Genomic DNA, 71,820 nt, shown 5'->3' on the forward strand with positions numbered 1-71,820 from the left:
GATTTGTTGTATGTACGACATTTTTAACACCATATAACTATTAGTCTTGAAAGTTGTCAGGTATAGACACCATGAGACTAGCTTAAAGGCGTTTACTAATCCACGTAACGGAAAACCTCAAATAAAAACGTCATTGGAATATTTCGTTTGGTAATGTGTGTTTGACGACATATTGAATGGTGCTTAATGACATTTAAAGTACCTTTACTATTTACTTTATCCTCTTCGCCAGTGATCGACGTGTTAGCTGTTGGACGGTCACAGCTCCCACCGACACTGTCATCTACACTTACACCAAGGTCTAATTAGATCTTGACTAATACAACAGATGCACTGACACAATGTGATCAGAGTTCGATTGTGTGCATAAAAAAATCTCCCTTGCTGAAGCAGACACATACTTCAAACAAACGAGATTTTTCGTAATACAAATCAAAGTTTTGTCAACGATAACAATTAAAAGTCTTACCTTCAACTTCAAAATTCTTCGCATACTGTACTGTACTTGCAATAAGCATTTCACTGGTTCTTGGACAAGTTAATGAGTATTTACCTTTCCTGTCTTGTTGAGTAATGTCTCGCCATAATGATATCTTCAATACACATCAGAAGCGCTTCCACAAAAATACCTTCGGGATCTAGACGAGCAGGAGAAATATCCCATGACACTGCCTCTGTTGGAGTGGTGTCTCAGATAAATGTAGACACACTGCCTTACATACTGTCGTGGATATCGCCTGAATGCTTGAATTACCACATCAACATTGTCCTCACTCGTTGATGTGCGAGCCAGTTCTCCCACATTCCAGCTAGATCGATATACAGTATATACGGGTTGGTGTCATTCCAATGTGAACTTGATTGGAAGTGCCATTCGAATTCTGCCTTATGCACTGCTTAGTTTGCAATTAACACTGGAATTTTCAACTGTTCAACTGGTGACAATGTACGGGGTAGGTATTTTAATCTAATACGCGAAAAATATGTAGTGTTCTTTTTCGGCACATGCGCAATAGAGCAAAACCCTTTTAATTTTACGTTGCTACATATTTTACTTTCTAAAACTGCGAATTTGGATTGGTTGAGATAGATTTTAATTTTAATAGATCATGTTAAGAATAGATTAAATTATTTAAGATAGTTTCTGTGTCTGAAAATGCGGTAATTTCTTTTTCAATAGCCAGCTAGTCAAGAAACATTTGGTTTAGTTCCCCCAGTCAAAGAGATCTCAAGGTTGGGTTTTCTATGATGGGCCCCGGGCGCTACAGGTGGCCCCTATATGCGTTGGTCCATAACAGTGATCGTCTAACCTCGCTTTCTCCCCATCAACTGATATAACATTTTACTGGGGAAATCTTCCTCTATTAGTGTGCTTAGACGTTTAGTAATGAGTGAAGGCGCATGAACAGTGGCTTGTGATCACGCGTGTGTGGTGGCGTGTGTACTAGAAGTGTTCTCAGCTAGTCACACACTATGACATTTTTATAGTAAGAGAATATATTTATGTATCAAACGAGTGAGTTTTATATACACTAGGCCCTACAAGTACTGTTATAGATGGATCAAACAGTCGCCTTGTACTGTGCTGCACTCCTTAGTTCCGCCTTACCTATCCTAACCTTCCGCCACAAGGTCAGTGAACACCTTGTAGTGGTCACAAAAAGGTCAATGACCACCTGGTGTCACGGAATGTCAGTGTGACCATGTCCAGTTTAGGTAAGGTTGTGAGTGTTGCGACGCTGATAGCCAAAGATAGACAGACAGACACATATATTGATAGATAGATACTCGGTACTTCTTTAGCTTTATGGTGGTAATGTACTGTAGAAATAATAATAAATAAGTTACTCTGGAAGTTAGGTCGCATGCCCAGTACTTGGCAACAGTACTCAACAGAGACGTGACCAACTGCCCAAGTGTCGAAGAAGATGAAGTAAATTAAACACCCAAACACTCCCTGGGCGGATTAAGTTGATATAGGTTAGGTTAGGTATGGTTAGATTAGATAGGTTAAGATAAATAAGATTAGGTTAGGATAGATTAGGCTAGACAAGGTTAGGTTCGCCTAAGGGTGGTTAATCTTAATGTGAACTAAGCTGGGGGTAATAATCTTCAGGTGATCCGTTTTCACGTATATAATTATCATTTATTTAGTTACGCTCTACATCTCTTATTTATCAACACCCATAGTGGAATATACTGTATACACCCAGAGCCGATAACCCGTCATTCCTCCTGCCTATGACGTCATCTATTTACGCATGAGTCAGGATTCCCACACACCTCAAAGGCTTCTACATTCTCTTCCCAGGATAGACAGCGTAAGGAAAATAATCACGAAACAATAATTTAAGTTTTTTTTTTAGGAAATACGAGTTTGGGAAAAAATACACTTGTATAATTTATTTTCAAATATTCGTGTTTTGTTGGTTTTAGATACACGCAATGGCTACTGGTAGTGATCGCCCGTAAGCCAGGCTGTGATTGGTCTGGAAGGAGTTACGTCATGTTTCCAAAATGAGTGACGTCATGTTTCCAAAAGAGGGATGAGGGATTGTTGTAATGCCTCTCAAGTTGACGGCCGACAAGCAACACTTCCTTAACGATAACCTAACATAACCTATCCTAACTTAACGCTAACCCAAAGAAACCTAACATTAACCTAACGTAATATAACCTAACACTAACCTAACCCCCAGGTTGCGTTAGGGTAAAATGGCATTCTGACGTGTGTGTGTGTTTGTGTGTGTACGATTATTGCTACCTTCTTCCTTGTGTACACGGCTTCTTCTTCTTCTTCTTTGCTTCCATGTTCTTCTCCTCCTCGTTCCCCTTAGTCTAATTCATCCCATTTTCTTCTCTTTTCCATCATCATCAAAATTTCCTCTAAGTGAACAAACATATAATTAGAAAACACAAATTAAACAACTCTTCATATTTACTTATTTATATATGTAATGATATAAAACAATCAAGATAACAATCAAAATAAACAAACTAAAGTAGATGGTGATGATGATCAGACATAAAGGAAATTAATCAAGCGAATAATGAAGAAAAGTAGAAGTAAAATGGGGAAAAAATAAATCAAAATATTAATAATTATGAATAGAAACACTAGGTGGCAACTCACGGCCATTGTTAGGTTTCCTGTCCATATAAGGCGAAGCAACAGTTTCACCCTTATCTACCTCACCTCACTTCTCCTCTCTCACTATCTCTCACTTCTCTTATATCCTCTTACCTTCAATCCCTTATTATCTATCTTTCTCTCTCTCCTCTCCTTCACTCTCACCTCTCACTATCCCTCACCCCTTACACTCTGTTTCTCATCCCCACTCCCCCTCTCACTATCTCTCCTTGTACTCTCTCTCTCTCTCTCTCTCTCTCCTCCTCCCTTCTTTCTGCCAATGTTCTTTGCAGTTCTGTCTCTCCCATGAATCTTACAAGATGATGGTCAACGCTCTGTCTATCTATGTATCAAGACAATAGAACAAAGTTGATCGGATGAGGAGTGTCAGACATGCAAAAGGCACAGCTAAAACGCGGATCACCTGAGGATTAATAACCTAACCTAATGTATCGTGAAGCTAACTAAACCTAACCTAACAATTCAGGTATACAGTGTACCCAGACAGTGCAGGTATATAACAATAGGAAACAGTATGGCAATTTGACCAAGGACAACCGACGAAGTTATCACATGCTTAATTCTAAATCTTATCTTTTATATATATATTCGAGTGACCGCATGAACGGGTAGTAAGTTGATAAACGGTGGGAATGATTGATAAGAAATGTTGTACATGTTATGACAGTGGAAGGCATCTTAGACTCGGCTGTGGACCGATGAAGATGAGGCGGCCATCTTGAGCTAGGCCACCACCTCTCAGAGGTCACACTCCGCCTTGATCATTTATTTAGATACAAAAAAAAATCAGATAGTTATACAAGTCGAGGACAAGTGTGATGGTGATGAAACACCACAATGCTAACCTAACCTAACCTAACCTAACCAACCGTTCATATAGTGTTAGTGTTTAAACATCAGGTGAAATAAGCTGGGATTCTTAAGCTTCGTGAGATCTAAATATGTGAGGACACCTGCAGACATGAAGCCCTCCTCCAGAACGGACTAAAGTGGCTCAGGATCCATCGTGAACAGTGCAAGGCCAAGGTTGTACTCTATGGCCGGAGGAAGATATTAAAAGAACTATGCTTCACATTCTCGCACATTCCTTCCCTAAACTTGACCATTGTTGACGTGAGGAAGCATTTAACTGGTTCAATTAAACTACGAGATTTTTTATGCATTCACGGGTATCAGGGGATGAAATTAATGAATGAATCCTATTGGGAAGAGAAAAACAAATTGTGTAGTCGACCTCATCAGTAGTCACCACCACCAGTGTGCTCACGTAACTCCTCTCACGTTTACGTCTTGTCAGAGGAGTTACACTTCCATCCTTAACACTTCAGAACTTCTCCTTTATGGACAGTTTAGGGTCTACTCTTATAATTAGCGCGGGGTGTTACACAGGCTTTGGTTTACTGTATAATTTAGAGGATAACAATGTTGGGGATGATAAAGAGCACGTCCGCGGCGGCCCACCAGCCTCAGTAGGTCTTCACAGACAGCGTGTTGAAGCCCGCCAAGTTGGGTGTGTCACCACTTAGTGCTAAACGAACGATCACAAAACAATTTCCGTACATCAGTCTGTAATACTCAATGTCAGATTTATGCTGAAAGTTATTTTATAAAACGCAGCCATGTTTAAAGTGACAGTTGTGCTCCTTCGCTCACTGTGAGCAACAGCCACAAGAAGGTAAACATAAAACTACACTTAAATGCGAAACATTTTGAAAAGCTGGTGTGTGCGGTGAGGCGCGAGTATTCCAGCGTTTTCCTGACTCTCGCTGACGCAACAAAAGCCTTTCAACACTCCAAAAATAATCTATGAGGTTTCTGGGCTACAAAACTCTCCAAATCCTAAATAAGGTGTTCCTACCCGCCAAACATCATTTCGAAGGACCTACATTGAAGATCAGCTTGACCATTAGCTCTCCATCGGGACTCTGTGGGGAGCTGTGGCAGTTTAGGGTCAAGGTGAGACGGCAGTGGAAGTAAGGTGACGATCCAATTAGCGTGGAGGTTGGTGAAGGAGGAGGTGGGCTGCCAGTGAGGCGCAGACTAGGGAGTGCGGGAGACTTTACAAGCATAGGTGTCCGGCAGCCACCAGCGACCTCTTACTGTTACTTCGACTCTTCGCGCCGTCTGCGATTACAGTGTTTCGCCGAGGATTTCCCTGTAGTACCCAGCGTCAGTAGCAGCGACTAACCTACTTAATCCAGCAACATGTCAGAGTTCTTTCTCAAGTGCTCGAGGATGACCGTCGAGGTATTGTACTACCAAGTCCAGAATATCAACAAACAGTTATAGCAAAAGAGCGACGTACCTTGCCGGAACTTGTTTTTATCAGCGTATCAAGTCGACACAGGCTGAATTGCGTCGAGTTCCATACAGTAAACATTATCCTGAGGTGTGACGTGTAAAAAACAAAAAAACAAAAAACTTTGCTAAACATTTCTTCCGGAACTGTTCGTCTATTCAGCACCGACCTGTGGATCTGCTTAATCAATATTATCGTGTTATAACGTATATACATAATATTTCCATATAATTCAAGCCTTCAATCCATATACTTGAAGCTATCAACCACTTACAGTTTGTTTAATAATCTGTAGCGCTTTAACCCTCCGTCAACACACAACAAACATAAACTAAAGAATTCTACTAAACCCCAACACAATCTCACACAACTCGGGAAAACAGGAGTTGAGAGTGAGTAAACTGTGTTCACTTAAGCGTGTGAGCCCATTTTAAGTGACTGTCTGAAGTAACAACAGGAGACGTGGACAAACTCAAAACAAAATGAAGACTTTTACAGGTATGGTCCCTCCCCGCCTCGTCACTCCACTATTACGTGATCGAAAAATCCCCGTGCACCTAAATTAATTCCAAGTCACTTACCTCTTTCTACTTACAGTAAATAGTGAGAATAGTCACATGAACTCTTGGTAGCATGATATATTTCTCTCCATTATTTACTCTCAGTATTGCCAGGTATATAATAGTGTGGGTAGGTAAAGGAACAGCTATATTATTTATGGCTGGTGCACAGTGACTTTCCGATCACTTCTGTACTAATTTTTCTCACCTTGGTCAAATTAAGCTTCATATTTATCATTGTTTGTATACCTTTATTGTTTAGGTAGATTGTTTGTATACATGAACTGTCTGGGTATATTGTTTGTATACCTGCACTGCCTAGGGTTAGGTTAAGATAGGCTAGGTTAGGCTAGGTTAGGTTAGGATATGATACGTTAGATTAGGTTAGCATTAGAGTGGTTAGTCTTAAGGTGAAATAAACAGGGGGCCGAATCTTTACGTAATTGTCTACGTGACATTGTCTTTGTTTGAGGCAGTTTGTTATTTTGTTATACTATTTATCTGTTATACCTGTCTGTTACGCCTGTCTGTTACACCTGTCTATTACACCTGGCTCTATTACACCTGTATTACACCTGGCTCTATTACACCTGTATTACACCTGGCTCTATTATTTGTCATGGTTGGCTGTTGCCTGTGTTCATATAAGGATTCTTTTATGATGATGAAGCCTTGTGTATAACCTTAGGTGGGGCAGCAGCGGCACACACATACAGAGTGTTTAGTACGGTGCAACTTTGATAGTACCATACATGAGTAATATCGTCATACAAACATAAACGATAATTTGGTCGGTTAGAAACATATACCTAACCTTATCTAACCCAAGTTAAAATAAACTAACCTAACCTAATGTGACCTGATCTAAGTTAAATTAATCTAACCTATCCTCCCAAGTAGCGTTCGTGTGTTTAATCTTCACTTGAAATAAACCGGGGGTTAATCTTCATGTGATCCACACACACACACACACTTACAATATAATTAAAGTATTAAATTAAAAATAACAATCGGGTAAAAAAGAAAACGGAGGGAAAAATGAGTAAGTCTAGCGACACCCGACAATGTGAGTAATGGCGTCGTCAACATCCACACTCCACATTTGTTTATTTCTGATGGCTTTACCCTTTGTACCTTCAGTAGGTTCTATATAAGGCTTGTTATTCATTTTATTAACTTACTACCAGAATCGCCACCCGGAGTAGGCAAAATATCATAACAGCTGTAGACTTAGGTTTAACAACACAATGTTGCAAAGAGCCTCAAAAAGAGCAACTACCTCTGTAGTGGACAGTGATTAAGGTTGCAGAAGTAAGGTACCACGAAAGCCAAGAGACACAAAAACTACAACAGGATGTTTTTTGTGTGTGACAAGTCAGCACCAGAGAGTGCTCTCAGATTACTGTTTAGATTTGGTTTTTATACAATAAATATACTGTACTTGGTCTACTTTAGTCTCTCATTTAATTCTTGAAATAGTTGTTGACAAAGATTCTACTGACTGCTTTTAGAGTGTATGCGTTCGTATTTTCTCATTAGTCTTTTGTTTTCTGTGTATGGTACATGCTCAACGGTATACCTATATTGTCTATATACATGTAAACCGTAATTGTAAACTTGTATGGTGATATTACTGAATGAATAGATGTTAGCTGTTTGACCACGGAAATGCTCAAAAAATTTAGCTCCCCAGCTTATTTCACCTAGTGATTAAACACCCTAGCGCTGCATAGGTGGGTTAGGTTAGGTTACGTTAGTTTAGATTAAGTTAGGTTAATTTAGATTAGGTAAGGTTAATGTAGATAAGGTTAGTTTAGGCTAGGTTAATATTAGTGTGGTTAGGTTAGGTTAGCTTAGGTTAACATTAGTGCAGTTAATGTTACGACAACAACAATAAAAGAAGAAATATTAACTCCCAAACTAATCCTTCCCTCGTTCATCGTCGTTTACAGCAGCGGCGGCGGCGGCGGCGGCGGCGTTGGTATGGGCAGCACTGGCGACGGTGAAGCTGACGGAGGCGGGGCCGGTGAACGCGCTGCTCGGGGACTTGTGTCGACGGATGGACGGCCGCAAGTTCTACCTGGAGGCGGAGACCCACGCCCTCATCACCGCCACCAACATCACCCTCCCCGCCTTCCCCAGGATCGCCACCAGGAACGTCGTCGCTAAACCAGGCTACCGCCGCCACCTACTCACCCGACACAGGTATATAGAGACAGACATTCACCTTACGCCCAACACACGCCCACCACCCGCCCACCATACGCCCACCAAACACCTATTCTCCTCCACACTGAGATATGCGAGGGGGTTTTTGTCTCACTTTGCACTTTACTTGAGGGGGTTTTGTCCAAGGAGGTTTTGTCCGGACTCCGAGATATACACAGACAGACTATAAAGGTTAAGCAATTGTCAGTGTGTGTGTGTGTGTGTGTTGAAAAATATACACTATGATGATTATATACTAAAGAGAAAGGGGAGAGTGGATGGACGAGAAAAGGAGAGAGAGAGAGAGAGAGAGATGGGGAGGTGAAGAGAGAGACACAGCCCAACACCTTGATCTAGAGAAAGCGAGAGAGAAAGATGGAGAAAGTGAATGACCGAGTGAGTGTGTGAATCAAGAAAACGAGAAAGATAACCTCTCCCTCTCTCTCTCTCTCTCCCTTAACAGAAGAGAAGGGCCCCAACAGATCGGCCTCCCAGAACCCCGCTACCGTCGTAACCTCACCACCTCCTCCCTCACCCACCTGCGGGAGAACACCTTCCTCGCCCCCCACGACCCTCCACAACCTCTCCCTCTCCCTCAAGCTTCACCACCAGCCCTCCAACCGCCACCACCAGCCCGCCAACCACTACCACCAGCCCGCCAGCCGCCACCACGAGCTCGCCTTCTGCCACCACCAGCCCGCCAGCCGCCACCACGAGCCCGCCATCCGCCACTTACAGCCGCCGCCAATTCCCCGTCAGCACAGTCGCCAGAGATGATGTTGGATGAACCCCAAGAGCAGGAGATGCAAGGTGGGTGACGTGATAAATGGATGATGTGATAGATAGATAAATGAGCTGGGTGAGATAGATAAATGGATGGATGGATGGGTGGATGATGTGATAGTTGGATGATTTGATAGATAGATAGATACGTGTTATGTATACAAGAAATTATTCCAATTTTCCTGACCAATTCACTCAGCAGAAGCCCAACAAACTAACCTAACCTAACCTCACTGCTGAAAAGAACTCCACCGTTTGTTGTTATTGTTACTGTTATTATTATTGTTGTAATTAGTATTTTCATTATTATTATTACCTGTATAATTATTTTTGTTGGTTTATTATTATTATTATTATTATTATTATTATTATTATTATTATTATCATTGTTTCTCCGCGTCTGTCTGTCTGGGACCATCGGTGGAAACAGACGTGACCGCCACTCTGGCTCAGCCCTCCAAGTGTGGTGCCGAGTTCTTTACCTGTCCCGAGTGTCACCTGGAATTTACCTTCGAACAGGTCAACCTTCCCTCCTGCTCTCACGACGAATCCTGCAGGTGAGTGGGAACGGTGGGGGGGGGGAGAGATTAAGTCAGGTTAGGTTAGATTAGGCTTGACCTAGAGTGATTAATCCTTAGGTGAACCGCGAATATTTCTGTTACACCTACCAACCATCAGCACTTCATTACCTTTACTCATACCTGCATCTTGTTTCCTCGTCCTGCGGCTCAGATGTGACTACCTGCGGGTGCGGGAGCCTCCATACATGAGCGGGGCCGGGGGGCGTGACGTGTGCTCTACAGGGAAGGACACGCCCAGGACCTTCACCACTCAGACTAGGGAGGTCATCCTCGACTTCATCTATACCAGGAAATATCTTGATGCCTTTACCGTGGCCATCACCGCCAAGCGTGAGTCATTGTGTGGGTGTGTGTGTGTGTCTGTGTCTGTGTGTGTGAGAGAGAGAGAGAGAGAGACTAATTGTATCTAAACTCCCATACATTCTTCAAGCTATTTTCACCCCCTGACCTCTTTCGCCTCTCTCACTGCATGTACTTTTCACCTCTCACCCCTTCACCTGTCACCCCCTCACCTCTCACTCCCTCACCTCTCACTCCCTCACCTCTCACCCCCTCACCTCTCACCCCCTCCCCTCTCTCACCACCAGGCAACAAGTACCACATCACAGGAAAGGCAAACGCTACACGCGGCTACATCAAGTCACCGTTCTTCCCCGAGCTGTATCCCAAGGAGCACTGGATGGAATATGAGCTGTGGGCTGAGGAAACAGACGCCAGGATCAAGATTAACTTCCAGGACTTCCAACTCTCACCCTGGAGCTTTATTGAGGTGTGTTCTGGAAGGGAGGGAGAGTAAAGGGAGAGGAGTGGAGGAAGGGTAAAGGGATAGAGGAGTGAGGGGAGGGCAAAGGGAAGAGAGGGAGAGTAAAGAAAGGGATTACATTCATGTTAATTTCTGGGACTCAGTTTTCTGGCATTTACAAGTACAATCTCACATTCACAACCTTACGTTCACAATCTCATGTTCACAACCTTACGTTCACAATCTCATGTTCACAACCTCCCCTTTGCAGGTTCAAGACACGAACAAGTCCCGGGTAGCTGTGTTCAATGGTAACGTGTTCAGACCACCCATCCTCGTGTCGTCTGGGCGCCAAATCACGATAAGGTTCAGTGGCAATGGTGAGACGGCCAGGGGGTTCAATCTGCAGTACTCCTTCATTGATGCAAGTAAGGGTTGTAATATGATCAAAGTCTGTTTGTGTTTTTCTTTGTATTATGCCATGTTAAGGGTTCAATTTGTGTGTTTTAATTGGTCAGAGGTTCAATTTATTTTCTTTTTTCTGAAGGAGAGGTTCATTATTGATTTTTTATTGATATTTTTCTACTTTACCTTGACAGAGAGCGTGGAAGTATATCCTGCAATAACCGGTAACTATGTGCAGTTTATGTTATTGTATTATTGACCTCATAAATGAATTAAAAAAAAACAAATCAAATATAAATTTTAAAAAATGGATGTCGTTCTTGTTCATAAAGCAAAAACAAAACTGAAAAGTCGAAAATATAGTCGAATGAATTACTGTACTGAGTTTTTATTTGGCGAAGAGGTTAAGTAAGTAAAAAGATTGTATATAATGTATTTTTTTTATAATTAATATATAAACAATGTTCGGGGTGTTTTTTAACATTAATCCTCATATGCACTACAGACTGTGGAGGATTCGTCACTAACTTTGGAGGTACGATCACTATGATGAACATGGCCAAGGAGGACAGTAACTTCACGATGTACGACTGTGTGTGGATCGTCCAGCCTCCCCAGAACTACGCCTTCAAGTCTCACCTCTCGATCAGGGTCGTTCAATTCGATGACATGGGTGGGTGAGACAATTTATAATCAGTATTCACGTGTATGTAATTATTTAGAATGTATTTTTCGCACACTCCATTTCCATAAATATAATAGATGGCAACAAATATTAATTTTTTTGTTACTTTTATCACTTGATTTGGTTCGTTAATATATTATTTCTGTTTCCTCGCTTTTATTAAGAAGGTGGAGGCTGATAAATGGTGCAGCGGTAACGTGCATTACTCTCACCCATATGTCAAGGGTTCGAACCTCGTCCCGGACACGTGTGACCCTCACTACCAAACACCACAGGTTATCCGGTCCCAGGTTTCCTCCTGTACTAACACTGAATAAACCTCCCAAACGGCTATTAAGCTGATAAGTGGCGAATATGATAATAAACAAAAAGTCTTCGCTTCTATTGGCCAAGCGAAAGGGATAAAGTGCAGTGCTTGTTGAAGGTTATCGTACATTTGTTTTAAAGTTATCGTACTCAGTGTGTAAAATTGTCGTGCTGGTGAGATAAGTTGTCGAATCTTAAACATTTGCTGTATCTACTATCTCCATCTCTCACTAATTTCACAATCTCTAACCTGTATCTCTCACTAGCATCATAATCTCTACCTCTATCTCTCAATCATCTCCCTCTCTCACTAACCACCCAGTCTGGCATTTTTTAGTGTCGGGGACCCGCTTGGACATAAGGCAGGGCGTGACGAGCGAGGATTACCTTCTGGAGACGGTAGAGGGAGGTACTGGCGCCAGCAGAGGGCAGGAACACGTGGCAGCAGTAGACACAGGCTTCTATGTGAGGCTGAGGGGCGCCTTCACTAAGCACTCTAAGCTAGCCATCGTATATACCTCCTTCAGTTATCTGGGAAGTGAGTGTTATTTTACTGTTGCTAGTATCACTGTTACGACTACTACTGTTACTATCACTGTTACGACTACTACTGTTACTATCACTGTTACGACTACTACTGTTACTATCACTGTTACGACTACTACTGTTACTATTACTGTTTCGACTACTATTGCTACTGTTACTATCACTTACAACTACTACTACTATCACTATTGCTACTGTTACTATCACTTACAACTACTACTACTGTTATCACTGTTACTACTGCTTTTACTGCTACTGTCACTTATACTGTTACTACTTCTATTACTGCAACTACTTTTTCTACCGCTAATCACCGTTACTGCTAACACTGCTGCTACTTTTACTACTATTATTACTATCACTGCTACTACTATTACTGTTACTAATAGTAGTTTCTTACTATTAATACTATTACTACTACTACTGGGTTTCTTCTTAGCCAAGTACTATTTATATTTCTGCTGCTAATAAAGACATGATAAAAAAATAATAGTAATAATGACACTAATGAGAATATTAATAATGACAATAGTAATAATGATAATAGGCTTCATTACAGTCATACCCAGATACAGTACAGAATACAAAGAATATAGGAATACAATACAACACTGAAATGACATAATGGTAGAGAAGGTTTAGTTGATGTCAGTGTTGAGTTGTCACCACGAACGCCATCTTATCTTTGAGTAGAATATATTTTACAGCGTTAGGAGATATTTACAGTTAATATCTCGCATTAAAAACATAGTCTCCCTTCGTCAGGCTGTTGTAGGAGATTCTCTAATGTTCTATTACACCATTTAACCCCACACATCACCCTTCATCGTCATCTCCACCAGGTTGCTACACACTGACGGACCTGATGTGCCATAACCACCGCTGTATACCCAAGATGCTTCGCTGTGACGGCTTTGACCACTGCGGCGACAACAGCGACGAGCCCACCACCTGTTACATGGGTCCTGGGAACAAGAGCTTGACTCCTGAAGACGCTGCCTGGTGGTACCAACACACACCCAACTATTATTTTCCCCAGAGTAATAGTTCAGTCTTCGGGGGAAATCATAGCTGGTCTGGCCTCTTACTCCTTATCTCTTTAATTAGTGAGTTGTGGTACTGTACTGTGTTAGGTTAGGTCAGGTTAGGTTATGGTAAATTACATTAGAATCTAACCATAATCTAACTGTTAGATTATGGTAAATTTGGTTTGATTCTGGTAAATGAGCTTTGCGGTTGGTTAGGTTAGGTTAATTTAGGTCAGGTTAGGTAAAATTATGATAAATTACCTGTACGTTAAATTTGGTTAGCGCTAGGTTAGGTTAGGTTAGGTTAGGTCAGGTCAGGTTAGGTTAGGTAAAATTATGATAAATTACCTGTACGTTAAATTTGGTTAGGTTAGGTTAGCTTTGTTTAGGTTAATTTAGGTCAGGTTAGGTTAGCGGTAGGGCATTTAAACAGTCTATTTCTCTCTCTCATCCCTAATGAGAGAGATACTTCCCTCTCATTGGTTATGCTGTAGTACGTTTTGAACCAATTATAAACGTGTATAACGATTTAACTGAATATCTATCTATCTATGTATATATCTACCTTTCAAACTACCTATATATCTATCAATCTAACTGTCTTTCTATCAATCTACATCCATCTCATCTTTCTATCAATCTACATCCATCTCATCTTTCTAGCTACCTAAATACCTATCTTAGTTTCTATCTATCTACCTATCTATCTATGTACAGTGCTGGTGATCGTGGCGTTTGGTCTCGTCTCCTACATGTTCAAGAATGGCATGCACAGTAACAGAGGCCATCACAGAGAACGGCGCGCCATAGTCAGTCGGCGAGGTCTGTCTTTTAATATTTCTTAATAACTCTCGTAGTATAAGCTGGAATAATGAATTTTTAGGATATAATAATAATAATAATAATGATAAAATTATAGTAATAATAAAAATAATAACAACAATATTTATATCCAGGCTCCCTCTCCGACGGTGTGGAGATTTTCGACGCCTCGGCCGATGACCCTCCACTGTACGAGCCACCTCCAGACTATGAGGAGGTCATCAAGGTCATCCTCTCCGGTAACAACCTTAAGGTATCAAAGACAGGTCAACTTACCTCACAAAAGCTATAGATAATGAAGATGTTTATAGCATTAAAACATTTATATTTGTAATTGAGTTTTTTGTTTTTGTTTGTGTCAGCTGGTTCGCCGTCCTGGTGGGGTGACGGCTTGGGTACCAGACAAGTTGGCTAATGAAGTAGGAGAGAGTCGGGCCAACGGTGAGAGGCCGCTAAGGACCCGCCACGCCTCCCTCGACCTAGAACAAGGCATGGAGGTTGTGCTGTGGAATCCAAACGTTTTCAGTGCCACTCGGTGAGTCACGGGTGGTTGTGGTGTGGGGATGGTGATGATCATAAGATAATTTAGTAAATATAACATAACAATCTAATATAACAACCAAATTTGACTTAATAACCTAACTTAATCAAACCTAATAACCTAACCTCCTTTTAGTTTATTGGATAATATAGTGATAACATAACTCTGGGTGTAGTTAATTACAGTGTACTAACAACTTGTCTGGTTGGCTCAGAGAAAGAACGACAACAGGTACCGAGGCCGAGTCTCGCAACACACTTTCTGCTCAGGTGCCGCTGGGTCACGTGCGTCGTTCTTCCCTTCCCGTGACGCCACTGCCAGAGATCATTCAGGCTCACGTGCAGGGCCACAGCGTCAGCATCGCTCCAGAGACTATTACTGAGGCCCCCGAGGGTGTGGAGTCCCCTCGTCCATCTGTCAGACCCGTCCACACACTCACCTCTCCACAGCTGTCCGTGAGGTCTTTCACCTACGACACCTCAGCTGTGTCAACGCCAGGCACCAGCACCCCACAGAACCTGAGGGTGGCTGTACACGCCAGGAAAAGCAAGAGACTTACTAAAAGGGGCGGCAAGAGGAAGAAGAAGACATCTGCTGCTCGTAAACCCGAGCGTCAAGGTAGCAAGGAAGACGATTCGGCACCTCCCTCCTACGAAATGGCAATGCAGCAGGCCAGTCAGGGTGAGCCAGTCTCCCCTCGTCCTGTTGAGGGGCCTTCCACCAGCAACGCCGCCAGTCAGGTTAATGAGAGCACACAGACCAGCAGTGACTCGGCACTAGCCCAGGATATGTCACCAACAGATCGTCTTCGAGCTGCAAGGGAAATGTTCCAGCGGATGTCCAGAGGTGAGGGACCAGAAGAGGAGCCACGTAAGACCTCTGTGGTGGTCAGGCCAGCGGCAAAGCGTCCAGCTGCTCCTGCCAACAGGACCAAACATAACAGAATGTCCTCTAGCGGTGGTACCATCAACCGAGGAACTGTTAAAGCAAGGAAAGCAATGTTGTTGAAGGCACAGAAACTTCGGCCTGACTGTACTTGTAACGGAGCCTGTTCTTGTGCTCACTTCAAACCCGAGAACTCTAAGGATGAAAATCTTCATATGGGAGGAGTTAAGTCCAAAGTGCATTATTATCTGGCCATTGAAGAGAGCACTAAGAAGAGAGATGCAGACACCTCCGTTGGAACACCCACTGTGACTGTGGACCCAAATAATAAAGACAATCATAAGCTTCCAGAAGACTCGCCGGTGAGTAGCGCTACACTCAAGAAGAGAAAACTTGTCAGAAACCAATCAGCTCCTTCCCTCGGTCACATTGTTCAGAGAGACTTGGATAGTTTCTTCTCGCAGAATGACAGTGCCACTATGTCATCCGTCGAGGACCTTGAGTGTCCCCTCATCAGTCCCGTCCCTGACTCACCCAAGCCTATCATCGTCGCCACTCAAACTGCCCCGGATACTACCCAGTCTCCAGAGGAAGAAATAATTCCGAGCATTAGAAATCGTGTTTATATGTATAATGGCTTGTCCCAAACGCCAACCAGTCCAAGACTGGGCTCACGGCACAGCACCCCCTCACCAGCCCGCTCTCCTGTCACACCACTGAGAGAACATGTACCGGGAGTCCTGAGGAGTGACTCGGTGGAGTCGAGTGGAGGAGGACTTCCAGGTCTGGTGTGCATGAAGAATGCTGTTGTAGATGCCAACATTAAGCCAGGTCTTGTAAAAGAGGCAACGGCCAAGTTTATAACTACTTTCAATAAAGAATTTCGCCCTAAATTACACTTACAGGAGTCTGATGACTGGAATGAAGGCAGTGATTCTTCTCTGCCTTCAATCAACATTCCTTACTTGAACCTTAAAAATGAAGACGCGAACTCTCCAGATATTAGCGATACGGAAAAGGTGTCAGTACCTCCCTTAAAACAAGAGGAAGCTGAGTCCATCGAGCTGTGGGATTCAAGGTCTCAGGGTATACCAGAGTGGCCGAGTGAAGTAGACTCGGAGGACCTGCCTTCACCTGCCTCTGGGGCTGTACCAAAGAGGCCGCTTGTGGTCACCGTGAAAAAATCTGCAGATTCAAGCCTAATTAAGCGAAGAGGGAAAACAATTGTCATCAAAGCAGATGATCGAGTCAGAGTGAGGACGACGCAGGTCAAAAACAAACTCAGGCTAGATCTAACAGACAAGTTTACTCCAACGAATGGTACAGAGGTTAAGGACGACGGACCTAAACCTCGCAGGAGAGAAACAAAGAGTCCCAGCCACAGGATGAGACTGGCCTCTGAGGAGGACCTTGTGGTGATGAACCTCAACACTTCGGCCACCACCACCCCCATGATGTCTGAGGATGACTCGCCTCCACCATCCCCACAATCCAACAGGACTGAACAGTCAACAGGTCAACAGAATACTGGCGTACAATGCTTAGACGAAACATTGAACGAGACACTTGATACTGACAGTGGCGCCGACGAGATTGAAGATGAAGAACGTTCTCCATTTATTGAAAATCAGTCGAACAGTTGCCAGGCCATCGCAGGATGCTCCTCTCAGACAAAGAGGTCAATGACCCCAGAAGAAAAACCTAAAAAGAAAATACCGATCCCTTCTCCCCGCGGATCCAAGGTCGCATCTGCTGCCATCACGATGGTTGATAAGGAGCAAAATTCTACGCGACCCCAAACTGTTGGCAGTCACGAGGGTTCCCCAGCTGCTGCAGGAGGTGTCGGGGAGAAACCCACTTCACCTTCCCTAGCTCTTCCCCAGGTATCAAGCGAGTCCTATTCCCCAGGTAGGTCCTCCGGGGAAGTGACGTCACCACGGTACACCAGCCAACACCCTCCTACACTTAGCCCACAGATGATGCGCAGCGGCATTGTCACTATACAGACTGGACACAACCTAAAGTGGGACTACATATAAGGCGGCGGTGGACAGCCTCTTGGCAACACCTAACATTGTTGATGGAACCCTGAACTAGCAAGACACTGAACCAGACCCTAGCTCACACTAACGTCACCAATAGCCACCACATCAGACAGACAGATTATATTAAAGTAATAAATCGAAGAATCGTAAATGAAATAATTTGTATATTATTTTGAACAAGATCCTTCTTCTCGTAAACTTAACTTTGCTTAAATTACAAAATTCGTTTAGTGAGTTTTGCTGTGCCATTTGAAATCAATCTGATGAGGTATATATTTATAATGTATAAATTTAAGAAATATCCCCACATGCTTCACTGTGAACCTCAAACAGTGAAGTGAACTATATCACCTTAAGAAAACAGCATAATGTGTGTCCTGTGATCTGTAGGATTATATATATATATATATATATATATATATATATATATATATATATATATATATATATATATATATATATATATATATATATATATATTTATTTATATGATAAATTTCATACTAATATACAAAGATCATATAAAATCAAAATACAAAATAAATAACGTAGATGTAGATATTATATGAGTTTTTATGATAAAAGTTATAATGTAACTATTTTATATATATATTACTAATACTTGTGTCGTAATAATGTAGTTATTTCTTCTTTCTGTTGTGTTTAACCCAAAATGGCACACAAGTGATGCGCTTGTGTTTATCTTATGACTATTATTGTGTGTTGGATGAAACTCTTAATAGTTTTTCAAATTATATCAATCTGACACTTGGGGTTAAAAACATAAAATATATGCTTATGAAATTCACCCAGCTTTAAATGGGTATCTTATTTTACAATTACTTGACTTTTATCCTCATCGCCAGTGGCGCCAACTTGTGCCAAGTGCTTGGTGTTGTCATTTGGAGACGTGAAGGTGATGGAGACATGGAGTACAGTTCAGTGGCCTGCTAACACTACCTGTTAATGTACTACTGGTATAAGCCTTACTTTAACTGCAGGGTGCTGCCTGTTCTCTTCACCTTTGTCGTCTCTTAGTAGTACAAAGAATATACAATTGGACATCTTTATGGAGAAAAAATTGTAGCGTCGAGTAACCCAGCCTAATCTAACCTAACCTGACTTGACCCGCTAGGATAACACGCATTAGTGAATATTGAAGATAATCTTGTGCTATATATAATAACACATTCACCTGAAGAAAAAATCCAATTCGGAAAATTCAGTAAATAATTAAGTCGTGGTTCTGATTATTATATTTACCCGTATACCTGAGATGGAGTGGTCAAACATCTCTACTTATTGTATATTGTAAACATCAGTAAATAAATTAAATTAACAGCTTCGATAGTAGTGTGAGTACAGACTATTGCAACGGTGACTATTGTGTATACCAAGTGATTACAAATAACCTTGTCGATATTAAACATTTATTATTGAAGAAAAAAACAATATATGTTCATTTTATTTCTGGGGCTGTGTCACAAATGGCAACTTTGGAAATTTGTTAGAAAAAATACGTAAGGCTGTTTGAAAAGTTCTGTTGGATTGATGCAAAATATATATAGCGGGAAACAATACCATATTGATATCTACAGAGCTACGAAATTAACGAATAGCTTGAAAATAAAACTTAAAAAATATATTAGTATTTTGCTTTTTACTGTAGCTGTGCTCATGTTTTTTTTTTCATAATGAATGTTTAAAATCGGGAAGATCATTAATTTTGTAATCCCTCGATGTATGACACGCACCAGGGTATAGAAAAGCTGGTGACTGTGATATAGTTACCTGGGCAGGTAAGAAAACAGGTGTGTTGATTTAAAAACGCATGGCCACTGCACTATCATGGTTACCACACTCATGATCACCACACTCATAGCCACTGCACTCTCATGTCCACTGCACTATCATGGCCAGTGGTGGGGGGGGGGGGGCTGGAGACACGAAAAAACACGTAACAGCGGCACCACTGGTAAGGAAATGCGCGTGACATCATCTCAGAGACCTGCCGTGGCAACTTGGGTGCGCGCGGGAGCTTTAAATTGGCAATTACGAGGGAATTGAGGTTTATTTCCTTTATTTTCAGACCCAATGGGACGTATTAGGCAGAAAAAAATCACTTTTGCCTGACCAGGGGGTGAAATGTAGGATTCCAGCATTTGACCACGGACGGTTAAGGAACCGTGGGCTTAAGGGGGGGGGGGGGCCATGGGCCCACCCCTTGGGTCCGCTAGTGATGGCCACCACATGATGGTCAACACTAACATGGCCAACACACTATCATGACCAACATACTAACATGGCCAACACCTGCCTCTCAACAACATACAATTTTTCTGTTGCTCCTGAGTTATACAAAGACCGATGGACGACGATTTTAGACAAGACAATAGAATTATCTCATGGAGATATTCAAAATCTTAAACGGGGTGGAAAACGTGAACCCGGGCCATATTATTGTGATATGATACTTCCAGTCGGGGCCCGGACAAAAGCCCCTCAGTAAAAGTGAAAAATAGGACAGAAGCCCCCTGTTTTTATGTTAAAGAGAGGGTCATTAGAAATATTAAAAATATATAGACCTAAATATGAAATTATTACAATTTAAATAATTAGAATATTATAACTTTCAATTTTGATATAGAACATTATTAAATAAATAGAAAAGAAAAAAGACGACATATTTTACCTTCATGTTCATTCTGTATTTACTGAGGTGACCCGAGGGCCAAGTGAGGTCACTGAATTTCAGGGGAGCAATTACCCCAGTAGACAAAAACATGCGTCATTGCAGATTTAATAAACATTCCTTGTATACTTCTTTATAACTATAACAGAATTCCCGAAGGTTAGGTTAGAGAAGTGTTCATAAACTAAAAAAAATTATTTTAAAAATTCTTATTATTTCTCCTAGGGGACTTTTGTCCTAGGGGCTTTTGCCCTGGGAGCTTTTGTCCTAGGGGGCTTTTGTTCTACACTCCTTCCAATCATACACCACCACCACGAGGGGACACAACTACAACCTCACCAAGTACAGTGTGCAGAATGAAAATAAGGAAATATATACCTTCACACAGTAGGTGATAGGCCTATGGAACAGTGACCAGCTCAAGCTGTGGCAACGAGAATAGTCCTGGGTAAGACTATCAAGAACAGAGGAAGGATCCTGCACAGGCCACTGGCCTCCTTCATCAGGCATGGCCACCTCTAGTGATTGGCCAAGGTCACGTGACCTCTAGGTAAGACGACAGATTAGAGGAGTGTGAGAGCGCGTGGTACAGCCCCAACATTGGTAGTGGTAAACAAACGTGGCGTCATAAGGGTGGACCAGATAACACAACACACCTCCTCTACATTGCCTAACGTTAACATGGTGAAGTTTGTGGCTTCTAGATGATTCAAGAATCTCAGGCGTCAATATATATCAGCTCGAGGATAGAGAGGGGAGGTATTTATCACAGGTATGTAACAAAGCACAAGTTTAAAAAATTTGTAGTTAGCAAAAATATTACAGTGGACCTGCACGGTCATTGGAGACTATATACTGTACCTGCATTGTAGTTATATATTCTGAATCGATTATATCTTGTATAACGAATTTACTGAACATGGAGGCTATATATCCATACATCAACTGTGATGGGTCGTGGGAAGAGTTACCATATTTAAACTTTCACAAAAGAGGACACTCCTGACGGTGTATCTGTATCAGTATTTACTAACTCACATTGTATTGTGTTGTATACTGTATAATATATGTAATACAATAAGTAATACAATGTGGGCATATACACCGAGTAACTGATGAGTGTACAATGTGGCTATTAAACTGTGTACTACAAGTTGTCTACATTGAATATCTATAAATAAGAACGAAATTTATTGCCTCAATAATCAGTGTTATAATTATTCACATTATATCAAGCTACAGGGCTCTATATAAAAGTATATGAATTTGTTTGAAACAGAACGAGTAGGACAAAACCCTGGACATTTTTTAGATGTTTAAAAAGAAAAGAAAAAATAAATAAACTGGCCATACAAAGAATTAAGAGCCGATGAGGGCGACATGTCCGGGGAACTAGACGTATGGTAACGCTAATCATAGGTGAGCGCTGTACCTTTTTCAGCCTCTACTGCATCCCATTAAGAGATACTGGTAACCACTTTGGGAGTTATATATAATCTAGACTTTAACTAGTACTTACTGTTCCACATATCACCCTGGAACTTAAATGCTTTTTTACCTCATGATATTGGCAAAAGAATAAGTTTTGCAGTTTGGTTAGGTGTGGTTGATAAAGGTTGTTTTAATTAATTTACAATCAATAATTTGGGTAAATTTTTACAAGAGGACAACCATGGATTTTAATATCGGAAAAACACATTGCTCAACAACCAAAAAGCACCATAACTAACCTACCCATAACCTAACCTAACCTAATAACGTAATGTAACGTAACCTAACCTAGAGGTTCCTTGGTTGCCTGCTTGTAAAAAAAAATACCATAATTTGTAGCTCTAGCCAGTACCTTCAAGCTTTATGAATAGTTCCATTCGTAAAAGAATCTTTGGTTAAAATTTGTAACAATTGGGATATTTATATAATTACTGTATTATAGAAAAATAAAATAATTTTATTCTGTTGTTTTGCAGGGACAAATGGTTTTCTTGTGAGTTTACCTCTATCACCTTTGAAGATGATGGAAATTGTGGAGTAAAACAGTACAGGAGGATCACAATGACATTTTTCTTGTGGTGTTGCAGAGAATGAGTCACAATGATTAGGAGGTGGTTGCTTGAACATCCAGCCGTGGTCACTGGTGTTGTCTTAGGTGTAGGAAGCATAGGACTGCTACTCTTACATCATAAATCCATCACCCAGACGGTGCGCTTGTGGAGGATGCTGAGGTCATTAAGGACAACAGAGAAGAGTGTTCAGGTGGTGACCAGTGAGGATGGCTGGGCCAGGGTGATGCCATTGTTGTACAGGTAAAAGAGTTTATCTCCTTCTGACTCGTCATTGAAAGGAGAATTAGTTGATTGTTTAAAGTATACTGTAGTATATGAAGATGAATATAAGTCATTTGGACAGATGGGAGTGTGGCAGCAAAGGGAACACAAGTTTACATTCGGAAATTTGTATACAGGTAATTGGCTGATACAGTATTCTCATTGTGTGAGTTACTCTCCTGAGGAAGACTACCCCAGTATAAGGTTTAAACATGTGTCAAGTGAATTTCTTAATCTCCGGTTGTGTTTCCTTTGCTGATACATTCCTGTATGAAGATATTGTTATCATGGAGTATATACAGGTACTGTATATACAGTACATGTATGTGATAACAGGCACTGATGTGACAGTTACAGGAAGATTTAGAATTATTCATGAAGGAGCAATTTATATATGCAGTAGTACCTTATATATAAGTAAGTAAACTTAGCAAATAGTCTTGCTTGTGAGGAAGTATGCCTTATAATTTCTTCTTAAACTTTATAGGTTTTCCCACACTTCACCAGAACCATTTTGGTTAAATTATCAAAGTTAATGTAACTCTTCAAGATGTGCCTTAGTAAATGGTAATACAGTACAGTACTGTATATAAATATTATTTCTGGTTCTGTGCACATTTGGTATTGTCTACTGTAAACATCACACAGTTATTCTTGTTAGTGTGAATTTTATGACCTGAATGATTATTTGTTTTCATATTTGGTGTCAGGGAAGCACAACAAGATGGTGCCGTGGGCTTTGACTGTGAGTGGGTGCAGGTGAGAGGACGACGCCGTCCCGTGGCTCTCCTCCAGCTGGCCTCCTGCTCTGGCTTGTGTGTCCTGGTGCGACTCTCACACATGAAGCCTAATTTTCCTCACACTCTCAGAGTAAGTTCTTCTTTATGTTGGTGGAGGCTCTTCTGGTAATTCTTGAAGTTTGATGTAATGAGAACTTCACTGTGGACAGATCCTGCTTGTAGTGACAGGATTCCACAGGAGGGAAATCATTATTTAATTATTTATCTATCATTTCACCACATATCTGCTTACTACCTATGCTGGCAGTTGGTCTGTTCTTTGTTACGGTACTCTGTTATCCAGCTTTAGTACAGGAGGAAACTGGAGTACCAAGAGAAAACCTGCCATGTTGTGAAGTGTCACACTGGATAATACCTTTCTCACATCTGTCCCAGGCTGGGGATTGAATCCAGGATACCATGTAAGAGATACTCTCGTTATAACTGTACCACCTACACCCCCACCACCAGATTCATATAGCGAAAGATACCTGTACAATAATACTTTCTACACGTTTCAGTTAGTGACAGTCTCCGTGCCTGCAGGTTTAGCAGTTTTATAGATGAAGGTGTCATCATTTGCTTGACTTAAGAACAATAGAATGATTGAAAATGAGGCAATCTGCCGTGGAAAAAAAGACATAAAGGAAAGTAAAAGGAAGGAAGGACAAAGAGACTGAGAAAGGTACAAGTATTGTTATAGGAAGTAATAAAGGATAGAAAATTGGGAAGTAGTAATCTTTAAAATGGTTGTAGCAGGAAATAGATAAGTACTGTACTGTAGCCTATTTTAAAAGGGTTATGTAATAGACATTAAGATTTGACAGTCTTTAAAAGGGTCTTGTACAGTATAATAGTAGAAAGAAACAATTTTAGTAGGTTCCTATAGTAAATATTGGTAAAGGAAATGTCTATTTGAAAGTGTTGTGTTGTAGAAAATTAGAAAGTACATTAGTCTTTTGAAAAGTATGGAGTAGAAATGGCCGTAAAAAATTTGGTGATAACGATGATAATGATATAGTTGGTGATGACAATGTTGATGAACCCCTAATCTTAAACTAATCTTCCTTAACCTCCTCCTACTTTCGTTTTTCTTTCTTTTTTTTCCCCTTTTCTCTGCTGCACGTAACATGAAAATAAAATCTATCAAGTCCCTCATAAATTCCAGGATTTTTTGGAAGACGATACGATACTTAAAGTAGGCGTTGGACCCCTCGAGGACAGTAATTACCTCGCTGCTGATTACGACATTAAGGTAACTCGTGTAATGTTTACTGAATGTTATTATAAAGGTAACTCAAATGCTATAGTGTTTATTGAATGTTTTTATAAATATAACTTGTGCTATAATGTTTATTGGATGTTTTTTTATAAAGTTAATTTATATACTCACCCGCTAAACCAATGTCTGTGTTCTCTTTTTCATTTTATATAGCAAGCATTTGTGTGAGGTGCAGTGTGGATCAGTTTATTAGTACACGGTAGCTAATCAGAATTACCTCATAAAAATCAACGACAGCGCAAGTATTCGTTATTAATTAAAAAAAATGATAATGATAAATGACTCGTTAAGGTATAATTGGTAAAAATGGAGAGAGAATTGTGAGGAATTATTTCATAGTAAAGGTTCAATGTTCCTGTTAGCTGCCAGTTGAGTATGAGAATGAGGACAAATTTGGTGTATGCCAATGATCTGACAATGTTAGTTGGTTTGGTTAGATTAGGTTGGTTAGGTTAGGTTAATTTAGTTGGTTAGGTTAGAATAGGTTACTTGGTTAGGTTAGTTTAGCTGGTTTGGTATGTGCTGGATATTATAATGATTAGGAACCCCTTATTAGTTTACCTGATAATTAAACACCCTAATGCTAACCTAATTAAGTCTAACCTAATCCAACCAAATTCAGTTTTACCTAATCTAACCAAACCACATTGGAAATAAATATAACTAGTAATTTGTGTTATCCATGGTAAATATTTATACTATCTGTATGTTTGTACTGCATGAATCTTTACTCAATAAATTCAACCCCGTCTACCCCTATTTGGCATTTAATCATCCGGTGAAGTAAATGAAGGTTCTTAATCTTTACAATCCCTTCAATGTTCTGTCAAAGTGAACTGAATTTCTGAGGTAACTTGGAAACTAAGAGTAAAAGATGTGCTTGTGTTTACATGCAACCTCTCTTGCGTCTCCCTCGTAGTACAGTGAAGGACCAGTGATTAAAATAAGTTTGTGAAGGCTGAGGTTAGGGATGAATTGTCATGATTTGGAAAGGTTTTATTATTATTCGGTAGTTATTATGAATGCAAGATTTGAAAATTGCTGTAAAATGATGTTGATGATTACGGATGCATTATAATGGCAGAAAATTTCCCTTTTCGTAACAGGTGAGAGGATGTGTTGACTTGCGCTACCTTGTGCTACAATCTCAGGCGTCAGAGGTGGGCTCAAGTCAGCCATCAAGTGTAGGGAAGTCATCTGGTGGTATGGGGCTCAGCTCCCTTGCGCACAAATATCTTGACCGCACCCTGGACAAGGACTGGCGAGTCAGAGCTAGCGATTGGGAGGCTGTTACCTTAACCAGGAGACAGGTAGGAAGTTACATCCCATTTAATGGTTCCAAGGGTTATTTTACACCTGTTACAGCCAAACAAACATGTAGAATTCACCATCAAATACTTCAGATAAACAGATTCAAGCAGGTAATAGTTGGGAAAGATTCTAGTATCTGGACATATTACTGAAGGACTGGTGTGATCTGTGATGTACTTGGACATGTAGTGTAATGAGCTAGATGTACTTGAAGAAGGTCTTTGGAAACGACACATCATTGTAGAGTGCTGGTGTAAGCTCAAGGAGTCATCGTGGTATGGGTTTCATCTCGAGCTGTTTTGTCCAAAGGAGAGGTATGCTGCCGAGGACGCTCTTGTGGGTATTCATATCTTGATGGTGTTGATGGAGAGACTATGGGGGTCATCCTTCCCTGTAGCACCAGCACTCTGGCACCACCATCTGCCCACAGCAATCCACCAGACCTGTCAAGGTTTTATTGATGTCAAGTTTTCTTCCTCCAACAAGCAACAAGAAACAGGTACAGTTGGATAATTACAAGACTAAATGATAGAACATGATGGTCAGAGATCCAGGTTCATGTCTCTTTGTTATTCTACACTGTTTATCTCAGTTTTCTATTATTCTCCCTCTCAACATTTATACATATGATAATTCTTCTATACTGTTCAGTCTCTTGTTCTTCTTCAAAATTATTTTACTCACTTAAGCCTCAGTATTAATGACTTACTAACATACTTAATCAAGTACAGGCATGATAATTTTGTGTGGTCAACAAAGACACATTAAACAGCCAAATCTTTTCCTTAATATGTATAACACTTTAGTTATCTCCATGTTTCACAGTTTATCTCCTTCACTAAGTATTATTATTATATTCACTGATTTATTATATTAATAAGCTACTGTATATCAATATCAGCCCTCACTTGCCTTGGTTTAACCCATCACATCTTACTTGTCTTATTCTACAAGGTTCTTCCCATTTTTCATATATTATTTTGTGTGTAGCTGTAACACCTTACAGTATACTACCAGCTCTATGCATGTATATAATCAGATCAATACATGTAGTATTGTATAATTCACCTTTTTCAAATACGTATGCAGTACTGTACTGTGGTTGATATACATTTAATTCACAAGGGCTCAATGTCTCAGTTGGTAGTACACTAAACTCCCAGTCACTGGTTCAATCTAATAATACAATTAGACACAGTTGGTTGGGAGTTATTAAGCTGTGGTGTGTGCTGGGCTGACCACCAGCCACATCAATATCTCGGTTAAAAGTAACCCATTTTGTATAGGGGTTACCACCCCACTAATTGTGAGAAACTACATAAGAGATGGTGGCTGATTCTTTTAATTCTAAACATTTTAACAGGTGCTGTACAGAACAACCACTCATGTCCTCCTCTGAAGCAGAAAGTATCACCACGAGGACACCCCATGAGGAAGGGTCCTTTGTACTACAACTGTCAACTAAGAGCTCCAGATGATGAACCGCTCTGTACAATTGATCCCAACAAAGCTCGGTGGTATGTGGAGAAAGGTCTCGGGGTCCTAGTCAGCAATGAACCACTTGTCGTACGTTTGAAATTTGAACCTGCCGGTCGTCCTCAGGCTGAGAAGGAGGATGGCCAGTTTTATCTTCAGAAGCGACAGAATGTTTGTGTCGTCTGTGGTAAGGATGAATCATATATCAGGAAAAATGTTGTGCCCCATGATTATCGCAAATATTTTCCAGCCATATTGAAACATCATCAAAATCATGATGTGTTGCTGCTGTGTTTTGCCTGTCATAGACAGAGTAACATGTATGACAATACCTATCGTTCTCAGTTGGCCAAAGAGCTTAATGCTCCTATTGGTGTTGAACAGGATTTCAAGGTTGCTGTCGACAATTCTTGCAAATTTGTAAGGAATGCAGCTCGAGCCCTACTGAAGAACCGAGATAACATTCCAGAAAAGAAAGTGTTTGAGATGGAAAAACTTATTAAAGATTTCTTTAAAGTGGATGAGGTATTAATAGAGCATCTTCAAGATGCTGCCAACATGAATGTGAAGGTCTTAAATGAGGGTTATCAAGCCCACGGTCAGAAGGTTTATGAAGCATACGAGAAGATTGGTCTGGTGAAGCTTGAGCAGAGGTGGAGACAGCACTTTCTGGACTCCATGAAGCCAAAGTTTATGCCTGAATGTTGGTCTGTCGGTCATAATGTTTACAAGATGGGGCTGAAAATGGGTCGTTTGCCACTTAACCATCCTAATCGCCTTGTATATAAAATGGCGCTCGTGGGAACAGAAGGCACCATAGATGTTCCTTATAATCCTCCACCAAGTCGAGAAACTACACCCCTGGACACATCATCAACAGCCAGTAGGGATTCAACTCCAGAATACACAGTGTCATCCTTGCCATCTGCGACATTGGCTAATAGTGTCACCTTAAAAAGTGATAATGAGATGGACTAAGGTGGAGCAGTGACCAGCCACAACAAGTATACTGGAATAAATTACATTATACATCAAGATAAACAGGAAACAATAAAGTAAACAAACTGATGAACCTTAAAATAAGATTATTTTTCCACTTTGTAGCAAAGAGTCACTAGTGAATTCAGTCATTTCATTTACAGAAAGAGCCATTAAATTCCTTCTCAACAAATCTTCAACACTGGTAATCCATCTTCCTAATTTCTATAAGTTTACGGTGGCCTTTCTACTACTACAAAAACTAATAATTCAAATTACCCCACAAAACTGTGCCACCAAATATAATACAGGTTACACCACCGATTTTCCGGGAACTGATGGTCCGGCACCTCCTTTAGTCCGGACAAAATTATGAGAGGGCACTTAACTTCCCTCCCTCCCTCCCAGCCAGGGTGAAGGTAGTTTTAGGCTTAAAATTTTTATCTTATAATATGTCAGATTAAACTTGGCAGAATATAACTTGCATTGCTGGATTCCTTGTAAGATAGTGATTATTTTGAGTAGAAACGTCACATAGTTTGCATAAGAGATAAAAAATTTTGTCCTTTAGTGAGGTACTGTACATTTGAGTACAAAGTGTGTACATATTTGTTTAATTTAAGTTTCTAGCGGTCCATGGTGCTTAAGAGACATAGGAGGTGTATGATTAGTGGGTCAGAGGTGTATTGTTAAATTAAATTATTACGTGACCTCGGCTGGTCCGGCAAAGCGGATAATCTGGCAAGGCTTTGAAATCAAGGGTGCCAAAAAATCGGTGGTGTACCCGTATATACAGTACTGTATAAGAAAAACATAACTTCATGCCTCAAAACAAAACAATCTCTTTTGTTACCTAAAATTCTCATCAATATCAATTACCTGTTTTAATTCATTTTGAAACTGCATCAAAAACATCTTGAATTGTTTTAATTGATGGGTGAAATGGCAAAATTAGGGTATACAGGTACAGTAATTACCCTAGCTAATATATTCCATGTTTTAATTGCACACACAAACTTAAGGACTGTTACACATTTTCTCTCATTCTTACAAATCCTTCAAGGTTAAACTACTGTATTCTCTTTCTTAATAATTTAACTTCATAGTGTTTCAGCGATCACAGCCAGAAAATCAAATCGAGGAAGCAATCAAGTGTTTACGGCAGCAAAAATTCAGTCTTGATACTAAATGTAATCAAAAGATGAACCTGACTGCTCCACAACCTGCTGAGGATACAAGTGAACTGGAGTAGTGGAAGAATTGTATGATAAGATGTGTAAAAGAGAGAAGAGGCTTGATGAATAGGATATGAGTCTTGCTAAAGGTTCTGATGCTTGGTGGTGAATGACTGTGAGGAATATTCTGGGTTATTAAGATGTTCTCCATTGTTAATCACTCTACATTGTTTAACACAGTACAGTATACCTCACGTGTGTTGAACGTGATGACACCGACCAACGTGTGCCGTACAACACGTAACACACTCATTAATTACTTCACAAATGCACTCTACTACTCTGTATGTTCTGGACAATGCCAAAGTCGCTAGTAACTGTCAGCTGTCTCACTAGAAATAAGTCTTAATACCAAAATTATACCTTACATTATTATTGTAAATTATATTTTGTATTTACACTATACCCCCGTTAGTTTATTTCAACAAAACATGGGCTCTGGGTCATTCAAATTACTGAAAAATCCGAATTTACCAAGTTCGGAATATTTTGACATTCGACAATTTCCGAATTTTGTGTTCGATTATTCATACATTTTCTGTTCATTTTTTGTGCCTTGCCTTGGCTGCCACATAAAATAATCTATTTATAATTACTGTGCAAACAAAAATATTTTCTAAATGTACATACAATTCTGTAATAATAAAGGCAAGGGGTGAGGTGACATGGCAAGGCACTTACATAGCAAACACATTAAGAGTACTGTCCTGTACTACTAAACCACGATTTGATTGCTGGGTAATTAGTGGTCATAATGACGCTTGGGCGATTTTAATGACTTTCAATGCTAATTATTCACCAACTATGGGTTTCTGAGTTGCAATCTTTGTGTTTTTGTGATATGCTGGAAGTACTGTACTTAATTAGTTAAAAACCCTTTAAATTCCAATTCCGAGAGAAGTATATTTCAGCCCAAAATTGGATTTTGTTGAAAATCTCAGTTTTGGTACTCCTGAGCATACCGATTCTGAATCTATGATCCACTATTCGATTGCAGGGTAATTAGTGGTCATAATGACACTTGGAAGATTTTAATGATAATTACTCGCCAACTATGGGCTTCCAAGTCGCAATTTTGGTGTTTTTGTGATAATCTGGAAGTACTTACTGTATTGATAAGTTGACTGAAGAAGTATTGCTCTCTTGATTTGATGAATTAAATGACTAAGAATTTTGCTGCACTAACCAAAGAATGTTCAAGAGTTTTACTTCAGTATTAATTGTTGTTAGGTAAGATGTGTGTTTGAGCCGACTGCTAGTGCTGAAATGTATACTATTAACAATTATAGTACAATATAGGCACTGTATATATAACTAGTAACCCTTAATTGGTGGCTAAGGATTCCCCAGTCCCCCACATGAACAAAATTGGAACACAAGGAACATGAAACTTTCTCTGATGCTGGCTGTTGTCCCTACAGCTGACTACCACCAGTGATGGCTGCTGTTTAAGGGTTAAAGAATAGTTGTGATTAGCATTTGGAGTAACTCAAATATGGTTAAAGCCAGAAAAAAAGATCACCTGTTTTTAGTTTATTCAATTATTAGTCAGTTTCTCTTTACATGGATATTTACTCAATGAAATCAAATAAATTTACAGTTGGTTCAGCATGTACGTAAATACACAGTGCAGGTATACAGTTCAGCATTTATATATAGACATTGCAGGGGTATATAGTGTACATAGGCTGTGCAGATATATAACCAATGTACTTAAACAGTGCAGGTATACAAACAATGGTAAACGGTAAGGCATGTTGACCAAGTATAATTGACAAAGCCTTTATATGCTTATTTCCAGTAGGGTCCTTACTGCATGATGATCAGTGTGTGTTTGTGTTCCTCAGCTGGCATAGTACACAAGATTATAGAGGGAGAGTGCTCTTGGTGTCTGGCTCTAGATGTTATATTGGTGTTCTACTTATACAGTACAGAATATAAATGATGTAGGATTAGGAAATAAGACCATTTGTTTATAGGATAAATACATTCTTTTGTTATCTAATTTTAACTAATCCTAACTATCCCATTTGGTTTCATTTTAGCAGAACACTTGTAGATAATTTGTTTTCTTCTGATTTTAACCATTGATAAGTTTTATTGTTGATGGTTTAGCAGTTAATATTTTTAAATATTCAAAGATTTTAACAAGTGACAAAACTTAGATTTTTATTATTACCCAACTGATTGTACCAGATACTTCCTATTCTAAGCATGTACAGAATATAATACAAATAAACCAATTGTTATTTTCATATGCATCACATCTATTTTAAAGTGTGTAGTTGAAGAATTTTACATGATTCTGATATACAGTATTGGGATCATCCGAAGAATTTCCACCCCAACTTATTTCACCCCATGAGGTTAGGCGAGTGTTAGGGTGGTTTATCTACAGGTGAAATCAGCTGGGATGGAGATTCTTCAGGTTATCCCAATATTGTTTTAGTAAACTCGTGACAGAAAAGGTATTTGTATCTGTTGATTGTATTTATTAATGATAAAGAAAGTGAAAAGTTTTATGTCATGTTTAGTTAACATGTATGTACAGTATTTATTTTACAGTACTAAGATATCTCAAACACTATTGAATGAGTGTCAGAAAGTAAAGGTATAGGAGAAAGTGATTGACTTTGGTTGACATTTGGATAAGCAACAAGGTCACAGTAAGTTACAGCTGTATACTTGGTTGTTCTCTTGACTCAGCTATTTATTGTGTCTCGTGTGCTGCCACTGTGTATGCTGGCCATGCTGTGCAGTACTGACTCACACTTGTACGTCTTAATGTAAAGTTCACAATTCCGTCCCACCAAAGTTTAATAAAAAGTATCAACTGTTGAGCAGTGATGATGTGCTGTAAAGCTCCCTCATATGTACCTTAGATTAATTATCTGATTCAATTTTCCTGCTCTTTTTTTCTCTCTCTCTCCAACTTGCCGTTTTGATCCCAGTGGACACATTTGTTGGCGGAGATCATTCTAATACTGTACTGTATAACTTTATTATGGTATATATGATGAGGTATGTTTACTCTCATAAGAAACTACAACCATCTCTGTGTGTAAGTGTTTGTTCATAGGCTGCCATCAAACAGTCTGCCTCAACACCATTGTGCCTTCTCTTACTAAGAAATTATTCTCCCATTTATGAAACAAATATACATTTAATTTTGTAATGTTTAAATAGCTATGTATTGCAAGATAATTAATCACTGCACATTAATTGCCAGATAAATAATCACTGCACATTAATTGCCAGATAAATAATCACTGCCCAGTAATTACCAGATAAATAATCACTGCCCAGTAATTACCAGATAAATAATCACTGCCCAGTAATTACCAGATAAATAATCACTGCCCAGTAAGTTTTTTCATTACAAGTGGCGAGATCAAAGAATATTAAGACGACAACCTGACCACAAAGATACAGTAAGTATCTAGTGAAATTAGAGTGAAAGGCTTGAGTTACCTTAAAGAGTAGATGGGATACAGGTGCCTCTGCTATTGGTCATCAGGATTCCTCTCTTAGGTGCTAAAGACATAGAGTACTGTGTGTGTGAAGGTTGGTGCTCCTCCTTCATCCAGATAGTTTAGGTTTGGTAAATTTGATAGATACTGTAGGTAGATCAAGAGGATTGTGTTACTGTCTTTATATGTCATTATATCCTCACTATTCTCACTCAGAATATTTGTTCCATGCATCACACAAAACCTGGATTAATGCTTTTGTTTTTAGTTATGTATTGTGTCCTTAAATTATCTGATCTATTTTAAGATTTAATACTGTAATCTCAAAAACATTACACAGTATATAGATGGAGCATGCCTGTTTTATTGTCCCTGGTGAACAACTCTTAAGATCTTTTTCTTGTTGTAGTAAGTAGTATTTTAAAACGAACTTGTTCCATCACTTGAGGTTACTGTATAAAGTTTTAAGATGGATCTGATAAATTATGAACGCCTTGTGTTATAAATCATCATGCATGTCTGAAGAGTTTATTTACGAGGGCCATATGTCTTGTTTACCCGCTGCATTATCTTGTACTGTTATCTTCAGAGGTTTAAGTACTGTATTCAGGTTAAAATTTCACACCACTGCCCTTTTTTCCTGCAGCCTCAGGAATAATTAGTTGATGTGAAAGTAATTTATGGTTATCATTATTTTTGTGCTGGTAGGGGAAGCTTGCAAGTGTTTTTCATTGCTGTGATATCTTGTGATAGATGTCCGGGTAATTATTATTATTATGGCTTTAAAGGTTTACAGTGTTGTGCATGTTGATTATTATGTAAATAATTATGTCAATATATTTAGTGTGTTTTTTATAATTATTCTTTATTTTTACGGTATATACTGTATAATGACTGAGAGATATGAAGTGTATCTGTGTTATACATGCACATTATTATTCATAATACAATGATTTGGTTGGAAATAAACATTCAAGAAGCATTTTTTTATTCCTAGCCAAATTTGCCATTGCTAGTGTTGAAGCTAAGCTGTGATGGTGCAGTAGATCCATAAATAATATAAAGTAATGTAAAATTTACAAGAAGCAAGTACAGGTACAGTACTGTACTGTACATTAATTTGTATTAGAAAGTAGGTGAAATTTTTCAAAGATGATTACATCAGGTAAATACCAAATTCAAATTATGTATGTTTAAGAATGGGTTTATTCTTATATTTCTTTAAACTTTTTCTTTTATCCTCTTCTTGGGCGATCGGTCACGTCTCTGTTACGCACTGTTGGCATGTACTGGTTCCTGAATGTATCTGAACCTGCTCCAGTGCTTGTCACAACACACTCTGCCGGATTGTTCCAAGAGTTCACAATTCTCACTCCAAAAAAGTTCACCTTCACAATTTTCTGGACTTGCTGCTTCTTCAACCTTGAGCTGTGACCCCTTGTGGGGCGAGCGTCCACCAGCTATAGGTAAGGATATTCGACTGAGAAGTGCCTTTTGAGATGTTTATACACCTCAATTAGGTCTCCCCTTGCCTATCTGTAGTATAAGCTAGGTAATTGCAGGCGCTCTAATCTCTCAGAGTAGCTGAAGTGCTGACACCAGCCTGGTGGCCCTCCTTTGGATATTTTCAATCAACTGACAGTCCTTAGCATATCTTAAGTGTTGGCTTTTTCTTATGTCCATTATAAATGTATATTTTATGTTCTTTTTTCATCTTTTCCCCATTCTTCCTTTTTTTAACATCTGTTCCTTCTTCCCTTATTTTGTATTCTGCTCCTCTTACTTTGTCCTGTATATTGTACAGTACAATATATGTTATTCTTATTTTTAACACCATTGTTTATTTATCTTCAAGTGAATCATCTGAAGGTTAGACACCCTAATTGATTTCACTTTATATTTATTTCACTAATATAACTAACCCTAGCATAATGTAATGTGACTTACCTTAACCCAACCTAACCTAACTTAATCTACCTTGACATTACTTAACCTAACCAAACCTAACTACCAGGTAGCATTTACTTTACTTTATCCGTTTAAAAAATGTATTACTGTGATTCAACAATTAAATTATTCAAACGCATAACAAGGTTAATACTGTAATTACATCAGTCCACTCACTAATAAAAGTTATGTGAGATAGAAGTCTGTCACACTCTGTTGCCAAATGCTCATTATTGTTCAGGTGAAAATTGTCTACTGGATGAGAATTTAGAGCATACATTAGTTGTTGATTATGTCATAGGTAAGATTGATAATTTTATTATTCAGTGAAATAGACATACACGTTTACAGTGATTGCGAAGCATATTTATATACAATACAACCATAATTATAATTTTCATTCTATGTATATTTTGAGGGTTAAAAGTATCTTAACCTGTTTATAAGCTAAAATTAATGGCGTAAAAATTATGTACTGTACTGTATTAACAAATCAATTGCCTGTCAAGTATAACGTAAATTCTCTAACTTATATTGTACACTGTATATCTGCATTGTTTTATACATGCTTAGTTCATGTAAACAGAAACGAATATTTTACTGAATAAATATCTATGTTACTGTACAGTCTATCTAGCCATCATCTGTCTATCTGATGAAGTTAGCGAAGTTAGCGTAAACATTGGCGACACTGACCAGATGTAAACAAACACCCGGCGGTGACCAGGTGAGGGAGACACCTGAGGTACACCTGACTTTATTAAGTGGTATCGTTATGCATATTTATATTTGGTTCACCATGTTTATAGACAGTGCAGGTATACAGTGGGGGTAATTATATAGGACTAACCCGTGAGCTAAATTTATTAAAAACAATTATAAAAACGCCGGATTTTCATTGTTATATTATAGTGGACACTTGTAGTTTGTGGAAATATGTTAAAATATTTGTTTTTAAAATAAACGCTACTTAACATTTGTGGGTATGAAGAACAGACCTAACCTTACTTAACTTCACCGGTGCAGTATATGAAACAGAAAGAACTTACCATCATATGGTGAAATTTGAGGCATTTTCTGGACGTGAGATGATACAGCCGTGGCGGCGCTATGCAGCCCTGACGGGTTAGTCCTATATATTAACCACAGTGGGTTTACATAGACAGTGCAGCTATACAATGGTAAACAGTACTGTATGTAAATCTTGATATATATATACTAGTCCTTTATGTAAGTGGACCAATTCCTGTTTTCCCAAGACCTGGACATATGAAAAGAGGACCTTGTTCATCCCCTGTCTATAGTTTATGGTACCGTTTTAATGGGATATCAATTGCTACTCCTGGTTCTTCCTTTACACCTGGCCTTAGAAAAATTACTTGTAACTACTGTATTGCAAAGGCCCAGGTAACCCCATGAGCTCTACTGTATATGACCCTTTATGATGAAGCTTGAGAACCCCTGAGCTAACAGGTCGGTCAGTGATGAAGAGGATAAATTAAAGTAAGTTAAAGTAAAGTATTACTACAGTAATATAATTAAAGATATTATGGATGTTAGCTTGGCATTTCATACTGTCACCTGTTTCAAATCTCATCCAATTTCTCATTTAAGTGCAGTACATTTATAAACTATCTATCTACTTTACTGTCCTCAATGTATTACACTTTTTAATTATGTTTATTATACAGTATATTGACTTTAAATCATTTTGTACACCCAAAATTTTCACTATTAAAATGTTTTGTAACCATTTTAAGACTTTGGGAAGTTTATTTTACTTGTTAGCTGCTTGGGTAGTTGGTTATGTCTCTGTTACATGCTGTTGACAAATGCGAGTCTATGGAATATGTGTTTCAATTTATGAAAAATAAATTTACAAAAGTTCTTTCAGGACTGTAACCCTTTTGTAAATTGGGGTATTTATATAATGTTGTGTTTCAGGTTAATGACTCTTTGTTGGTAGCTGAATAAAGATGTTTGACCGTTGGATACGCGACCGCTCGACCCTGACTGGTGGCATTCTGCTTGGTATAGGAAGTGGTGGAATGATACTGTATCACCGTAACAACATTTCCCAGACAGTACGCTCTTGGAGGCTGCTGAGATTGGTAAAGACAGCTGAGAAAAAGATCCATGTGGTGAACTGTGAGGAAACCTGGATGAAAGTAGAGCCATTATTGTACAGGTATGAGGACTTAAGGTATTTTAGGCTTTGCACATTCGTTAATGAACACTGTACTGGATGTATCATTGACCCCCCCCCCCACCCTGCCTTTATATATTCACATCTTCTCTCAACACATTGCCATTCTAGGGTGGCTGTATAGTCAGCAAGTCTTCAGGCTGAACACCAGGTTCCCAGGACCCAAACTTTATTTTGAGAATCCTAAATTAGTTCTATATACTTTGTGGAACATTAAATTGACAATATCTTTTTTTGGTATGTTGTCAGGGAAGCACAACAAGATGGTGCCGTGGGCTTTGACTGTGAGTGGGTGCAGGTGAGAGGACGACGCCGTCCCGTGGCTCTCCTCCAGCTGGCCTCCTGCTCTGGCTTGTGTGTCCTGGTGCGACTCTCACACATGAAGCCTAATTTTCCTCACACTCTCAGAGTAAGTTCTTCTTTATGTTGGTGGAGGCTCTTCTGGTAATTCTTGAAGTTTGATGGAATGAGAACTTCACTGTGGACAGATCCTGCTTGTAGTGACAGGATTACACAGGAGGGAAATCATTATTTAATTATTTATCTATCATTTCACCACATATCTGCTTACTACTTATGCTGGCAGTTGGTCTGTTCTTTGTTACGGTACTCTGTTATCCAGCTTTAGTACAGGAGGAAACTGGAGTACCAAGAGAAAGCCTGCCATGTTGTGAAGTGTCACACTGGATAATACCTTTCTCACATCTGTCCCAGGCTGGGGATTGAATCCAGGACACAGTCGTGAGAGATATTCTTGTCACTGTAACATCTACACCCTACTGCACTGATAAGATGCTCCCCCTCTATCTTTCTTTATCACGACCAAGTACTGTAGATTCTCTCTCAAGATATTTTTATTTTTCTGGCAGTTAATACAAATGCCTTCCAGCTCACAACCTTTTTCTCACCCTAAATTAAAGTTATTTATATTTTCCAGACTCTGTTGGAGGACAAGACTATTTTAAAAGTGGGTGTTGCCCCCCTTGAGGACAGCAACTATCTGGCTGCAGATTATAACCTTAAGGTGACCATCTTTTTCTCTCTGACACTATAACTGGTAGAAGGATTATGGATGTATAGTATATACAATAGATGAGGAGGTGGATTATTGTGTGATTGAATGAGGTTGATTATTGTATGTATGGATGAAGAGGTAGATTATTGTCCGTGTGTCTGGATGAACAGGTGGATTATTGTTTGTGATGCAGCACCCAACAAAGTATCACAACCTCAGGGTCTGATGGAAAGTGGAATAAGGGAGTACGTACACACACAGTGTTGGGTTGGTACATCCTTTATTATGTAACACTCAATTCAAAGATATAAAATCAAAATACAAGTACAAAAGGATTACAGTCAGTTCTGCTATAACGCGATAGTTGTGTTCTTGTAAAACATCGTGTTATAGAAATTCGCGTAATAGAAATAACAGGACTTATGGAGAAAATAGGGTTAGGTGCAGATTACTACCCGAAATCGAAAAAAATTTAGTAGTTAGCCTAACACAAAGGATAGAACAGTCTAAATAAATGTTACATTCATATCTAATAGTGAAATCATACAGTAAATGTTACACTTTACCTTGAAAAAATATGAATATAACTTGATGGGGGAGAAGGGTAATTTTGAGGTTGATAACATCGAGCTTCTCTTCAAGGGTTATAGCCTTTCTTTTACGATCATCACCGGGAATGCGATCACCAGAACGCTTCTTGGAAATATTTTTCTTTACCATATTCACAGTTAATACCACAAAATTGGAGAAATAGTGAGCAAAAATCGCGTTACAGCAAACAAGCGTTCGCGTTATACAAATATTGTTCCTCTATTCATAAATCGCGTTAGAGCCAATTGGCGTTCTCAAAACACGCGTTATAGCAGAACTCACTGTATATAAATTACCTTTTTCTCATTAACATATTTTGGCTTGTGTGATGAGTACTGTACGGTACTGTGTGTATGTATTTACAGGGTATTACATTAAAATATATTAATAGTACAGGTATTCTTATCTTTATAACACTATTGCATGAGAAAGTAACGCCCTTAAGTTCGATTAGGTTAGGGTAGGGTAAGTTAGATTGGGCTGAGATAGATTGGGTTGAGTTTGGTTGGGATTGGTTAGGTTGTGTTGTGTCTTAGGTTAGGTTCCTCTACCATTATTTATCGTTTATGTATATTTTCTACTAGTCTTTCAGTAACTTGTAAATCATGCTCAGTCATTACGTAATTGTAATCTTCTCGGTACAACAGGTACGGGGGTGTGTGGACCTGCGATACCTTGTGCTGCAGTGTCACAAATCAGAGTTGTGTGGTGAGGAGGACACACTTGATGGAGACAAGCTGCCTGGTGGTATGGGACTCAATGCTCTCTCTCAGAAGTACCTCGGTCACTCCCTGGACAAAGACTGGCGAGTGCGGGCAAGTGACTGGGAAGCCGACGTATTGACCAAGAGACAGGTACAGTATGTGATTTTTTTAAAGTGTCCATTCATGTTGAAGTACAGCAGTATGGTCTATGGCTGTCCGAGTTAATTTTTCAGTGTTAGAATATCTTTTTGAGAGGAATATTCTCTGGCAGATTCAGAAGTTTTTTAAAAATGAAGGAGGATTGCCTGGCTCTGTCGAGTTTGTGTATTATTGGAGGAGTTGTATTTAGACATTAAAATACTTACTGAAAGACTGGTTAATTTGTTGACAAAAGCAAAAACTAGATTATACAGTATTTTCACAGAATGTATCTTGGCATTAAGTGGAAAGAGAAGTAGTACTGTAAACCTCAAATCTTTAAGAGCATAGTAAACTTTGCATACATTCTAATATTCCTAGGGAGTGTTACCCATTGCACAAAATGAAACCATTTATTCACTTATAGTCCCAATTATTAATGGGAGTGTGTACTTCACTATGGGGCTTATTATTACCCCTCAGGTCACAGTTGAAATTCTTGTAATTATTGTCACACTAAAGGGAAATATTATATCTTGAACATTCAGAACCTGTTGCATGGTAATAAGTCTCCTGCAAATATTCTAGTGGTTGACCAAGGACCTTTCAGTAAACTCCTCCTCACCTGTTTAACTCTTGTCATTTTCAACTTAGGGACACACCACTACAGGTATTCTTGCCACACAATAAATACATTATATAGTTAGCCACATAGCAAACATCAAAGTCAGACACTTTATGCGAGTTAATGACTGAATAAAAGATAGTGAATGAGATAACTGCAGTGTGAGTGACACAGGAAAACTGTCATTAATCCATTGCAGTAACATTATCATGGCTGAGCACCTCTGTTTGTAAACTTATGTAAAGTTCAGGAAATAAAGTACAGTATAAAATAATATTAATACAGTAATTTTGTCTATAGGAGAAGTATGCTGCCGAGGACGCCCTGGTTGGTGTTCACATCTTGGTGACACTGATGAAGAGACTTTGGGTAACATCCTCCCTGTTACTTCCCTTCCTGCCTCCAACACTGTGGTGCCACCACCTGGCCTCAGCCATCCACCACGCTTGTCAAACATTCACTGATGTCAGGTTCTCATCCTCCAGCAAACAACTTGATGCAGGTAAAATAAGTTATGTTAGTGTCTCAGTCAGATATATGTCTTTCACTACTACTGGTATATTTTTATCTACAGGAAGTCTTATCCACTTACAGAAAGAAATTGATTGTTTGTAAACTACTGGATATATGATTGTGACATTTTATAATACTACCCGTATACTGTACACACCTTGTTTAGAAGTCACTCTGAATCTGCATAAAATAGTCAAATACTTAATTATTATAATAGTATTGTATACTGTACTGTACAAGATTTCTTCCATTTTCATGTTTCCCCAAATTTTAATTTATTGTTTATTAATAGCCAGTATTTTTTCTGCTTGTGAAGTAGACTACAGTAGTGAAGACTTTACTCTGGCTATAATTTGTTGCCTATTTTCTCCTCATTCTTTTTCCATGAGGTTATTACACTTTTCTGTTTCAAATTTATCTCATATATAATAATGGTAATACATTTGTCTTCCACAGGACCTACATCTACTGGTCGACCAGCTCCTGTGAGAATAAAACCTTCCTCCCGGGCATACTCCACACGTAAAGGTCCACTGTATCACAACTGTCAACTGACAGCCCCTGATGGTGAGTCTCTCTGTACCTGTGACCCAAAGAAAGCTCATTGGTATATAGAAAAGGGTCTTGGGGTTTTGGTGAGTGAAGATCCACTTGTTGTGCGTCTTAATTTTGAACCTTCTGGCCGTCCACAAATTGAAAGGGAAGATGGGAAGTTTTACCTTCAGGAGAGACACAATGTTTGTGTAGTGTGTGGTACGGGAGAATCATACATCAGAAAGAATGTTGTACCTCATGAATATCGCAAACATTTTCCTGACATCCTAAAAGATCACCAGAGCCATGATGTTGTTCTACTGTGTCTTGAATGTCACAGACAAAGCACTTTGCATGACACTGTTCTCAGAAATATGTTAGCTAAAGAATTTGATGCCCCCATTGGCACTGAACGGGATGTAAAAGTCACCATTGATCCTTATCGTAAGATTGTTAAGAATGCCGCTGGAGCCTTGTTGAGGAGTCGTGCAAAGATTCCGCACAAGCGAGTGATAGAACTTGAGGATGTTGTCAAGAATTACTTTAATGTTGAGGAGGTAAATGAGAAACATCTCCACGATGCAGCTAACATGGATGTGAAAAACTGGAATGAGGGTTATCAAGCTCATGGCCAAAAAGTTTATGAAGCTTATGAGAAGATTGGGCTGGTGAAGCTTGAGCAGAGGTGGAGGCAGCATTTCCTGGACATCATGAAGCCTCAGTTTATGCCTAACTGTTGGTCAGTTACTCACAACACGTACAAGATGAAACTCAAGATGAGTCAATACCCATTGGACCATCCTGAACGACTCAAGTATAAAGTTATTCTTGTCGGTTTAGAAGGCAATATTGACATCCCATATGGTCCCCAGCCTAGCAGAGAAGTTACTCCAGTACACTCCACTCACAACAACAGAGATAAAAGTCCAGAAAGTTTAGTGCCTTATTCCTCATTACACTGTGAGAGTGGAAGCACCCTGGAGACAAAAGGAATGAGAGAACTTGAGTCTTCAGCTCCAAAAATAATTGTTATAGAAGAAACTTTCTCAATTACCAATGAAAATATAATTCTTCATACTAACAAAGAAAATTCAGATAGTACAGATGCCAAGTTGTGTAAGTTAGGATGTATGGATTCAGTTATCAATGAAAGTGTAAATACAAATTTTGTGACAACGGTGAATCAAATTGACGAGGGTTGTAAAGATAATGAAAGTACTAGCAGTATTATCAACACATTATCCTCTGGGGAAACAGATATTGCCAACAAAAATATTGATGCATTAAAAAGTGGTGATACTGACAATACCGGTGAGGTTATAGAAAACAGTCTACCGGTACGTTGTGGTGTAAAAGTCGAAGATGATGAACGTAAAAGTTTCATGTCTGGTGAACTCTTAGAGAATTTTGACCCACAGGACTTGGATATAGGTGATGCTCCTCTTGATGTAGTATTTCAAAGAATGACTAAGAAAAAGACAGATGTTGATATGAGTGTGTATCATGACTCTAAAGTTGAAAGGATTCAGACAACCAACTCTGTCTTTGACATTTTGTGTGAAGATGTTAAAGCTCGTGGAGAAGTGCTGACACATCACAGCTCTGACTACACACAGTGATAGTAGGCGGCCAGCCTGTTCATGTATGAAACCCTTAAAACAACTGCTTAACAAGCCATACCAGTAGTTCAGTTACTAGTTACTTCAAATACTGACACAATTAACAGGTTCACATAACAACTTCCAGGTATTTGACCATACAGTATAAACCCCTACTTATGAAAAATTCTTTACACATTATGAATTTTTGAACGAGTAGAAATATTGTTAAAATTTCTGGGGGGCAGGGGTTTTTATCTTCCCATAAATATTCCCTTACTAAAATAGCCTAACCAAACTAACCCCCCCCCCTCCCATTTAGCATTAGGGTGTAAAATCAATAAGCTGGGCTCCAGGATATGTGGTGATAATGAAAAAATTGGTTGACACTGGATGTGGACTATTGAAATTTAGAAGAGGCAAAGTGCACAGGAAAAGACCAGATCACATTGATGGCAAGGTTGTAATGTGTGTGCCTCTCACTATTGTGTCCCACGTTCAATCCCTGAACAGATGTGGGAAAGGTGTTATCTATTGTATATACTAACACCAAACAATAAAGGTCATAGCAAAGAACAGATCAACCACCCAAATGGCTTGTGCAGTATGCTGCTAAGTGTTGAAATGATAAGTACAGTCTCTCCTCTACTTACGACCGGGTTCCGTCCCGACGACCAGGTCGTAAGTCGAAAAGGCAAAAATATTACATAGAAATTCTAAAATGGGTCTCTCTTTTTTCTTCTCAGCACCACGAGAACTCTCACTTTTACACTTGCCAGCCATTTTAAAGGGAAACTCAAAAAAAAATTGTCGGTACACAGCGCGATAACTAACGTCGGGACTCGAAAATACGTAATGTAAAAAATATTTTATACGACCATGGCCTTCGTATGTCCGGGTTGTCGTAAGTTGAGGAGAGACTGTAAATAAATCAAATAATATGATAAACTACCCCAGAATGGTATTGTTTTCTTTGTACTGTTGAGGCAGCTGTCCACAACTCAATGATGCTTCTTCATCCTTGACTAAGAAACAAGAGTACAATATCTGTTGTGCTTACTAAGTCTGGGGAACGTACAGTCTCATTCAAGATTCTTCAAACACTGCTGGAGACAGCTGGCAACTTAAGGCCATTTGTTTACTATAGTATGTAGTAAAAAATATGAATAAATGTTAAAGTGATCGGTTACTTAGTTCCCCGTTTCTTAATTTAATGGTTGGGCTTTGTTGTTTCGTATTATATTATACTACGTACTATAGTAACAGCCTTGAGTTGCCAGCTGTCTCCAACAGTGTTCGAAGAATCTTGAACAAGAATGTACATGTTTGTTTTACTGGTGTGCATCTTTTGTATTAATTGAATTATTAAAATTATATAAATATTGTTGATACCTTTAAGAGTATTTATGAATTTGCAATATTGTTATATAAGAACAGAACTACACTACTTAAACCTTTTACATTGTCAATTGTGATAACCAGTTTTATTGAATTTTATATGAAGATAATAGAAAATAAGTAATAATAGAAAACTTTGTGTACAGTATTGTAAGTGTTTGCTAACAAAGAAATAGCAAAGCAATTTTGATGTTACGGTTGTGTATGACTAACAGTGTTTTTTTATTGATTGATTTTTTTGTTTAACCAATTTCAGTGTAGTACCCAAGTTTTTGTGTTATTCTAATTACAACTGTGGACGAAATGACAGATATTTAAAATGTACAATACCTACATATTTTTTTTCTTTTCGCTGAGTTAGGGAGTAAGAAATACCTTATTGAGTAAAACACTTGCTAGCTGCTTGATCACCTATTAAACCATAACTTGACTTGTGTGTGTGTGTATCAGCAGTGTCTTAGTTCAGACATGTGTGTCCCCAAGTGTGCAGTACAGTATATGAATGTAAGAAAACATTGTTCACTGAAAACAGTAATTAAAGACAGGCATAAGATACGAAGGACAAGAAATATTATACAGTACATAATCATCATTGTAGTTTTCCAAACTTGCGTGGGTTAGCCATAATTACTTGATGGCAGCTCTCCGTGTGTGTACAGTTTCTTGTAAGGTTTTTATCTCTGAGGTAATTTCTTACAATATCACCCCATGTCATTCTTGGCCTGCCCCTGGCTCTCCTCCCCTCCACATTCATACCTTGAACCACTTGGTCTCCTCCATTCTCTCATGCCCAAACCATCTCAGCATACCTTTACACAGAACTCACCAATACTCCCAGCCACCTTCTTAGCTCTGAACACAGCTTCTCATCTTTCAGTGTCACATTACACATCACCATTCTCATTTTAGCTCACTTGAGAATACATTCCCCATCCTCTTTAACTGCCAATGTTTAACTACTGTACCAAATAACATCAAACTTCTCATGCCAGTTGCATACAGTACATCTTTAATTTTGTGTGGAGGGAAAGTCTTCGTGCCATCAATAAAGGCAATAACTCCCTAAACTTCTTACAGCTGAACAAGCTTCAGCACTGATAATATCACCCAAGTGTAGTATCTTGCATTATTTAATGGGAGAATGACAAGTCACATGGTCAGTCTGGCTGGGCGTTTATTCTCTATTGTTGGTTACAATGTGCCGAACACATTTCGTGTTTACACAAGCCTAAACACTTTCTGACTTTGGTAAGAAGTAACATAATATATAATGTATATATAATCAATAAATGCAGCATATACACATACATATACAGTATATAACACCAAGTAGCAAAACTTATCAACACAGTCCTGGGACATATATCTTGGTTTGTGGCATTCATTTGAATTAATAACACAATTTTTTAATACAATTGGTCCTTTAATTATTTATGCAATTCTAAATTACTGTAAACATAACTTTAAAATTATATTTTAATTAAATTACTGAACTGTACTGTACTGTACCAGCCTGAGACCTAATAACAAAACCTTTTTTTTCCGGGGATTAATCCACCCGGGCACAGGTAATGACCCACATCAGGGCCTGGGGGGGCGAAAATATAATAAAATATAATAATTATTATTATTATTATAATAATAATAATAATAATAATAATAATAACTATTATTATTATTACAACAATTAATAAAATTAATAAAAAAAAAATAACCATAAATAAATACAAAAACTAAAAAAATAAATCAAGAGTGAGAAACAATATATGAATGTTGTGATGTCAATAGTAAGAGAAACAATTGAGACCCTGCAATTGTGTGTAAATGAGGCAGAAAGTCAGATGAGCAACCTGGGACTTGGTCATAATTTTCATGAGCCGTATGGCAGCAGGGTTTACCATCAGACAACACATTATGCTTCCAATATCTTCCCAGGTGGTAGCACCTCCCTGTTTGGTGGCTGCTTACTACCTGCCAATAATATGGCCATCTTACAGAGGGTGGTACAGTTACCATTCTCTCATTTTATAACTAAAACATACCTTTGTACGCAAGTACTGTGCTGCAAGTTATTGCAATACAAAAACTGCTGACACAATCAAGTGCAATAACTGTATCGTACAGTAGTGAAAAAGCTTACATTTACCCAACAAAAACTTATTCTGTACCTGATCTACACCTATATTGGCTGGTAAAAACTACTGTCTACCCTAACTAAAACTTATCCTTGTATGAAACTAAATCATATAAAAAAAAAGCAGTACATTAGATTATTAAAATGTAACTTTAACAAATTATGGGAAATCAGAATCCCTCACTATACGAACATTCACTCTACAAATACAGTACAGTACAGTATTGTACTCTATTCTTATGCCTCTTTCTCATTATACAAAAGCCATTCTCGCTTATATAAGTATGGTTCCTAAGGTAATGTACCAAATTTATATATATATATTTTTAATGTGTTCGTTACAGTAGTACTGAAGTTAGTATTTTAAAGCCATTTCATTTTTGTTTTATAATGAGGTTTTCTTATCATTGTGAACTGTACTCTATTTTTCCCATGTCATTTTATTTTATGTATGAATATTTACTTAACGAGTGGTTTTCAAGGAACTTGACCCATTCGTATAGTGAGGAATACCTGTACTGTACTCAAAGAGTGAATCTCAGAGTTTAAGCAGCACAACTTAACACGGTACAGTACAGTGGGGTATGCTTTAACGAACGAATCCTACCACGAATATTCCTAAAACGAACGGTTTTACCTATAAAATTGAGAATGCTATAACGAACGAAACTCCTAGAACGAACATTATTTATTTTATTGATTTATTTTTTTTTACTAATTTATTTATTTTTTTATTACAAGTATTAATGATATTCTTTATTTCAGGGGTTTAGATACTTTTTTAAAATTTTTACAATTTTATATTATATTTTTCAGTGTTAAGTGGTTGTATTTGGGGGCCTGGAATGGATTAATCCTATAACGAACAAGGTTCTAGAACCAATTAGATTCGTTGTAGCATACCCCACTGTATAAAGTTTTGCACAGCACCTGCCACCAAAGTGTTGTCTGTGGTCAGGTGTAAAACCCACTACCTAATCCTTCAACTGCTTGTGAAGAAACTGGCAGCCATTTTTACAAGTAAGAAAATCTACTTTTTCTCATATGTTATATTTATAGTAAATACTGTATTTGTGACCACAATTATCCACATATTAAAAAATACTAAAAACATACCTGCACACAGGAAAGATTTATCTGTTGCCCTGGACTCTCACACACCCACATCTGTTAGGTAAATGCTTGTAAAAAAAATTATGGCATAATAACTGTGATAAAATTAAAATTAAAATTTGCAAAAAACACATTTTCTTACTCAGATATTGAATGCATTTGTTATCTGTATAAGGAGTTGAGACCTAACATACTATACAGAGCACCATGGCAGCAGTAATATTTATGAATTATGATCAAATCTTCACAAAAAGTTTTTCATCAAAATTATTCTAATCTTAATTGTTTTGTGCATTTTATTTTCAGTTATGATCCAGCGGCATAAGTTGGACTTTTTTCTTCTTCTCTTTAAAACTAACTTAACCTGTGACTCAGACGAGTGATTTATTTATTTCTGAGGTTCAATTATACTTAAATTCTAAAAGAAATAATGTACTTAGGAAAGTTAATTAATTCTTTGGGTAAAAATGCTGTACTTGTGTAAAAAGAAACCTCCAAAAATTATCTCATCTTAGGATTACAAACTTCCATCAACACAGGTACTACAACTCTTTAAGTCCTCCCAGATATCTTACAGCATTTAATTAAATTCTTTAATGTAAAACTCTGAAATTTATCCATCTATCTTCACCACCTTGCTCTGGTCGGGGTTTGTAGCAGTTGGCCTTACTGTACGCCAAGGAAGGAGAATGGGACAGTCTGCAGACAGAGAACCTCATACACTGCGCTCTTATTCTCTGAACCCCAGTAAGGGACGTAGCACACCTTATGACTGCAGTGAACCTGGAAATAGATCATTCTTATATATAGGGTGTCTCAGAAAATTGTATACAGACTGTTTTAGAAATTTTGTGGAGATCACTGGAAGATTTGTATTATAAGAGCAACATATTCCTCTCTCCCACAAGTAAGGACAATGTTGCCGCTATATTACAAGCATTCACATTATCACCACGAAAGTCTGTAAGGCAGTGTGTACAGTATATACATCTTGAGACAACATAAAATGTACACCATGACAAATCGTTTCACCTGTACTCAGAGTACAGTACAGTGCGTATATGAAAATCTATAGGCACTATGAAAATAGGTAAATTTTAAATTTATATCAGCAAAAGTGGAATGAAAAGGGGGGGATATATTGGTCCACACAAAGAGGATTTAAAAGAGATGAGTACTGTAATATGAGACATTAATTATTACAAGGGTGTACTCGCCACCCGAACAAACATACGATTTTTGTACCATACTTTACAGAAAGTTTCATTCTACTATTACAAGAATGTATGACAAGTTCACCTTTGGTTTACTGGCAAAATCCCATTGAATCATATGGTGTAAAACTCCCAGCGTCTCTGTGGTAATTTCAGTGTCTGATGACGGTAAAGCAAAGTTGAACTCGCCAGTGGCCCAACGACCTGCCTTACTCCCTGAGCTAATCAGCATGTTGGGAAACATTAAGTCACCTTTAAAATGAGACCTCATTGAACAGAATTAATGATAACAGCCTGACACCATATCATTACTTAAGAGTTATAATAAAAAAGGAACAAGCTGCAATTACATAATGTGTACTTTTACTAGTTGCCAAAACCAAATAGTTACAATTTCATTATGAAAAATCAATCTCAATGCACTACAGAGAACAAAACCGACCTAAAGATACCTCAGCACATAACTGAACAGGGGTAGTAAAAGTTTCAAAATTAGTATTTCTACCATAACTTTAATGTGCTCACCTTTCCGGAGACAACGGTCCCACTAACACTGAAGCGACCGATGAATAGTTTTTCCCCATTCACTGTATAGCCACCCTCCAGGGCTCCCATGGGAACATTACCCTGCTTTGCTGACTGCCACGTGAAGTTGGCACCCCCGGGGTTACTCAGCAGCTGCAAAAGTACTGGGACATTCATAATAGACCAATAACTAGACACATACTGTATATCATCAGGTTCAAATCTGGCTGAAGCTGTAACTTTCCATAAAGTTGTTGCTGAAACTGTTACTGAACCTGAAGTTGTTGATGAAGCTGCTTATTATGGTGGAGCTGAAGTTGGTAGTTTAGGCCTTTGAATAATAAAGCTGTCGAAAGAACCTTGCACAGCTGCTTTCTTTCTCATTAAACATCTTTATGTAGAGGTCATATGCATTTTTCATGTTCCTGTTAATTTTAATGCTTTGTTCTGTCAATGGATTCATTTTATAAAATACCGGTATGTTCATTGCTTGCTCCATATAATATCCACAGACCTCTCACCTTTTTCATATCGTTTTAACACATCTAGTTAATCGGCTAAGCTTATAAACTTCTTTTAGCTTTTGAACCAGCACTACCATCACTTGCTCTCTTGCTCATGTTGAATAGGGACAAGAAAAAAAAATGCCGTAAGAAACCCGAGAAAGTTTTTCTCCTGCTGTTCAGATGAGTGAAAACAAAGGGCCCGCCAGCTGCGACTGTTTATACTCACAAACCCGGCAGCCTCCGTGCGCAAGGCGTTTATTATTATTATTATTATTATTATTATTATTACTACTATTATAGTACATATTGGGATTTAGTTATTATTTATATGATATATTTATTTTCATTTATTTATTCATTTTTTTAATTCTATTTTTGTAGTAAATATGAAGCAAATAATGGCGTAGATTGAATTGGGTCCTAAATTAACCAGGGTCTTAAATATGAATCGTCATTAGTAGAACCGTCGTTATCGGAGGCTTCCTGTGTGTGTAATATTTAATTTTTTGTATAACAAATAAACTGTACGTGCCCGAGCATATTTATTCACAGAAATGAAATCAACACCTCAAAATTACCAAAAGGAAGCTGCTCTGAACCATGTTACAGAATTGTTTATTAACTTATTGCCTAGTGTTATTATACAGTATTGTACTGTAATGCCAACTAGTCCTTATTGCTATATTTAGTCCGTAAATGTATACTGTATACTAAAAACCTAACGTTAAATATATACGGTAATAAAACAATGTTATATAGATTAAAACAATGTTAAGTATCTATGTTACTACAGAGATAAAAAAAAGTATTCATTCTCCTATTAACACACAACACTTACAAAGTAATTAGGTTTGGCAATAGAGGTACCACCCCAGGATATGTAGCAGGCATTGGTGTCCGGCAGAAGGACTCCAGGGATAAACTCTCCTTGATGGTGGGCAGCAGCTACATATGAAGGGTTTCTCCCTACTGTAGCAGGAACTGGTGCTGCACACTTGGACCCATTTCTACAAGGGATCCACTGTAAAGCTGAGATATTGATCATCTTTTAGTTAGTACTGTGTCAACTATGTTCTTTTATATACCTGTGAAACTTTGTAATTAATGGACTGTAAAAGGAGAGGAAAATCCGTTAGGGAGGTTTCACTATGTTACTGTGATAATGGTATTATTGCTCTTCAACAACTAAGGTGTTTAAGCATACACAGTACAGTGACTTGGTCAGTAATTAGACCAGTCCACCAACAATTAAAAGTTATAACATAAAGAACTATATTTTCATATATCAAATTCTACAAGTACATTATGTAGTAAGGTGAATGTGTCATTATTGTTGACTAGTGACTTATTAATAGGTTTATAATGACCCAGAGAGTAACTTCCCCAGGTACAGTATATAAGTAGTGAAGATGAGGGAACCACCTCTGGGGACACAAAGACTGCAGCTGATAAGGTCAATTTTGCTACGACTGTAACAACTACAGAGACCCAATGCATATAAAAGATGATATACAAGTGATATCTCTGTTGCCTGGAACAACTGGTGCAAGAGCACTTCCAGTAATTTATCGGTAACCTCATCCACACCTTCTACCTCTACATTCATTAGGGCAGACAACCTTTAGGAAATTACCGAAATCATCTGATTTATATGTACCATTGGCAGGTAACATCGTCAAAGCAATTATAAGCACATTAGCTGTATTATGATACAGTATATTTGTAACAGTAAATACTACCACACATTACCATGGTATGTATTAGGGATTAAGTGTAAATAAGTAATGTGCATAAGTAATGGTTTTCATTTAATATCTAATACCACATTAAAACAATAAAATGTTTTAGAAAAATGTAAATGCAGTGTACTGTAGAGTAAAAGAATAATATATACAAATGCAAACACAGAACTCACTTCCACTGTTGCAAACTGGAGTTGCTATGTTAGGTTGTACAGTAACAAAGCCAAGGGCAGGCGATGGTCTCTGTGGCTGCCGTGTTAACTGGAGACGCCCAACTGGTGAGACAGGAAGACACTCGGAAATACTGCACAGGATATCTGATCCATCTTAAAACTTAACCCTTATCCAGTGACAAAAGATTCCCTATTTCCCCTCTCCTCTTCATGTGTGCAGAAGTGGAAGTCAAGAAACTAGGAGATGGCCACCATCCCTACAGCTAACTTCCACTGATGATGGCCACCATCCCTACAGCTAACTTCCACTGATGATGGCCACCATCCCTACAGCTAACTTCCACTGATGATGGCCACCATCCCTACAGCTAACTTCCACTGATGATGGCCACCATCCCTACAGCTAACTTCCACTGATAATGGCCACTGTCCCAACAGCTAACTTCCACTGATGATGGCCACGCTCCCACAGTTAACTTCCACTGATGATGGCCACGCTCCCACAGTTAACTTCCACTGATGATGGCCATAATGCAGAAAGAACCTGCATTATCTCTTCAAATGGTCTTGAGACTGGCAAATACTCTTTTAACATTACAAAAAGCAAGATCCTACACCTAGGATACAACAACCCTAATAACAACTACACTGCTAACATCACTTTCCTGGATACTGTAAATAAGGAGAAAGATCTAGGCATTGTGACAATCATTCACTGAAGGCAGCACAACAAGTGGGAGCAGAAGAGAGAAAAGCAAACTTAGATTTGGGAATTATAAAGCATACCTTTGAATACAAAGATAGAAAAATGCTCTTTCAAATGTATGACTTCCATGTATGTCCCAGTCTGGATTACTGTATACGGCCCTGGGGTCCACAACCTTCCCAACCAGCGGGTCCCATCCGAGAAGGCCCCACTTCAATATTAATATAAACTGACATAGGAGAATAAAATAGAATGAATAAAACAGATCAAGAGTGAGTACGGTTATATTTGTGGTGTTGTCAATAGTAAAAGACAGTGACCCTGCAATTATGTGTAAATGAGGCAGAAAGATAGATCAGCAACCTGAGACTTGGTCACAATTTTTGTAATGCCATATGGCAGCAGGGTCTACCATTAGACAATACATTATGCTTCCAATATCATGCAGAACAAATATAAGGAAATGCTGTACTTCTTCACACAGAGGGTCATAGGCTTATGGAACAGTTTACCAGCTCAATCTGTTGCAGCAAAAACAGTACAGGACTTCAAAATAGCCCTTGACAATACTGTCAAGAATACTGGAGGGGTCCTGTGTAGGCATAACCAAGGATAAGAGTCCTTGGGCATTTCCACCTCTATTCGGGGTAGCCATTAACCAAATAAGGTAAAGGACATTCAGGAGCCGGTGCACGCCCAGTATTTGCCAACAGTGAGTGACAGAGACGTGACCGATCGCCCAGGCGGCTAGCGAGCCGATCAGTGGCGAAGAAGATAAATGAAAAGGAAAAGTAATCAGAGACATGACCGATCACCCAAGCGGCTAACAAGCCGATCAGTGGCGAAGAGGATAAAAAAAAAAAAGTAAAAGTAAATCTGATCCACAAACAGCTACATACTTACGCTGATTAATCATGACCGACTCTGGTTCAAACGGTGTTGGATCTTCATCTGAAACAACATGAAAATTATATTGCAGTATTGCACAAAAAAATATATAATTTTACCATTTATTACCTTACTAACCATTTTGGTGAATGTTCCGTAATGTAAATAGTTGTCACAGGTCCATAATGTATACAATAGTTGTCACAGGTCCATAATGTATACAATAGTTGTCACAGGTCCATAATGTATACAATAGTTGTCACAGGTCCATAATGTATACAATAGTTGTCACAGGTCCATAATGTATACAATAGTTGTCACAGGTCCATAATGTATACAATAGTTGTCACAGGTCCATAATGTATACAATAGTTGTCACAGGTCCATAATGTATACAATACAGTACTGTAGTACCCCGATTTACGCGGTCAATTGAACCCATGGGGTACCGCGGAAAGTGAAAACCTCGTAAAGTGAACAACAGAACATATGGGATTAATTCCAATAGAGACTGGCCCGACCCCCAAACTCCACTTTTTCAGACACAATACCTACGTTGCAGTAAAAATTACATCTTAATTTTATGATAGTATGCACACACAATTAATAATTAAGAGAAATATCAATAATATTAGTTTTCTTAACACTTACATTAGTAGAAAAGATGGCTGGGCACACAGGGATGGGGGGGTTGGTTCTGAGGCAGAGGGCAGATTATTGGCCCTCACCTGTATCACTTGTATCAATTGTATAACTATCCACCACATAGGCTTGCAGGGCCTCTTTGTCAAACCCCTTAAAGTCCATATAAGTTCATATCCTCACTATCACTGACTTGGGCCGGCTGTGGTGGGTGGCGGGTGAAGAACTCGGTAAGGTTTTGATGACTGGGCGACCTTGTGCGCATCCTGCCCGCGCCGCTTCCCGCGTATATGAGTAGATGCACCGCGTAAAGTGAAAGTCCGGTTCTGGCGAGGTACCACGTAAATGCGAAATCCGGAAAGTGAAACCGCGTAAAGCGGGGTATTACTGTAGTTGTCGCAGGTCCATAATGTAAACAGTACTGTACATCAGAGATAAACTTTATGGGTGAACATGAGGAGTTTAAAGCAGACAAATCAGTAATGTACACATGAAATGACTAACCAAAGTGGAATTGTCTATGAAGTAACTTAACCAAACTTAACCCATTCATGATTATGACCAAGAAGCCTGAGTGACCCCCTAGGTTACCAAAAACTTGACATTTTTTATTTGCTTAAATAGTCAGTTTAGTTGAGTTAACAATGAAAAAATATATTATTTAATGGCCAGCACTTCATGACTTTGGTGGGTCTCCCTGGAGTAGCTGCCACCACCAACATACTTTAGTAATGTGCTACCTTACAAAAATTCCCACTTATACTTTAGTTTTCCTGACAAATTACATTAATTTTTATTACTAATAACACTAATTGGATGACGTATTGTAATGTCAGTACTGTACTGTAGTTATCACTGACCAACACTCGACAGCGATTGTTTACATAAAGATTTGGTCGTAGTGGACACACGATCATGTGTGTGCCGAGTGAAGCAGAGTGGAGCTTGTTTACCTTATAAATACTAGTTTTCCTTATAATATGTCAAACTTAATACACAACTTTGTATGAATATTTACACTGTAAAACTGGTGGTATCTGGAAAAAAAGGCAATACCTTGTTGGAAACACTGCTTCTTGTCTGATCAGCAAAGTTTTAAGCAATGTTGGAGCTGTTAAGTAACCTAATCTAATGTAACCTAATCTAACCTGATTATTTAACTAAGACGGTAAAAATCGCATAAAACAGACGATCGTCGAAGTGGGATGACAAGCCTCTCATGGCTTTGTCAGCTGTCCTTAGTCAAATTGACTAAATATAAATCATTATTATTATTACCCAAACACTGAACCTTGTATCATGGTGCTTTTTTGGCTGCAACTGTCACTGGATAAACATGACATTCTCTCTGGGCAAATTCCTTTCCATAGGTGGGTGGAAGACAGACATGTGGGCCCCACATGGATGGTGGCGGGCAACTGCGACCTCCCTCTCCCATCTTGTGTTCTACGTTAACCACGCTTTCTTCCATCATCAGTTTCCTGTCCTCACTTCTGCACCTCCTTCCATGTGCCAAGTGGTGTTACTTAGAGCCTGCCACAGCCCCATCAGCAGGAGAGACAGAACAAAAGCCAGCAAGGGAGGTCATATGTCTCCTGCCACACAATTTCACTCACTACATGTCTTCATCCTCCTAGAGCTTTTCTCATACTCTGGATCATTAGGATCAGACACCAATTTACTCCCACTATGTGTGGGTTCATCAGGGTCGGGACCATTACAAGTAGGAAGCCCACCCGAATAAAATTTCATGACTGATGTCTGCAGTACATGCACAGTACTCTGCTAGCAGTTTGAAAAGATGTCAGAGGCTTCATTGTAACTATAATTGTATCCTCAAACATTTTAGAACAACCCTGCATTTTACTGAATCATTCTGTTTATTCACAAGTGTAACCTGCAGAGGGGGACATTGATATCACGGGCATAACCATGAACAGGATAATCTAACCTACATGGACTTTTCTATAGAGTACAGTAACTCTCAACTGGCTTAGCCATGTTAATAGTGTTGTTGTTATTATCGACTGTCTCTGTATTTTTCTGGCTAATTAAACTATTTAAATATCAATATCAGAATGATGAGGTTTGTACTTATGTGAATGAATATAAATACAAACTAATACCTGTATAACTAAGGTACAGGATCTTTTAAACAAGATACCGATAAAGACAATATGGTATAGTTAAGTCAACACTTAGTTCTACATGGGAATGCATCACTAAAGCAATTGTGTAACTGCAAAATTGCCAGCTATGAGTCAATAAAATCACAAGAATATTAGCTAAGGTCCACATTGTAATTAACTACACATTAATAAGCTTTTCTGTCCAGTATTATATCACTTGCCTGCAAAAATCCAGGATCCTCTTGCACCATAAGCTGTGCAGTATCCATAGTGGGTGACCCTTATGGGTGCAATGGCATCTGAGAAGGTCAAAAATGGTTTTGACTCCCGTTCACGCCCAATCTAAAACCATTTAAGAAAACACACACATATAGAGGGGTCATACTGAAATTGTACAGTCTATAATACTCGGCCTTAAGTGGGTACCATACTGTACATGCAATTGTGTATATTACTATAGATATTGCACTATAAAATCAAACACAAAAATACTACTACGTACAGTACTGCTTGGTTAAATTTTCTATACACTTCACAATGTTTAGGAATCCATCATCTTTAATGAGACACAGCAACCTGAGGATTCCTCACTCATTTAAACAGAGAAAGCACTAAATTTCTCATTATAAATAAGAACTAAAAAAAAAAATTAATGAATTCCTTTAAAGCATCGTACCTTAATGGCACTGTTGGTGACAACAACCCAGAATCCCATAAACTCATTTGCATTGAGTATATTGGGGGTCTTAACCTTGCAGACGTCATCTTTCTTGTTCCTCCTGATGCCTGACTCACCACCACCCCAGCCACCAAGGAAGATCTCAAACATGTGATGGGGGACCTCTGCTGCTGCCCCAGACAGACAAATGTTGGCATCATTGGGTGCCTTCACGCGGAACCTGAAGGTCTGTCCATTCAACGGCCGGAAGACATACACGCGGTTCCCACCACAATTTGGGGATTGATGTACTGTAAATAAATATTGTATATTTCAGATACAATAGCAATTCCTTTATACTATTTTGTACTGCACAGTACTGTGGTGGTGGGGGAGGGGTTCCCATTGTTGTTTGACCATCAGAATATCCCAGTTGACCCACACAAGCTTGGATAATGGCCATAACACGTTCATGATGTCAGTTGATTGAAAATGTCCAAAGGAGAGCCACCAGACTGGTGTCCGCACTTCGGCACCTCAGCTGTCCAGAGCGATTAGAGCACCTGCAACTGCCTAGCTTATACTATAGACGGGCAAGGGGAGAACTAGTTAAGATGTATAAACATCTCAAAGGGCACTAGTACTTAGTCAAGTGTCCTTACTTGGAGCTGGCAGGCGCTCGCCCCACAAGGGGTCACAGCTCAAGGTTGTAGAAGCCACAAGTCCAAAAAACTGAGAGGGCAAACTTATTCGGAGTGAGAATTGTGAACTCTTGGAACAACCTGCCAGTGTTGTGACGGCACCGAGCTCTTTCAAGAACAGACTTGACCAATACTGGAGCTGGTTCAGACACATTCAGGAGCCAGTGTATACCCAGTATGGGTATGGGTATCGAGAGGAAAGTTTTAAATTGGATAAAATCATGGCTCACCTATAGAACACAGAGGGTCAGCGAAGATGGTGTTAAGTCTGAGTGGGGCTGTGTAACCAGTCGGGTTCCCCAGGAGTCAGTACTGGGCCCACTCTTGTTCATAATCTACATAAACGATCTAGATACTGGGATCAGCAGTGACATAAGCAAGTTGCGGATGGCACCAAAATAGGGCGGCAGATTAATTCAGGGCAGGATACAAATGCATTACAGGAGAATTTAAATAAACTGCAGGGGTGGTCAGAAAAATGGCAAATGAAATTCAACACCAGCAAGTGCAGCGTACTTAATATTGGAAGAACAAACTGTCAATGTATACAGCCTTAACAACATCAATCTAGAGAAGTCATCTTATAAGAAACTTAGGGATACTTGTAAGCCTGGGCCTACGGCCTAGAAAACAGTGCGTTAATGTTTGAAATAAGGCAAACAGAGTATTGGGGTTTATATCTAGAAGTGTAAGTAATAAGAGTGCAGAAGTCTTATTGCTACTATATCTTGCGCTAGTCAGGCCGCACCTCGATTATGCGGTTCAGTTCTGGTGCCCCTATTATAGAATGGATATTAATTCACTGGAGTCGGTGCAGCGAAGAATGACAAAAATGATTCCGGGACTTAGAAACCTTCCATATCAAGATAGATTAAAGAAACTAAACTTGCATTCCCCGCTAGACAAGAGTACTCCGTCAGAAGTCACTACTGTACGGGTAGTCGTTGCCATGGAATGGTTGCCAGTTATCAATGAACGCCCAACCATTGCTTGCACAATGTTTTTCCAGTCGGCAATTTATAGCAAATGGCAAGAAAACTGTAGTTGGAAATAACACTGAGTTTATTTTCTAATCCAAATATATGGAATCAAATAATGAAAACAACAAAATCAAATATAATAATTCTGGCCAAGTTCATATTTCTTACGATTACTACAGATTCAAGTACTACTGTACAGGTCATGGACAGGTTCGCTGCCGGCCTCCATCTCCGAGTCTGGTCTACGTAGTAAAGACGGTTGCAGGGTACCACATTACTGATATTAATGATCATTTACTCTATGCGGTCCTGTGGTGTTTCATCCATGGAGTCTGTATAATTATACATGGTTAGTTAATTATAGTGAGTTTTTAAGGAGCTGCATTCCTACAAGGTAAAAAGAATAAAAGATATTTGTTAGTAACTTATGGGAAGATAGAGCATCTGTAATCGGTGATGACTTATCACAGTGCTGCATCATGCTAACTCACTCTCAAAGCAGGTTTACAACACTTCAGTCTGCTTCCTGTAGCTGTTTGACTTTTGAATTAATACGCGAGTAATAATGTGACTATCGGCATCATTAATTTATTCGGCACAGCGTCCCAGGGTCGGGAGACTCCAGGACCAGTGTTTTCCATTATTGCTCTACAGAAATAATCCGATTTTCTTGGCACCGGAAGTTTTATATTAAAGGATATTAAGGGAAATATAATATTTTTTAAGGGAATACGCTGGGTAGCTTCAAACACAGGTTGGATGGATATATTGTGAGCAATCGGGGTTGGGTGTAAATGGGACTGCCCAGTATGGGCCAATAGGCACGCTGCATTTTCCTCCATTCTTATGTTCTTTTGTAAGGGCGCGCCCTTAATGTACTGACACTGGGCGCCAACATTGTAAATCCTATTATCCAAGTATGTCACGAAAGAGGAACGAAATTTTTTAACTTACCCGTCAATCGTCATGGTAGTGTGGGGTACAAGATGTTGGTAAATCTGTAGTGGATTCTACACAACCATCATGACAAAACAACAAAGAAATAATTACCCGACATTGTTGGCTTCAGTACCTATGACAGTGCACTCTGGGATAACACTAAAAATCACGGACAACAACCGTCTGTTCTTCTCTCACTACCGACTGCGGACTGCATCATATTCACAAGCATTCAGTAACAGTGACTGCCTTTTGCCTTTCTTGTATTGTAATATTTAACTAGAATGCAGTATATAGAAATGAGAGCGTACCCATAATCATATTTGGTAGCCCGTAATAGGTGTATTTCATCAAAGTAAAGCATTATATTACACTAGTGGGAAACTCCTGGTGCGTCTGGCAGTGTAGAAATTATCGAGATAACACTTCTGGGACTCATTATGTCAACATGACTCTTTAAAAGTTTAGATGGTAATTTAACCAATATCTCATTCTGATCATCAAGCCTTTGTGAGACTTTTGCATTTATGCTGGCAATAAAATTAGTTATATTCTATTAAGGAGACGAAATCAAGCAGTTGGGCATCTTACTGTGCGTGCGTGACTGCTTGGCTGTTGCCTGAATCAGTAAATCTTGCGAGTTTGGGAGTTCATGTAAGGACGCACACAGCCAAGGTCACATACAGAAAAGGGCCTGCAGAATCATACTCGGCGCAGAAAACTCCGGCTACACCAACGCTCTCTCCACCCTGGAAATGCCATCCCTCAGTGACCTCCACCACCAAGCACTGGAAAGGTTTGGCCGTGGACTACTGCACCACCCTCGCCTCCCACCCACCTCGCTCAGTCCGCCACTACAACAAAATTCAGCCCATAAGAGCCCGCACCGATAGATATAAGAACAGCACCATCCCATCTATTGTTAAAATAATAAACAACTCCTGATTTATGGACTGTACAGCCCTGTAAATGTATTCAATGCACATTATATCATAATGTCTAAATCAAATGTAAGTGTATATTTTCAGCCACCGGCTGCAACTCTATTAATAAACCGTTTATTATTATTATTACACACTGGGTATACCTATGGATGCGCGCTACCGTGTATGTAAGTCCGTATATATATATATATATATATATCATGTAGCTCCACAATGGAAACATGGATAAGATAAATCTTTATAACATCACACAGGGAAAGGGAAACAATGGAGATCCTTAGCTTTCGTCTTTATTCAAGACATCTTCAGAGGCAACTGAATTACAAAGACTGATTAGATTTAGATTGCCCACTGACAAATAAATTTGTGTAACATATTATCAGAGTATCCCGACAGCACTCGGATCCCGCTTCCTCTATCAAGGAATAAACAATTGAATTGAGTATCCCGTGGTCTACCAGCCTAATGCGAGACCAAAATATATAACGTTTGTGAACCATGGCCAATTACTGGTAACAGAAAGAGTGCGAACAGCTTTAATTTGCTCACGTTCTTCTTGCAATTAAAATAGAGTTATAGGCCTAAAATAAAATTTGATTAACAGTGATGATAATGTATTAGGTACGTATCTTTAACTCAAAAAAATTATACCATCAGATATATTTCAGTTACTAGTTTGGTGATAGATACATTTAATAAAATTTATTATTAAAATATTCAACTAAATATTAATAAAAATTCACTAAAACCTTAATTTATGAGCTGAAAACTGATTAATAAAATAACTAATAATAAAAATATATTTATACCAGCGGGAGTATGGTGTTTATGTATTGACGTCATCACCAGACGTCCTTCTTTCCTCTCGTGTCGGCCTCGAGGAAGGTGTAACATCGTTGTGGTCGTCTCATCTGAGTTCATCCACCACCTATCCTCTGGCATTTATCCGCGAGTGTGCTTATAACCCGCCATAATGCCTGCCAAGTTCGATCCTACAGAGATCAAGACCGGTAAACGTATTGTGTTAATGTTATATTACGATACATGAGAGGGTGTGACATGTGGGTTTCGGCCCTTCAGTTGTGGAAGGTAATGTTGTGTTATATTTTAATGTGTGGTTATTTATTTTGTCTGATTGGATGTCTTGTTAATAATGTTAATATAGCGTTTTCTTTCGTTATAACTAATCCGCTTAAACTTTAATTGTTGTTAGAATTTGACGGGTTTCAATATTTCTCATCATAGTACCGTGTTGTTTGCAGAAATATATGTTTATTCACTTGAAATCCAACACAAGTCACTCGAATACAGGTGTACAGTGATGAGATCTAGAGTTGTGTTGTATTTTATTGTGCGTATTTCTAAGTGCACTAAATATTTTGGGTTAGTGGAATGAAACCAGTGGGTACAGTCATCCACGTTTAGTAGGCCTCTAATATTAATCTTCGCTTTTTACACATAGACACCTGGGATAGCCAGATATGAAGCCCTATGTTTGGGTGATATATATCGCAGGTAGAAGTGCCATGCGTAGGGTGATTACTAGCACGATTTTGCCATCTGGACACAGGTAGCTTCTTGATCTGGTGCTGTAAGTACTGTAATGTTATAGTTGGCCAGCCAATGTTCAACTGTTGTCAGGATGGAGAGCTAAATATTAAACCAGTACAATCATTGGAGGTTGAAGCGGAGTGTTCTTGATTAAAACAAATGTTAAATGTTTATTTGAATCAGAAAAACACAGTAGGAATCTTAATTTATATTTTCCCCAGTACCATGTGCTTTACATCGTGTTTCACTAAAAATAACTAAGATATTAGGTAATTATATAGGACTAACCCGCAGGCGAAATTGATTGAAAACAATTATATAAACGCCGGATTTTCATTGTTATATTATAATGGACACTTGTAGTTTGTGGAAATGATTAAAAAAGCGTTTTTTTAAAATAAACGCTACTTAACATTGTGGTTATGAAAAATAAACCTAACCAAACAAACAAACCTACCAAACAAACCTACCTAACCTTACCTAACTTCACTGGTATATTATACAGAAAGAACTTACAATGATATGGTGAAATTTTAGGCATTTCTGGACGCGAGATGATATGGCTGCATCAGAGCTATGCAGCCCGGTGGGCTAGTCCTATATATTAACCAAATATTAAACTGTAAGGTAGTCCTGTATGTAAAGAGTGTCTTTAGTATCAGAAGGCATTACATATATAGTTTATAATTCATAAAGTTAACCAAATAAACCAACCAATATGTAGGTATGGCTGCTGTATGAGAAAGATGTATGCTAACCTAACTACAGCATTTTGCGCTATTTGCTGCCATCTGCATCCAGTGTGAACAAAATTACCGAACCTAAATATTATAATGTTAAGATGAAACTCAAGATTTTGCAAGTTAGTTTTAGTTGGAACATTTCACATGTACTGTACAGTAAAAAAAAAATGGTATAAACAATTGTCATGTAGTAAATCAAATAGAACCCTGAGGATAACACAATAACTAGGCATGAATATTGTGGTTCATTTAACAGTACTTCTCAGTTTCTGGTCTTGCTGAATGTCAACAATGACGCTCAGTAGTTTACATCTGTTAAATATAAGAGTAATAATTATAAAGTTAGTGACGATGGCCAACACCAGGGATGTTATTTGGACGATGGTAATAAATCCGTATGAGAAGCGCAGAACCTCAACATAGTCAAACCTAACAATGCCCCCCAAAATTTATTGTATGGTTAAAAAAAAATAGCAACCTTGCCTAACCTAATCTAACCTGAGGTGACCAAACCCTGTCATTTAGCATTAGGGTGTTTTAGTCATCGGGTGATGTAAGCAGAGGTTCCTAACCTTTTAACACTTGCTGTTTGTGGTTCCAGGATATGTTTTAATTTCATATAACTCACGACTACCATTCATGTTTGGTCTGATGGCATGAACACAAACCCATGATTTTTATTGATATCAATCTTGAAAAAAGTAAAAGCATGTGTTGTTGTTATTCAGCTAAGGCATTTGCTATCATTAAAAGTCCTGGAAATTTTATTAGGGTATTTGTTGCTGATTATATTGAAATGGCTGCTCTCCAACTAGACAATTTGGGCTTCAGTTTTTGGGGAAAGGAACCCTACCTTATACTGCCAGTACTAATTGGCGGACTTAGTTTTAGCAAAACTGTAGCAACAATCATGTTATTTTAGCAATAGGTGTTTGTAAGTAAATTAGGCGGACGTACCATTTTATGGGGCCATCAAAGATACTCCTTCTACCATGTGTTGTTGAGGGTACAGTAGGGGGCCTAGAGTAAGTGTATCTCATGGTCGCTGGGTTGGCATTTTAAATACTTCTCCAGCATTACCCAGAGTTACTACATTCCCTGTGAGAAGTCTGTTGAGGCTGACTATAAATTCCTCGACTAGCTGGAGCACATGGGGTGGTGGATCTTGTTTAAGTAGACGACCTGTTTGGGGAAGTTTTGGTAGCAGATATACTGTGCTGGTGGTCACATTATTGCTACTTCACTAAATAACAGAGCTTGGGTTTAGTTCAATAGAAATAAAGCTCTTAATGTTAGGATTAAATGGTTATTAGGAAAATATTTTGGTTTTCCTAAGTTAATTACTGATTATGAATGAAGCTTTTCATAACTCTTTTTGGTTGTACTTGGCCTAACAATAAATTGTATTAACTTAAGACAAATTTAAATCCAGCTCCAAAATCATTATTTCTAGAACCTGTTGTAACCACTAATGTGGGATATGACCTGTGGTGTCTTTACTGACAGAGTTTCTCTATCTTCAGTATGTCTGCGGTGTGTTGGAGGAGAAATGGCTGCCACCTCTTCTCTTGCCCCCAAAATTGGTCCCCTGGGTCTGTCCCCAAAGAAGGTTGGTGACGACATCATGAAGGCCACAGGAGACTGGAAGGGACTGAAGGTAACAGTGAAGCTCATCATCCAGAACCGTCAGGCTCGTGTTGAGGTGGTCCCATCTGCTGCCTCTCTGGTGATCAAGGCCCTCAAGGAACCTCCACGTGACCGCAAGAAGGTCAAGCATAGTAAGTGCCTTCTGTCGCTTGTATTATTTTCAGTCTTGTTACAATATTTGGCAGTAATGTTCATTGATGGGGGTCAGGTTAAGGGTGGTGTGTGTTGATCAGAGTGGTTGTAAGACCCTCGGCTTTGTCATTGTTCCTCGGCAAAAAGGTCTGGTATGGTAGTATTACTCGTCTGTCTATCATCTGAGAGTTTGTTGGGAGTTTAACTTGTTGTTCGGTTTCACATTGCTGAAAATTGTGTACAGTCCTGTACTGTATTGACTCGGCCGTGACTGACCAAGTGGTTAGTGTACAAAAGGTCTCACAGGTGTAGGTGATGTAATGCACGATTAGTAGTGGTAATTTTGTTTATAAATTGAATGGAAGGTTTGCATTAAATAAACCACCACTGCTATTTTGAAAGTACAGTAGATTCCATATACTGTAAAAGTGACTACATCAACATGTAGGAGGTGCCTATAGAAAGTTTACATGCCGTGCAGATGTGAATTGGTCCTTAACAAGGATCCACAGGTATTTCTTCTATTTTTCTAGAGTATCGTAGTTCATGGGGGCATCACTGGTACAACTTAATTAACTCCTGGTAATAAAGGCTGTCATCTGAACAGTCAAACTTGACGTTTATGTCACTGAGTAATGTTAGCATAATGACTTAATTTGTGTGATGGCCAGCAAGATTTTTTAATGCCTTCGGGATTTACAGTAAATGAATAAAAAACTTGAACCTCACTTTAAATTTTAGTCGTGTGTGTTTTTCTCAATTTTTTGTACAGAACTTAAAGTATTCTGTTCTTCATGGTGGAATTATTCTTCGTTAAACTCTTCAAAGATTTGTCCTGCGGTTCAAACTTGGGCCGAGTACAGTACTGTACAGTTGTTCGACTTAAAGCACGTAAACAGGAATCTGGATTAAATTCAATTACTTTTTTGTTGTCCTCACTAAATATGGATTATATATATTGTTAGTCATCAGTAAAATAAGGATTATATATACAGTACTCTTAATTAATATCTTTTAGTCTTCAATAAGATTTAAAAATGACATGGCTTGGGAGTTTATCCTTATCAGAATAGATTTTTTTTCTTGAGCTTTCATTAGTGGCAGATTATGTACATGCAGTGCTGTTAGCTTTGATCCACACCACAAGAAGCTAATATTAACGTTTCTAAGATTAGTTTATTATTTCCACAGTTAAGCACACTGGTAACCTGACCCTCGACCAGATGCTTGAAATTGCCCGAACAATGAGGCCCCGATCCCAGGCCAAGGCTCTGAGTGGTACCCTCAAGGAGGTCTTGGGAACAGCACAGGTAATGTTTCTTGGTGCTAAATGTATTTTTTTAATCTATACGCACACACACACACGCGCACACACACACACACACACACACACACACACACACACCAAGGAGAGATTGTGGCTTTTTATTTTTTTCTCCATGCAATATATGAAAAGGCTTAAAAAATACTTCATTCACAAAGTGTAGATGGAGTCAGTAGGGAGCCAAGAATATATGAATCCTCTAGGTCGCCGAGTCGTAGCATATTGGCTGGCTCGGCATTACCCAAGGATTCTACAAAAGTTACACTACATTAATATTTAGTTACCGACAGATTATGTATAATAATTTTATAGAATGGTGTACAACTGACCCTTAGCTATTATTTTATTATTGTTACCCAGCACTGAATTACTAAACAAATAGGACAATATATTTTATTAATAAATTCTTGGATTTTGGTCTCTTCATTTCACATATTCAGTGATTGTAGCAATATATTGAAATGCAGTGTGTTGACAAACCACTAGTACTGTATTTTAAATAAAGTATTTCCTTTTAAACCTCTAACAAAGGCAAGTTCAGTCTTCCCTGTACTCCAAGAGTCTTTCATGGCTATTGATAATAAAATCCTGTCTTGAAAATTTAGGAGGGAGGGGGGTAATTGTCTTGAGGTGTACATAACAAATTTCAGTTGTCACTTTTTGGGATCTGATGAAGATTTTGAACCTATTGCTTGATAAATCTTCCTAAGTGAAATAAATGGGGTTCCCAATCTTGAGGACATAAAGTACTACCAGGTTTATCTTTACAGGTAAGGTTAAGGAAGGTAACTTGCCAAGAATGAGTCATGACTAATGTTTTTAAAGTGACCTGAGTGACTGAAATCTTTTTACTTTTTCAGAGCATCGGTTGCACCGTTGAGGGCCAGAACCCCCACGACATTATTGAAGGCATTGATGAGGGCAGCGTCGAAGTCCCAGAAGAGTAGAGAGATCCCTGAACTCCCCACCACCACGCTATTACTCAGGAGAACATGGCCAATATTGTTAGTACGAGAACACGATAAAGTACATTCCCGATAACATTCCAAGTATTGTACAAGGACCAACCACTTTACATGTTACTGACTGTATTTCCTGCATGTAATAAAGTGTGGTGGTGTGAATGTGTAGTTTTTCCCTTTGATAACCTACTTGCTTATGACTATCGGTAGTTATATTAGTTTCCAAAATTTGTTGGTAGACTGTATTGGATTTAATTAATGCTGACAAGATCTATTCAATATAACCTGGGAAATATTTTTAATGTGTGAAAATGTGGCTTGAGATGTGCCATTCTAATGATCTTTGCAAAGTTTGATTCTTGCTGGGTCCTTATGATATAGTGTGTGGTGTTAGAGGATTGTTGAACTGGCTGTTTGGACTTGTGCAAGCAGTAGTGTGACTCCTACCTTGTATTGGTATTAACTGACGATTAAAACCCTCAATCTAAGGGGGGGGGGGGTTAAGTTTGGGTACGTAGCATTAGGGTGGTGACTGGTTAAGTAAGCGAGGGTTCTTAATCCTGGTGATTAACCCCTCAGATGGTCCAATAATCAACATAGATGAGGAATGTGACAAACAATCGCATAGCACCACACAGCTCGTAAAGGTCATAGACCACAAACGGCAAAGCTGATGACACTAAACATACACTCGTGACAGACTGGCCAGCTGACCCTCCACATGCATTAATTATAGGTCATGTGATATAAACTTGTCATGATCTGATTTGGTGAAGGTGCCATTGACCAAACCCTCAAGAAAAACAATGACTTGGAATTAACCATCTGTTGGACGTAGGAAGATTATCACACATAAGTTTATTGGTATGGGACCAATCAGCAGAGGACCACGCTATGGCATGAAGTACTGTATTATAAATTTTTACCACGAAATAATTGCTAATTGTAATAAAATTGAATGGAATTAAGTATTGCATATACAGTAACCTATTCAATTATGTATAATACTCCCCAAATGGGTAAGTACTAAACATTTGATGAACACAACAAAGGTCAAATTAATACAATAGAATAATCAGGTGAATACAATGGAAAACCTAGTTAAATATTGCTTCTACTGTAATTAACTACTTGGGACACTCCTCTTTGTTCTATTAAGTAAATAGTAATTCCCATATTCTAATTTTCTGAGTATCATGATATAATTCTAGATAAGATGACATGGTTAGCAGATTCTTGTTGTTTGTGTAACTTCATGGCAGACTGGTAATTTTGCATGAATAGGGAATGAATCTGAAGTTATTTGAATTTAGCTTTGGGTTAGGTTAAGTTAGGGGAAAAGTAATGTGTGTAGGAGGTGGAGTTTCTCGTTATCCAGAAGAAGTATTGTTAGTAATGGCATCACTTCTCGCCCCGACCCAAGCTTTTGATCAGCCGCTGCCCATCGATCCTCCTAAGCTAGTACCTACGCTTGCCAGACGTACGTGCGCATCAAAAATCAAAATTATACGAATATTTTGAGAAGAGTGACTGCGAATACCACGAAAAAGAAATATATAAAATCCTTCAAGTTTTTATGTATATTGAGTATATCAGCTATATAAGAACGTATAGAATAGCTAGACAGGACACGAATCGCAGTACGAAATTTTGGGTGGACGAAGGTAAAGACCAGCGGAGTCTTCGGCAGTTGGCTGGTGACGTCGACGGGCTTTAACAGGAGGGAGTTGTCATCCGCCCTATTAAAAAAAAGTTTCTCGTTAATTATCAAATCAGCCAATATATCTCGGAAGTTCATTTGAAGCAAGAAACAATAAACTGGATCATCAGTAAGAGAAGCAATAACTAGCGTGGAGGAGTGTGTGTGAGCGAGGCGGCCGGGCTGGTGGCTCTACAGGTGGGGGCTGAAGCAACATGTGAGTGAGGCCGTGGGACACCCTCCTCCTCCTCCCCCATCCTCGCCTCCTACAGTGTGTCCTCCCTCACCTACTCCTACGAGAACCATGCACTACAAAAAGACGGCTAAAGTACTCTGGTAAAATTGCCCCATTAAGTGAGTTTACAGTGTGTTTTGAGGAGTTACTGATTCTCGTGAACTTAACTTAATATTTTGATAAATGGTAACCAGAAGGTGTGCCTGTAGGCCAATTGACATACAAGTTGTGCTAAATTAATACACATGCTGTTTTTTTTCTACGTGAAACATTACAATATGTTCAGAATATAACGTAAATATTTATATACTAAACCCCCTTGTGACAATACTTTCATGGTCTAGCTTATATTAGAGAAAATACTTGACATATGAACGTAAAATAAAACACATAAGTGAAACAATATGTGATAGATTAATGTTAGGGAGACGTGAATGATAAACTGCCACACCCGCCCGACGCAACAGGACAAAGGAGGCGAGAGTAAAGAGGGATATAGACAAAACGTGATAAACTGTACCAAGAGGAAGACAAATCCCTTTAAAACAAGACCAACCACTTGAACAGACAGACGCTAATGAACTGTGGTTTATAAACTACCAAAACCCGTTGAATTGAATCATAAAAAACCCTTCTTGAATTGTGCTCAGAAAAATACCATTAAATTAAACCCAGAAAAACCCCCCCACTTATTTCAGGTTTTTTACGTCGAAGGCAAGACTAAAATCGTTCACTTCATTAAACCAAAAAATAAATCTCCCCTGGGTTCTTAAATTATAACAAATTTAGCCTCGTAATAAGACGCCGAAATTGGCCTCTTTGGTATTTGTCGGAGCCGAAATTGGTTTCTCAGCCTGTGTGTGTGTGTGTAGGACAAGCAACTTAAATTCTAGACTGACATTAGATAATCAACTTGCTTCGACCAATAATAGCGCCACCTTGATGGTCTTGATAACAAGCTGTAGTGAATGTTGTTATCCCGTTGTCTGATCTTACTGTTGACTATCTGTTGAGACTGGCTGCTCTCCCGTTGTTCTGTTTTAGCAAGAAGTCTGAACCACGTGTTGAATTTATTTGAGGACTGTGTGGCTAAAATTCACTAGATTGCAAAGAAGTTGAAGACAGCGGAGGGAAATAACAGAAAAGATGACTAAAGGAATTTGTTATTTTCAAACGTAAGAAAAATCTGTTGGACTACAAAACGCTAAATAGCAAAGAAAAAGAAAAAAAAAAGTTAAACAAAATCGATTCTTATACTGAAAAAAACTGAAAGACCGAGTGTTAAATAATATAAAGAAAAGATAGACAAATTATTATTCCCAAAAGAGATAAAGAAAAATAAAAGTATAAAACACAAGTTAAAAAAAATCTGATTCTCACATCCCCAAAATCGTGAACAAGACGCCAAATGAGAAGAAAATTATGGATATCGATTCTTAAACCTAAAAAATAAATAAATAGATTACAAAATCTACCTACAGAAAAATTCAGGTTCCTCAAAAAGCAACAAAGTCAAATAACAAAAGCATGTAAAAAAAAAAAATATGCACGTAAGGTTCTTAAGCCACAGGATGACGGAGGTAATTCTTATAGTGAAAATAGCGGGGAGCGTCTGAAGAAACTTTTGACAGATCCTGCAAGAAAAGGAGCAGCTGACAGCCCAGGACATCAAAAGGACTCGCTGAAGGATCAAAATTTACATGTAATCCTTGGTGGTTGCATTGAGAGGCTGTGCAAGGATAAGGATAAAGAGAGGAGAGAAAGGGAGGGAGAGTTAGACAGAGTCGTGTGGGTATCGATCTTTGTCCAACTTGAAAACTATAACATTTTTGTTGTGTTTGTGGAGGAGATTCGACTTCAGAACTTGTCATTATTACCCATAAGAGATTTTTGGTGAGCAATATTGGTAAAAGTTCACTACTAAGATAAGTGGTTGAGTGGTGAGTGACTTGATAAAGATGCATTAGTGTTGTTGACGTACCATTAACATCCCACTCTGCTGAAGTAAAGTGTTCGGTTATCGGTTGAAGCATTATAGAACCTTTCCTCTTCTAGCCGACACTTCAACTTGTTCTAAAATGCAAATAAGAATCGTGTGCGAACCACTAAGCGTAACGCTGTACCTTGTATATGGACTGCCTCAACTACAAGTGATGCTGCAGTTGATTCATCGTGGTTTGTAAATACAGAAATTCACACTTAGATTTCTGTTGAGGAAGTGGCGGCCATAAGTGAATTAAAAAAAAAGAAACAATAACATTCTATTCGCTGTAAAAATTAACGTTTTCTCTGTGGTTGACAAATCTGACTTTAAATTACACTGGTTGTCAACTCTACAACTAACTATCGTGGCGTAACTGTCAACCATAATAACGGACATAAATATCTTGTAACATAACACGTGAACAATTCCCTTCTATTGAGTACAGTGAATGTCACAACTGTTGTTAATAAAGCGGGAGACTCGGCTTGGTCTCGGCGCTAAACAGAACTTTACCTGTCACTTTTAGCGGCAGAAGAACTGTCTCTGTTTACACGTGGGAGATAATCCTGTCTTAATATCCAGCGATCAGTTCACCATCAAAATTCTGCCTGGTATCTTGAGAACATTGACTAGGGGAGAGGTAACTGCTTCACGTCTCCAGTGGCAACAGCTCTACCAGAATTCTAGGATCTTCAACAACAGAAGAATAGAGCCGAGCAAAACAAGGGAGGAGGAGGAGGTAAGTCTTCCACCTTCATACTCGCGGGACAAAGGAAGACAAGTCGAGGAGTGTGGCTGTTGGGTGTGGTGCTACAGCCAACCACACACACACACACACACACACGGGGCTTAAGGGTTGAAAATATATGTCCCTCGGCCTTAGCCACTTCCATCTGACCAAGGTCTGGTAGCCAAGGCTTAGTATGGTATATTATTACTAAAGCACCTCCCCCCCCCCCAGAAAACCTTTTACATGTGCAATAATAATAAACAGACCTCAACAAGGCATCTACAGACACAGACCCGTTAGTGTTTAGGCCGAGGTGCTCATATCGTTAAACCACACAGCACTATGGGCTGAAACTAAGGCCAAGGCTTGCTGTAAGTTACCTTTGAACGTTAAAGGAATAAAACTTTTCGGAACTG

General features: G+C 38.8%; 6 protein-coding genes across 24 annotated transcripts in view; 4 read left to right on the forward strand and 2 right to left on the reverse strand.

The window, feature by feature from the left end:
* LOC121871451 overlaps positions 1-820 on the reverse strand; it is a 27,538-nt gene extending 26,718 nt beyond the window's left edge. For 2 of the 8 annotated variants that reach the window (XM_042373776.1, XM_042373769.1), the window contains exon 1: positions 630-811. The gene's annotated coding sequence lies outside the window, so the exon portion shown is untranslated. Of the gene's footprint in view, positions 1-629 lie in introns of all 8 variants that reach the window. The other 6 variants (XM_042373770.1, XM_042373771.1, XM_042373779.1 and 3 more) reach the window with 6 other exon arrangements.
* A 3,271-nt stretch (positions 821-4,091) lies between these two features.
* On the forward strand, positions 4,092-17,974 carry LOC121871453. The gene is made up of 15 exons (XM_042373780.1): positions 4,092-5,948; positions 7,963-8,215; positions 8,682-9,028; positions 9,432-9,558; positions 9,734-9,912; positions 10,170-10,351; positions 10,596-10,752; positions 10,924-10,953; positions 11,235-11,402; positions 12,058-12,258; positions 13,109-13,372; positions 14,012-14,116; positions 14,251-14,369; positions 14,479-14,651; positions 14,872-17,974. The coding sequence occupies exons 1-15, from the start codon at positions 5,933-5,935 to the stop codon at positions 17,579-17,581; spliced, it is 5,031 nt and encodes a 1,676-aa protein (XP_042229714.1). The 5' UTR covers positions 4,092-5,932; the 3' UTR covers positions 17,582-17,974.
* Positions 17,975-20,583: 2,609 nt separating this feature from the next.
* On the forward strand, positions 20,584-43,738 carry LOC121871454 (exonuclease 3'-5' domain-containing protein 2-like). Of its 6 annotated transcripts, none has more exons than XM_042373786.1 (7): positions 20,584-21,051; positions 22,476-22,582; positions 37,537-37,696; positions 38,225-38,311; positions 39,541-39,747; positions 40,661-40,862; positions 41,330-43,738. In XM_042373786.1, the coding sequence occupies exons 2-7, from the start codon at positions 22,494-22,496 to the stop codon at positions 43,024-43,026; spliced, it is 2,442 nt and encodes an 813-aa protein (XP_042229720.1). In that variant the 5' UTR covers positions 20,584-21,051; positions 22,476-22,493; the 3' UTR covers positions 43,027-43,738. The 6 variants fall into 6 exon arrangements, with proteins under 6 accessions (XP_042229720.1, XP_042229716.1, XP_042229715.1 ...); XM_042373782.1 differs by having other exon boundaries at positions 20,585-21,051; positions 22,247-22,582; XM_042373781.1 differs by having other exon boundaries at positions 20,585-21,051; positions 22,358-22,582.
* LOC121871456 (exonuclease 3'-5' domain-containing protein 2-like) lies at positions 24,833-29,033 on the forward strand. Its single transcript, XM_042373787.1, has 3 exons — positions 24,833-25,974; positions 26,285-26,474; positions 27,339-29,033. Exons 1-3 carry the CDS (start codon positions 25,870-25,872, stop codon positions 28,427-28,429), a joined length of 1,386 nt encoding a protein of 461 aa, XP_042229721.1. The 5' UTR covers positions 24,833-25,869; the 3' UTR covers positions 28,430-29,033.
* A 1,821-nt stretch (positions 43,739-45,559) lies between the features above and the next one.
* LOC121871457 lies at positions 45,560-60,148 on the reverse strand. 6 transcript variants are annotated; one of them, XR_006089876.1, is made up of 10 exons: positions 59,565-59,682; positions 56,852-57,144; positions 56,397-56,517; positions 53,420-53,467; positions 51,811-51,912; positions 50,734-50,924; positions 49,390-49,542; positions 48,285-48,433; positions 47,654-47,704; positions 45,560-45,991 (listed from the first exon to the last, which is right to left on the reverse strand). XR_006089876.1 is itself a non-coding variant. In XM_042373789.1 (9 exons), exons 1-8 carry the CDS (start codon positions 59,569-59,571, stop codon positions 48,317-48,319), a joined length of 1,032 nt encoding a protein of 343 aa, XP_042229723.1. In that variant the 5' UTR covers positions 59,572-59,682; the 3' UTR covers positions 47,349-47,704; positions 48,285-48,316. The 6 variants fall into 6 exon arrangements, 4 of the variants coding, with proteins under 4 accessions (XP_042229726.1, XP_042229725.1, XP_042229722.1 ...); XR_006089875.1 differs by having other exon boundaries at positions 47,654-48,433; XM_042373789.1 differs by lacking the exon at positions 45,560-45,991 and having other exon boundaries at positions 47,349-47,704.
* Positions 60,149-61,238: 1,090 nt separating this feature from the next.
* Positions 61,239-66,918, forward strand: LOC121871458 (60S ribosomal protein L12-like). 2 transcript variants are annotated; one of them, XM_042373793.1, is made up of 4 exons: positions 61,239-61,407; positions 64,215-64,469; positions 65,662-65,780; positions 66,655-66,918. In XM_042373793.1, the coding sequence occupies exons 1-4, from the start codon at positions 61,371-61,373 to the stop codon at positions 66,739-66,741; spliced, it is 498 nt and encodes a 165-aa protein (XP_042229727.1). In that variant the 5' UTR covers positions 61,239-61,370; the 3' UTR covers positions 66,742-66,918. The 2 variants fall into 2 exon arrangements, with proteins under 2 accessions (XP_042229727.1, XP_042229728.1); XM_042373794.1 differs by having other exon boundaries at positions 61,366-61,486.
* Positions 66,919-71,820: the final 4,902 nt, after the last annotated feature.

This window comes from Homarus americanus, unplaced genomic scaffold, assembly GCF_018991925.1.
Source record: "Homarus americanus isolate GMGI-L3 unplaced genomic scaffold, GMGI_Hamer_2.0 scaffold45698, whole genome shotgun sequence".
Classification (NCBI taxonomy): Eukaryota; Metazoa; Arthropoda; class Malacostraca; order Decapoda; family Nephropidae; genus Homarus; species Homarus americanus.

Coding starts and splice junctions, on each gene's coding strand:
- LOC121871453 (XM_042373780.1), top strand. Junction 9,559..9,733: donor TCTCACGACGAATCCTGCAG/GTGAGTGGGAAC, acceptor CCTGCGGCTCAG/ATGTGACTACCTGCGGGTGC. Junction 10,753..10,923: donor GTACTCCTTCATTGATGCAA/GTAAGGGTTGTA, acceptor TTACCTTGACAG/AGAGCGTGGAAGTATATCCT.
- LOC121871454 (XM_042373782.1), top strand. CDS start 22,371: ATGATTAGGAGGTGGTTGCTTGAACATCCAGCCGTGGTCACTGGTGTT. Junction 37,697..38,224: donor ATTTTCCTCACACTCTCAGA/GTAAGTTCTTCT, acceptor TATATTTTCCAG/ACTCTGTTGGAGGACAAGAC. Junction 40,863..41,329: donor CAGCAAACAACTTGATGCAG/GTAAAATAAGTT, acceptor TGTCTTCCACAG/GACCTACATCTACTGGTCGA.
- LOC121871456 (XM_042373787.1), top strand. CDS start 25,870: ATGGGGCTCAGCTCCCTTGCGCACAAATATCTTGACCGCACCCTGGAC. Junction 25,975..26,284: donor TTACCTTAACCAGGAGACAG/GTAGGAAGTTAC, acceptor TTTTGTCCAAAG/GAGAGGTATGCTGCCGAGGA. Junction 26,475..27,338: donor CAACAAGCAACAAGAAACAG/GTACAGTTGGAT, acceptor ACATTTTAACAG/GTGCTGTACAGAACAACCAC.
- LOC121871457 (XM_042373788.1), bottom strand. Junction 50,925..51,810: donor TCCAGTTTGCAACAGTGGAA/GTGAGTTCTGTG, acceptor TCAATATCTCAG/CTTTACAGTGGATCCCTTGT. Junction 48,434..49,389: donor GGACCGTTGTCTCCGGAAAG/GTGAGCACATTA, acceptor ATCTATTTCCAG/GTTCACTGCAGTCATAAGGT.
- LOC121871458 (XM_042373793.1), top strand. CDS start 61,371: ATGCCTGCCAAGTTCGATCCTACAGAGATCAAGACCG. Junction 64,470..65,661: donor CCGCAAGAAGGTCAAGCATA/GTAAGTGCCTTC, acceptor TTATTTCCACAG/TTAAGCACACTGGTAACCTG. Junction 65,781..66,654: donor AGGTCTTGGGAACAGCACAG/GTAATGTTTCTT, acceptor TTACTTTTTCAG/AGCATCGGTTGCACCGTTGA.